This window comes from Brienomyrus brachyistius, chromosome 21 (genome assembly GCF_023856365.1).
Source record: "Brienomyrus brachyistius isolate T26 chromosome 21, BBRACH_0.4, whole genome shotgun sequence".
Lineage (NCBI taxonomy): Eukaryota > Metazoa > Chordata > Actinopteri > Osteoglossiformes > Mormyridae > Brienomyrus > Brienomyrus brachyistius.
This window is the reverse complement of record NC_064553.1, coordinates 4729499-4801587: the sequence shown is the minus strand read 5'-3', so window position 1 is coordinate 4801587 and position 72089 is coordinate 4729499. Positions and strand designations below refer to the sequence as shown.

The window sequence follows — 72089 nt, the reverse complement described above, 5'->3', positions numbered from 1 at the left end:
AAGTGGACACGCCTCAACTGTGAAGGGGTGCTAAAATGTAACCACCCCTCGCTTCAAAGCAAGTGGGGGGGACTCGTTTGTTCATTTCGGTTTTTGTTTTGTTGTGGGATCGTTATGAGATGTCAGCCGCTGGCAAGCAAGGTCAAATTACTGAAGATATATGGGTAAGGAGCTCGCCCCGTTCTTTAAAATTGAGTAAAGATGTCAGAAGTTAAAGGTGCCCCTCCCAAGACAGGTCTTAGTTGAGGTTAGAAGTGTAGACGGCCAGGCGGCGTCGGAACACAAGCCAATAAATGTTGAATCGGCCTCTGCAACGAGGCTAAACAATCTTGACGCTCTGGCCCTGAGCTACGACACTGGCCAAGCGGTCATATTTACTTGATTAAGGGACCACTAACTGGAAGACCTCTCCGGCGTGTCGTAAATCGTAATCAGGGACAGGCAAGTAACGGAAGGCAGTGGTGTTGCTCTGCTGTGAGTAAGCTGAACAGCGGAGTTCTCCTTTGAACTTCAAAACTAGGAATGTGGATACCTCATCCCTGCCGAGTGATATCAAAGGAGCAAAGGTGGTGCCAGGCACAAAACTTGGGGGCATCCCAGGGGAGTCAGTGCCCGGGAGCAAGAACTGTGAAGGCATTCCTCTATGGTCTACACTGAATGCTACTTGGCATGGAAATATTGCACATTCCAGCCTTCAGGGGAGGGCCTTATTTCATATCAGTGAAGCAGCGCCGGTGAGATGGGCCAATCGTATTGCAAGGGGAGGGCCTTATTTCCATCTCCGGTGAGATGGACCAATCGTATTGCAAGAGGAGGGCCTTATTTCCATCTCCGGTGAGATGGACCAATCGTATTGCAAGGGGAGGGCCTTATTTCCATCTCCGGTGAGATGGACCAATTGTATTGCAAGGGGAGGGGCTTTTCTTGCCCTGCCACTGAATGTCATCTTATTACTATTGACTTGTTTTTACATGCAAGAGTGGTATTGGAAAAAAAAGTCTTTTTGTGTTACGTAACTTTAAGTTAATAGGTCACTAGCTGTCTTAAATTGTAAAAAAAAAATCGCCTTCTTGAATGCAGAGAATATATTTGTTTTTCAGCAAGAAAACTTCAAGCTTTATTTTTGTATTGATCTGCCTACATTGAAGATTTGCGCAAGGGAAGGCCACACCTCTGCTTGACGCCGTATCCACATGCTGAACACATCACACGCCCACTTTTATGCCACTTGGAGCAGCGCATACAGCCAATTATTGCAGCAATGGTGCATCATGGGACTGTAAGCGACAACAAATCTAGTACACATCTGGGAGGCATTACTTCTGGGCTTGTCGAAATGCTGTTACCATGGAGAGACGATGGCACAGACCTTTGAACAAAAAAGAAAAAACAAATTTGGGAAAGATGTTGCATATACTTTTGGATGTTCCCCGTGCTATTCTATTCCAAGTCAGGAAGCACAATTGAACAGAAAATCATTACAAATGATTAATAAAACTGTAAATGAACGATGTTTTTGAGCATGATGCAGCTGTATGAATTATTAATTTTTCTGGGTGGATTCTGGGTTTTCTGGGTACCGTGATCATGAATGTTCAAAGTCGGACTACAGTTCTGGCAACATATTTATATTCAAGATTACATGCTGTGACTGGAAGACGAATTTTCGAAAACCCTGCGATAAACATCCACACCCGTGTTTGTTAATTGAGGCTACGTAGCAGAAAAATGACGAGCTGATCGTATAGGGCATTAAGAACACGTGATGCGCGGCACAATGACCCCCACAATCAATGTGGGCTTCATCTCCATTTCTCGATGTATCAAAAAATGTTTTTGTTTTTTTTTTATCATCAATTTTGTCATGTTGGGGCTCCAGACATCAGCCAGTACTGGGATGGTCGCATTCAGAATCGAGATTTCAAGATGGCGTCGTTCAACGGCGTAGTTCATCTCTGGGTTTAAAAACAGTAAACGTGTCACTGATATACCTGTGATTTGCACAATATGGGGGGGGGGGGGAGAGAGTTTATTACTTTCCTCCTGGGGGAGAATGAGTTTTATTGAACTTGGGTCTGTCCTTTGACAAACACCTTATTTTACTTAAAACTGAAAGGTGCTGTCTGGAAGTCATCTACCGAGAAGCCTCGATACAACACAGTTTTAACACTTCGAGGTACAGATGGTGCCTCGTAAAATTCAAGGGATACGTGGGAGCTGGGGACCTTCGAGTCCACGCTGACTCAGATAGCAGGAAGCGGCATCCTGGAGTGGCGGAAGTCTCAGGCTCGGATTAATCCCTCTTCAGGTCAAACCGTGGCCGGCGATTGTTATTGTGGACTCAGTGGAATAGAATAGCAAGTTGTGTCCAATAAAATCCAAGTATTTGGTGGAGAATCTGGAATTACACATCATCGCTAAAATATTTATGCTGAATTTTTGTACTGAATGGCTCCACTATGATTCAGGTGTTATCTCCAGAGGCCTTGACGCATTTAACATTTAGTATTAAACAATAATTTTATTTTAAGTGGGGGATGGCGTCCAAAACACACTAGCATTAGTAGAATTAAGCACGTTGGCTTAGCACATGGGATCACACCTACGGGATTGTGGGATTGATTTAGGCCCCCTGTCTTACTTGTCATAAGGTCACATGGTCAGTGTGAGCTCATCGTAATGTCCTGAACTCTTAGGCAGCAGATAAGACATGGTGTCAGTCTGTTGAATAACCCAAGAGTGTTGTGGAGGAAATACTGATTAGCGAGGGCTGGGATGGTGCTGTGCTAATATCCAGCTTTCTGTCGACAGGCGCAGGGGGCAGACAGACCGTCGTTTGGGGTTCAAGTGCACCGAAGAGGTTCAGAAACACCCTGAGCGGAGCAAACAAAATCTCCATGAATCCAGCAGCAGGTTGTCACATTGAAAGTCAGTGGGAGCTGATTTGAGTTTGTTCATGTCCCCCGGAAACTTATAAATTAAGAGGGAGGTGGTCAGGCAGAGGGGTTTTCCATGACCTCTGACCCCTGACCCCATCCTTCAAAAGCCGACCATTTATTACCCTCCCCCCGTCTGTGTACCGATGTCGCCCTCTCCCCTCCAAAAGCCCTTGGTGGCTTAATTAAATCCTGATGTTCTCCAGCTCAGCTTCCCGGGTCTTGAATAATACCCCAACTTGCTAATCCTCCTCCTCCTCAGGCAGACGTGAGGCCCAAATGGGCCGTCCTCAAACCCAGCTGTTGCTGGTGTCGGACCTCGGAGCCCGAGCAGCTGTCAGCCCGGGGGCAGAACCCAAATGAATCAAGTCAGCGGAACCGAGGTGGCAGGAGCCCAGGATGGCAACAAAACTAAAACCATTACGGCCATTTTAATGTTCTCTAAATACGGGGTCCGTCTGACAAACTCGATTCATCACTTTCTTTCAGAAGTCGCATTTATCTTGAGATGAAAGAGCCCGACTCAGAATTTTAATGAAAAAAATGATTAAGCATTCATTTTATTCGGTGCTGACCAATACAACTCACTATCGCAGCAAGGGAATATGAAAATTACAAAAGTAAAGCCTGGAAAATTACCAGACCACTGGGGGGGGGGGGGTGACTTTCAGAAACATCTCATTATTAACCATTTTTTTGTTTGAACTACAGTCCCGCCTTCCTAATGTGGTTTATACAGCTGGACCTTAGTGGTTTCAAATGTGCTAATACCCTTGTTATGATATGAACCCATAGGCCAGAATCTACATCTCTGTTTAGTACAGCCTACACTGAAGCAGGGAAGCCGTATGTTTCCTGGCAGACGCCGTTAAATAAGTTTTGTTTTTAGTGGCGCAGCGGATGCGAAGAAAAAAAGCTTGCGAGTGAAAATAGGCCACAGGATCTGCCTGGCTGAGATTCAGAGGCACTGTGTCCGAAGGCACATCAAAGGCATGGGCCCTCGTTCAGCCTCCGTGAGGCTCCCCGGCCCCAAGACCCACCAGCCCAGGAAGCGCAACCCAGCGTCCATCCGAGGGGGATCCTGGGAACTGACCGGCGGGGCAGCGGGATTTTTGACATTTCACCGATCAGCCGTAATCAGGCCAGACTGGGCTTGTTCCTCAGGCCGTGATTAAAATTTCCACAAATCGGACAGAGGGAAGCATCTTGAGTTCAATGACGTTTGGATGGAGGAATTAAGCTCCCGGGGTCAGGGGGCTGGCAGGGGTTGTGAACCCTCCCCACCAGTGACCCAGCTGGGGAGCTTGCAGTTCTAGGTTTCTGGCTGACGATCAACCGATACGCAAGATTCAAACATGACATAGAGAGGGGCCTCCTGCTCGCCCCAGATTTCATTACAGACAGGGGTTCGCTTTTCTATTCCAAGTTCACTTAAGTCTGTTTTTAGTAATTTATAAACACATTCATAATGCATTATAATCCAGTCATAAAGCATTATGAGCATTATAATGCATTGTGAAGGTATCTATAGTGCATTATAGATGAGAGCTTCCTAAGGCAGTCATAATGCATAATAAACATGGCTATAATGTGTTATGCCTTTGATAAATATTTATAGCCCTATTTGTAATGCTTTATGACTGCATTTATGAGTATGAAGGGCCTTTAAATTGTGACCTTTCATAGTCTTATTCAATCATGCTGACTTCTAGTCCCATTGGCAGTTCTATGTTACGTTGATGAATTTGTCATTTAATATATAGCGAAGTATGATTTGGGCACATCTGTGTGTGTCAGATACCATGTAAAGAGACGTCATAATCCGCACTGCAGGGCACTGACCCTCGTGGTGTCAGAAGATGGGCTTTTACTCCTGGTCTCGCTCCTAGGCTTTGGTCACCCTCTCCTCCTACTGGGGTTGTTGTGGGATATTTTTAGCTGATTTCATTGATGGCTCAGACGCCCAAACCACCAACATTGGCCTGAAGTGTCGTGGTGTCGTGATGGGGAAGCAGGAATGGGGCGAGGGGGCGAGGGGCCGGGCGGGCAAGGGGGCAAGAGGGCGGGGGGCAGGGTTGGAGCCTAGGGTGGAATAAGGAGTTTTCCACCACTGGGAACTGATCTGTTTAAGATGCCCCCCCCCACTAGGATTGGGAGCAGGTCAGTGCTACTGAAGTCATGAAAGGGGCCAACTTAGCCCAATCACGAGGCACCCGAGGCTCAAAGTAGCCATGCAATTCGCTCACCTTCGCAGGTATCCGTTTTCTCATCCCGCCCCCTCCACCACCACTTCTGCTGCACGTGACACCAGCCAATGAGCAAGAGGCATAATGACAGAGGCAGGTGCACATATACTGTACTAGTTAGAGATAAGAAGACATCAAGTCTAACATCCATGGTCTAATATGGCAGTCTTTCCCATCCCGGTTCTCAGGAACTTGCAGACAGTCCACGTCTTTGCTCTCTCCCAGCTTCCATCACAGTCCACGTCTTTGCTCTCTCCCCTAGTGAACCATCTGTGGGTCCCCAACTGTAGTGAAGGGTCACGAAAAGCCCAGGGACCCCTGGACAGGATGTGATGTCAGATCCAAATACTCAGCCTCTCTCTTCACCTCAAAACTCAGACACTTAAGGTGTTTGCTTGGTCAAAGATGGCGGGATTTGCAGTATGGAGCTGATGAGATTTACTGTGCAGAGATTCCTCTGCTTGCCAGCGAGATGCCTTTTTTGCGTCTCTGCGGAGTGACCAATCCGTCATTGCTTCGACAGTCTTAGCTAGAGACTGGGAGTGCAATTATATTTTGCCCCTGGAATGTGAATTGCACCAATTCTATCTTTATATTTGCAGATGTGTTGGGGAAACACTAGAGTACCCAAGGGGCGGCTCAGGTTTGGCCAGTATGAGTAACGCTAAGCTGCTAATAATCGTGTGTAATAAAATTATCGGTACTTTGGCTGAGCGCTGAATCATCTCAAAGGAAGCGACCGCAGTCACAGTCGAGAACAGCCGACTACATTTGCTCCCTCTGTCCCTTTACTATTCATTTGCTGCTGCACATTCTGGTGGTTCTCTGGTGACGATTTAAAGGGATGTGCACTTACATACGTGTCACTTAAAGGGGAGTGTGCAGTGATTCTTTGCACCATAGATGGCATAGACAAATTTAATACACGTTTGTGTTCGGTTCTGTGGATACAACTATATATAATTTATCTGGCCAAGAGATGTGGAAGGACGGTACTATGGCTTAGTGGGTAACTACCTCCAGGACTAGATGTGTAAATCTCAGTTCTGTGTGTGTGCATGCGAGCGGGTATACCTATCCTTATGGCGACGCAATGTCCCCATAACGTGATAAACATCTGTTTATTTTTCCCTTATGGGGACTGGTTTCCTGGTCCCCATAAGGGAAAACTCTATTTTATAAAAATCAGTGACTGCTATGAAAAAACTAAAAATGCAAAAACTCTTGTATTTTGCTTGGTTACTTATGGTTATGGTTAAGGCAGGGTGGGGGTTAAGGTTGTCATAGTTAGCGTTAGCATTTTTCCCATAGAAGTGAATGAGCGGGCCCCATAAGGATAGGTATACCCTACATGTGCATGTGTGTGTGTGTGTGTGTGTGTGTGCATGTGAGTTTGCGTAGATCACATTGGGGCACTAAAATTCCCCCAAAGTGTGCTAAAATCTGAACCTTCCTTACTTTTGGGGACATTTTTTAGGTACCCATTTCAATAACCTCAATTTTATAGAAATCTGTGAATACAATCAAAAAAGTAAAAATGCCAAAAGTGTTGTACAGTAAAACCTTGGATTACGAGTATAATTCGTTCCGGAAATCTGCTCATAATCCAAAGCACTCGTATATCAAAGCGAATTTTCCCATTAGAAATAATGGAAACTCAGATGATTCATTCCACAACCCAAAAATATCCATATAAAAATGATTAATACAAAATATAAAGTAAAAATACATAAAACAAATTAACCTGCACTTTACCTTTGAAAAGAATCGTGGATGGTGTGAGGGAGACGAGAGAGAGAGAGAAGAGGAGGGCTATTCTGTAGGACGACTTTCACTGTAACTAACGGAATCACTGCTATCTGTCGGCTCACTGGAATCTTTTTCTTTTTGTGCATCTTTAACAAGGAACCTGTCCAATGACAGCCGCTTTGCCTCCTTTTCGATTTCACAGAAATGTGGACATTGCATTGTTGTTAAACAGATTAATCGCTCACACTGCTACGCCCTTATTCGGGTGGTGATTTTCAACTAAATTCTCACTATACGGGTGAGGCTCCCTGACTGAGACCGAGCATGGGAAACGATTACCCACAATCCCGCAGCGAGTGAGAGAGCGAAGAATCATCGGCTCAGTCGTGATCACGTGACACTCGACAGGCAAAGCGTATACATAATATTCATATTGCAAAACGTCGCTCGTTTCCATCCATCCATCCATCATCTTCCGCTTAATCCGGGGTCGGGTCGCGGGGGCAGCAGTCTCAGCAGGGAGGCCCAGACTTCCCTCTCCCCGGCCACTTCATCCAGCTCCTCTGAGGGGATCCCGAGGCATTCCCAGGCCAGCCGGGAGACATAGTCTCTCCAGCGTGTCCTGGGTCTTCCCCTGGGTCTCCTCCCAGTGGGACATGCCCGGAACACCTCACCAGGGAGGCGTCCAGGAGGCATCCTAATCAGATGCCCGAGCCACCTCATCTGGCTCCTCTCGATGCGGAGGAGCAGCGGCTCTACTCTGAGTCCCTCCCGAATGACTGAACTCCTCACCCTATCTCTAAGGGAGAGCCCAGCCACCCTGCGGAGGAGCAGCAGCTCTACTCTGAGTCCCTCCCAAATGACTGAGCTCCTCACCCTATCTCTAAGGGAGAGCCCAGCCACCCTGCGGAGGAGCAGCAGCTCTACTCTGAGTCCCTCCCGAATGACTGAACTCCTCACCCTATCTCTAAGGGAGAGCCCAGCCACCCTGCGGAGGAGCAGCAGCTCTACTCTGAGTCCCTCCCGAATGACAGAGCTCCTCACCCTCTCTTTAAGGGAGAGCCCAGCCACCCTGCGGAGGAAACTCATTTCGGCCGCTTGCACCCGCAATCTCGTTCTTTCGGTCACTACCCATAGCTCATCGTCGCTCGTTTATCAAATTATAATTTATGTTAACATCCTTGCTCATCTTGCAAAAAACTCGCAAACCAAGTTACTCGCAATCTAAGGTTTGACTGTATTTTTGTTTGGTTACTTATGGTTAAGGTTAGGGGTGGGTAGGAGGTAAGGTTGTCATGATTGGTATTAAGGTTTTGCCCATTGAAATTAATGGAAGGTCCCCATTTAGATAGGTACACCAACATATGTGTGTGTGTGTATGTGTATGTGTGTGTGTGGAGTTTGCATGTTCTCCCAAGGTGGCCTGGTTTTCCACCCACAACTCAAAGACATGATTTGTGTCTCCAAATTCCCCACTGTGTATGTGGACTGGCATGCTTTGTAGGCTGCACCCCTGCCTAACGCCCTGTGCTGTTTAAGATCAGTTCTGGGTCCCTCTGTGAACCTGCCCAGAATAAACTCCCCAAGATTGATGGAAGAAAGCGAGATTCAACTAGACATACCCTTCAATACCCTCAGATTTAACATACCAGCAGTATGTTGCTATCATGTTTCTATTATCAGAAAAACTTCTGGTGCAAGCAGTTGTACTCTGCCTCCCACTGTTGTACATGTTGCCGTAAATGTCTTGCTCACTAAAGCACTGCTGTGCAGTAGGCCTCGGAGTGCTGGGCAGGCCTCTCGCTGTCACGGGGAGAAATTAATTCCCCTGCATTAATACTGGGTGCGCAACAAAGTGAACAATGCTGAAAAGCATAGAGGGCAGCGCATGGTGTAACTTCTGCCCTGCCAAAAGCCTCCTGTCCCCCTGCTCACTGCTAGAGACTGATAAAAGAGTGACTGGATAGTCTCACTATTTCTGTAAACATAGCTGTCACTAAGAGATGTTTCTCAGAAACCACAGCTCTGGTCCCCCGTGTGTAATTAGCTGTTCGGCTGCAGTATGTGCAGCAAGTCTGGACGGCCGACGGTCTAAAACGTACTCGTGTCAAAGTCATGTGACATGCCATGTGACCTCTGATGTCGTTGCGAGAGCAGCATTCCCTTCAGAGAATGGACGACCGTCTGGGTGCGGGGCGGGGCCAATCTGCAGACCCCGCCCCCAGCCTGTCACTAAGCACCAGGCACATTTTTCACAGTCAACCGTCAGACAGTCTATTACTTAAGCAGTACTGGCTGAATTAGGCTGATGGTGAACTTAGAGCAGAGATGGCTGGTCCATAGAGGTAGAGGAGGTAGTAAATTACGAAACACTAACTTTAATTCATAATTACAATTTTATTGTCATATGAAAAGATATTCTCTCTCTTCTTTGGAAAAATTCACTATTGTAATAATCTAAAATTCATTATCATCTTGCCTCTTCAGTTGTCTTATAGCCACCAGCAAGCTGGACTGGACTTTTGGCTTATTGGGCATTTTCCAGTGGTCTGATAAAATTAATTGTGGGGGGATTATCCTCCACCCCCCGGCTTGGCAAAATCTACCGTAAGTCTCCGTGCTAAAATACAGTCTAATTCCTTTGCATGATAATGGCAGTGGACGCGCCTCAAATACTGGCAGGACGCCGGGGACTGGCATCTTACACCATGGGCGTAAATTACAGGGGGAATGGGGGGTTGTAGCCCCCCCCATAAATCAAAACCAGCTAATACAACCCCCCCCTCCCCATAATCATGTTTCTCCCGTAATGGGTGGAGACCTCAACCCTCCCAATGTTCCAGCTAAAGTTACGCCCTTGTCTCACACACATTAACCAGTTCTTTCACAGCGCTGATTTGCGTGTCTCTAGATCTGCCTGATATGGTCTGACCCCCTGGCTCGCAATCAACCTATAAGGCTTTCTGTAAATTTCATGCTTTTTGGGGAAAAAAAATTGTTTTACATCAGTTTAATCCCTCATCATGCCCAGTCACGGTGGAAACGCGTAATGCGGGGAACTTTGCCGCGAAGTCCGGGAAGTACCCCGTGTAAGACATAAGCTTCATGTTTTGCTGCTTTTGTTAGTCAGTCAGTATAACATATTTTACGCTGCACGTCACTGTTTTTTTTTTCTTCTCGGTAATTTTGTGTTCAAGTCAGTCCTGCAAAAATATGATTCATAGCATTTGTAAACCTTGCATCCACGTTTTACTGCTGAACTCAAATATACGAGACACAAGGCCTATGTTTTCCTTAAAAATAAGGTAAAAAATATTTACTTTTGATTAAACTAAAAACTTAAAAAACTTAAGGTGTAAACAAGGATTATATCACCAAACATTTTGTTCCCTGACTCTGCCAGGTATAGGTCCCACTAGAAATTACGCTCGTAAACTCCAGTTATTTGGCTATTGCTGTAGCTAACACCCAGGGCTTTTACTACATTAGGAACAAAATTAATTCATTCATAGGTTCCATTTGCAGTTCATTATTCTTCCCGAAACCACCATATCTGGTTACTATAGAAACAAAACAATAAAAGAGCAGCACTTTTTAAAGTGGCTATTTAATCTGACAAAGTCGGAAGGATTGAAGGAGGACAGCAGAATACACCAAGGCAGAAGTGCTTAGTCAGGACGTTTAGACACAATATACTACACACAAATGTTTTATAAACATAATGTTAAATGACGTAATTAAATAAATAGTTTTGCTCAATATTTAACGCATGGATATTTTAGTGCCGTGAGAAATAATTAGACGCCTGTTTAACCGCGAATAATAACATGACCACCCACTGCAATAGTTAACTGAATTAGCAAAATAAAGTGCAAATCCACTTCTGAGCGCTCCTCCGACAAGCGGAGGGTTTATACGCAGTTTAGAATGGGAATACAGTGGTTCCAATTATTCCAACGCGGATTTATGGATTATTTTGGATGGATGAGCACTAGCAGAACTGTACAGCCCCTCATTTGCAAGAGCCTGGTGGCAAATTCAAAGTCTTGTGCAGACTCGCCGGAGGACTCCGATGTGGCCAAACAGTGATTATCTCATTAAGATAACACGCCGCACCGAGCACGTCCAGCCCCGCTGGATCCGATTCGCGGCAGTTCTTCATTCACACAGAGATACCGACGCAAGAAAATTGCACGGTACGGATCCAACAGTGAATCCCCTGTATAATAGCACAAAACGAGAAAAAAATGTTATCCGTTGCCATGGGGTGTGGCACGACAGACAGATTTCTCTGGATCACGGCCAGCTATGATTCACCATGCCAATAGGAACTCTGAGAAATTCACTCCCAAAGGGTACGTTTGCCCTACCGCCGCGTTATTTTTTCCTTCGTTCTCAAACTCCAGCACTTACTCGAAGATGGAAGGATGAAAGTGTACAGATGAAGTATAACAATTAGTCTAACCAGCTAATAACAATAATAATAATAATAATAATAATAATAACGGAGACTTCATGGAATTGGAGTTTCTCCCACGTGTGCAGTTTAAAAGTTTTAAGGGCTATACTGTAGCTAGTGGAATGAGGAGGCGTGTCACCGGGGGTGTTTGTTTCAACCTAGACGTTGCCTGATTATTAAATATGCATACGCGTCATTTTTATTAAATGCACTTTCCATGTACAAAAAAGTCAGGTTTTTGTACCTGCAGGCTATCTTGCAGAGCAGAGCTGCTGTCGCGGCGCGCCCGTGCCGCTGTGATCATGTGCTAAAATATCACTGTAGAAATTCCCGCCCCGATTTGGCTGTCAGAGACTCCTGCAGCAGCTCCAGTACGCTCCTCATATCCACCCCGGGGGGCTGTCAGCGGGACGCAGGCGGTGAGGAGTGACGGCGCCACGCGTGGATCTCCGCCTGGAACCGGGAGCCGGGTACGTGCACCTATACCGGGCACTTCTAAAAACTCTCCCCGCCGCGTTGACATGTGAGCGGCGTCTTATATTCAGGGGAGTGGAGATATTTGTGCGTAGTCTACGCCGTGCAAAGAGAAAACACGTCATTTGTGCTCTTGTTGGTTTTGAAAACCATTAAAGGAGGAGGGAGGACAACTTAAAACGTGGACCGGGACCACGATGAGAAAGAGACGCGCTGACAGCGGCGAAACGACGTTTATAAGCCCACACCGAGATTAAGATCAGGGAGAGTCGCTGGATTCACGGTAAAAGGTGGATCAGGGGGGATCATCCCCGAAAAGTGGACAGTGACACTCCAGGAGCTGTTGTCTCCTTGAGATTTCGCGTTCTTGAGCGTAGGACTTAGCGGCCGGCCGTCTGCATTGGACTGGATCGCCGAGAACTAACTGCTGCAATTTTGTTACTTTCTAACTTCCGCGGACCCGCAGAAACCCATCCAGAAGGTAACGTACGCATTTACTCCGGCTGTCACAGACTTTAAAACGCAGATATGGCCGATGGAAATACTAATTTTAAGCCACTTTATTTTTATGCCTATATATTATGGTTGTTGATGCATTTCGACTTGACTTTTTTTGCCTGTGTTGCGTATACTCAAAATGTGCAATGAGCGTTCAAACGTGCAGCGTTTGATGAATGATCGTTAGTCATAGAAGAGCTGTTCGTATGAAAAGTGAGTTTAAGTTAAGCTACGGTCTGAATGCAATTACTTTGTGGATTGATTGGCGGATTTAGGTGCCCGCAGGTGTATCTACGAGATCGGGGCTCCAGGAAAAATTCCTTGCATCTTGCACCAAAGATTATAAAATGTATGCAGCCAGTCTGGCTTGGTCCGGTATTTAATATGACTGGTTCTCATTCATTAGTGGGCTTCCTCTGCGGGGTGAAGTCAGTGCCCCGTAGGTCAGAAAGGCGCCTCCAGCAGTTTAAACAGAACCAGAATCTTTGACGGGCTCTAAGAAGCGGCTTAATAACAGCCGTTTCCTCTGTAATTAACCAAAAATACAACTGGTTTCACAAAGGGACAGGCTACGTTTAGAGTTAAAATTTATAAAGCTGGGTAAAGTTCACGCGTAAATCCGTATTCGGCTCCTTTATTTACATTAAATTAAGTGAGTTTTTGTTGAAAATATCCGGGGGGTTCGCTAAACTATGTTGTTTTGTGTGTATGTCTGTGTGGGCTTGTGTAGATCATCCACTTTTTATTTGACTTCAGAAAAGAATCGGATCTATTCCTTTCACCAGCTACTGACTCAGCGGTACCTGTGGCCTGTACTACGAAGTGGGGTTACTGGCTTATCGGGTCTCCTGTACAAAGAGTGACCCAGTGTTCACCCTCAGCAGCAGACATGGGGATTCCCGTTTGACGGCAGGACAGGCTGCCCGCGGTGTGTGTGTGTGTGTGTGTGTGTGTGTGTGTGTGTATGGTTGTGCATCTAAAGGAACGGCAGCAATAAGATCCCCACCAACAACCTTCCCATCATGCATCTATTCCCGAGTCGGTTTCTGCTTGGATGGGTGTTAGCTTGGGTGGTGTGTGACTCTCTAGGTTTGTACTCTGTGATTAGTAGGTCGCTAGTTCATATCCTGTGGTCCTTAACCCCAATAGCTCCTGGGATTGGCTGACCTTTGTCAATCGGATATTGCCTTCGATACAGCTTCTGCTATACAAATGTAAATGTAAACGGTATGGTGGACCGACTTCTTGACCCTTAAGTCTGGGTGTGCCAGGCTTGCAGAAATGAACTGGTCGCGTGAAATTCGCTCATCGCTTGCAGACGAGGCATGGAATAGCTGATCTGGAAGTTCGTAACCGAGAAAGAGAGGGTGATGTAGCGTCCCAGAACACAAAGCTTCATCAATTCACACAACAGTTGTCTTTGCTGATAACAGCAAATCTGCTTCAGTGCTACATACTCAGACAATAGCAAATCAAATCAGCAAACAAGGATGGTCATTTATACAGTCAAGTCTTCTGTAGTCTAGTACAGCCCTGGATTTAGTTAAGCAAAACTCTAACCTTGTAATTATTGCAAGTGTTTGTATGAGTCCAGAGTCTATTTCTGGATTTACTACTCATATAATGTTCTTTGTTCATCATGAGAACTCTGCGAAAAGCAGCCTGTTCAGAGAAGCACGGCTGCTGAGGTAGCTCCCTGTCGCCTAGACGGCACACAGATAGCAGCTACACAGCACAGAATCCTCCATGGAATATTTAGCAGCCCCCTGTAGGTCTACCTGTGCTTTGTGTTGGGTCTAGACCAGCACACGGCAATCACTGACTTATGAAGAAATACCGTCAACTTTCTGAAATTATTTCTTGAAGATTCTGTGCAGGACTCCACCGCCGTGGGAGCCATGAATAGGTCTGCTGTGAGGCGCAGGTGGAAGAATCCAGTCAGAGTTCTCAGGCATTGTAGGGAAATGCCAGAGCGGTTTCCACTGAGAAGATGTCCGTGAAATGGACACAAACACCCCGCGGTTTTAACACCCTGAAATCCAGATGGTAGGTGAGGCCTTAGAAAAGGACATTTTGTTCACTTTGTTCCAGAGAATGTACTGGGTCAGTATACTTGGTCAGATACAAGTCAACGATTTCCATTCATCCATCTTCTAATAGAATGTTTCCCAACCCAGTGGTTGGAGACCCACCGTTGATCCATGTTTTTGCTCCCTCCGAGCTCCTTCCCAGAGAGTGGATCCCAGAGGACCAGATTGGGAAACGTTATTGTAACTGGTTATCATGGTCAAGGTCATAGGAGGTATGGAAACACCCTGTACAGGACGCCAGTCCATTTCAGGGCACGTACACGCGATCTGGCTATGGGAAATGACGCTGATAGGCTCAATATATGTCTTTGCACCCCAAGAAACCCCACATAATATGTGAAGAGCGTGCAAACACCATGCACACAGCTGAGGCAAGTTTCAAACCACCAAATTTTTTCCTATTGAAATAAATATCTCCTCAGCAGGAAGTGACACAATATTATATATCTCCTCCTATACTATAGCGATAATTACTGCTTTGGATATCCTCCCTAATAGCATGTAGAAATCTCCGGCATATGCGTTTGCCTTGTAATGACTTCATTGTCACCGGTGCCAAGTGCTAAAGTGAAGGCAGGTATTTTTAGGCGTCTTGATGGTTTAAAGGCTTTTCCATCGCCGTCTGCGGAGTGTTTTACGGTGTGTGTGTGTGAGGGATGCTGGCGGAGAACCACCGGGCTCCAGTCGAGCTTCAGACGGATGCTGCGGAGAGATCCCACGAGTCCATTCCCCACCCAGACCAGCACGCTCCCTCGCCTTCGGAGAAACTGCTGATTCAATGCAGGTCTCCACGGACGATCAGAGTTGTAAGCTGGGGACGTGTGCTCAGGCTGGCCAGTGCGGCTCGGGGGGAGCGGGGGGTGGGATGGGGCGCAGCATAAAGACGATGGACATTTTTTCTGTCGTGACGCGAATGAGCTACTCGGCCTTATTAGACGTCTTTTTGCAGAGTCGATCGTAGTTTTAGGAGAACTCCATTGTAAGCCAGCACAGAGGAAACGTCGTGGGGGAAGCAAACGAGAGCAGGGCGGTCACGGAGACGGACGGACAGCGGCACGCATCGACGCCATCGAGACAGGCTACTGGCAGGAGTTACACAAGTACGACGAAATTTAGTAGCAGCCTTAATGCGTAATAAATACACATATTAAATGCGTGCATGGATACATATTTCCATATGTGACGCAGCAGTCAAACATAAACACTTCTTCTACGTATTATTTTATATATTTCAAAAGTGTATGTATATATGCACACACACGCACACACACACGCGCATATGCATACACATAGTTTTAGTTCAAATATGTCTCCTAATGAATCACCTGAGTTGTTTGACTTTTGTTCAGTCTTACACCTTCATGACCCAATAAATGCCCAGACTGGAGCTCACTCCATAGAGGACGACCCCGACGAGAGGAGAGGTAGCTTGTTCTCGACACCGAGCGATTGATACGTTACAGGCCTACGGCATAAGTATTGTGGTATTTCAGTTGCCGGGCCACATGGACCAAATTGAAACCATTTCTTTACTTGGAATATCATGAAATAAGTTTTTCGCTAAATGGGAGACGAGTTTTGGCCAAAAATGTTCTTCTTTCTTTGCCAGGGAGGTATAATTAGGTAATTACTTTCTCGCCACACAAAGGGCTGCCTTTGTCTTGGTTACGGTGGCACCTGGTTTCTGTTTATATGCCACAGAATGAATGTCAATAATCAGGCGTCCCTGGCCGGCTGGGGGCGTGGGGGGGTCACGTCTGCCCCAGTGAGCGGAGTAGGTTCCCGTGCAGCCAGCACGTCAGGCCTTTGTAGCTGTTTCTTGCAATAAGGGGCTTGTTCTCATGTGCGACAGTAGCAGTTGTCTTCAATTCGGCTTATGACAGCAGGTATGAGTCTGCAGGGGGCCCGCAGACCCAGCTCACCTCTGTCTGCCCTTCTGTACTTGTCGTTGTGGCCTTTTTTGGCAGGGAATGGACCGGTCTCTTTGATTTGGAGCGGTTTTTCACTCTGTCCATGACTAAACACAGATGCCCTCCCATATAAACTCCGCTTGAGTGTTTCACGTTTTATTCTGGACATCCTACCCAAAAAAAGCCCTATAGACTAATAGAGCAGTGATGTTTTAATGAAAAACAACTGTAAGATTTATTCCCGTTAAAGGTTCTGTCTTTGCCTGACTGAAATAGCTATGAAATTGAGTTTTGTGTGCAGTGCATTGATTGGTTTCACGATTGACCGATACATTACCTGCTGGAAAGTAATGATCTTTGATGCATTAATAATGCAGAAGTTGGACCTGCCGAGATGAAGGTCTGAATGCAGGCCTCACTCTGCAGAGTTCTCTGTCTATGGCCTGAGTGAATCTGTGATTCAGGTTGCCTTCAGAGTTTGACCACATTGTGTGTGTGTGTGTGTGTGTGTGTGTGTGTTTCTGGAGGGCTTTCTCACCTGGTTAAGCTACCAACAGTCGTCTCTGAATATAGTGGTAATTTAAGTGCCTGGATATTCTCACGAGTCCACTTGGCAAAGGCCGATGTGAGAAAGGTCCTTGCTTTGAATACGGCTCTTCAATTAAGGAAGAAACTTTGAGGTTAAGTAGCAATGGTAACACTTTGATGGATGGGCGAGGCTTTGAGTCGGGCCCAGACTGCCATCATCTGCTGGACCTCAATGGCAAATCGGTGGCGTTTCCCAAGCAACTTGTTTCCCAGTCACTTTGTGGTCCCTGAAATTAATCACGCTGTTTTATCTGGGCAGCATTTGTACCAATATTACACGGTTTGTTTTGACACAAGGTCACAACTTCTCGGGGGGGGGGGGGGGGGGGGGAAGTGTAAACCCTGTGTGTGATTTTTATTTATTTTTTTTCCCCCCTTTTGGAACAGTGAACATCTCAGAACGTGTTGGGAATCTCTCCTCACGGTGCCTCATGGCATGGTTTTTGGGGGACCTGGCGTTGCCATAGAAACCATTCTTTGCCTCCAACTTTGTGTTGCGCTCAATAATTAGAATTTCTCCCCAAACATGAATGTTAGCGATACAGGCTCATCTTCGGCTGTGCTTCTGTAGGGTGTCAAACGACTTGACATAGCGAGGCCTCCTGGAAGCCTCCTGCGTACTGGGAGCCCTGTCCCGCGTCTTAATTCGGCCGCTCTGCTGGGCACGCGCAAACTGGTGGTGGTCCATAGACGTGATACTGGGAGTTTTTACACATTTGAGGGTTTTCCTGAGTTTTACTGGAGAGGAACCATCACCTGTGCTTTTAGCTGGGAAACCCCTCTGAATCAGCCATTGGTTCATGTTCCTCCTCTGGTTCATATTGATTGGTTGACCGTGCTTCCGTGAGGTGGTTTTTGCAGTTACATTTGTCCAAATATCTCAGCTCCCCATTGGTCAGAAAGACACCCTGGATGTTTTCTTAGTTGCTTTGCTGGTAAGGTGCTGACTCCTGTGACCTGTTGCTGAGCTGCTAGTGCACCTGTTGTATCTACGTTTCCTGTACTAGGGTGCGTGACCATGATTGGCGTCAGATGAGTTCAGTCTAATGAGCTTCTTTTGTTATGGTTGGTGGATGCTATGAAAGAAGTGAACAAGTACCACAGGCCAGCCTTTCTGAAACTATGGGCGATGGACCGGTGCCGGTCCGTGAGAGGGTTCCTGCCGGTCCGTGAGAGGGTTCCTGCTGGTTAGCGGAGCCTCGCTTCTGCACCAATCAAAATTCAGTCAGATCAGGTCAGGTATAATAATAATAATAATAATAATAGAAATACTATCTATGTATAGTAATAATATCCACCCATCCATCCATCCATCTTTCTATCTGGATACGTATCCGAGGGGGGCGGGAGGATGGGGACGGTCGTTTATGCAGGGCCCTGCAGCCCCAAAACCTGACATGACTGGTCCCCAAGACAAATAAATTTGAGAAACGCTGCCATATGCTGCCTGGTTCTTGCTCAGTGGGTTAGGATGTGCCCGTATCCGGAAGGTCATTGGTTCTAATCCCGTGGCTCACAGGCTTGGTAAATCACCAACAGGCCCTTGAGCAAATGCTTTAATCCCAACTGCTAGCCGACCCTGCCCTCTGACCCCGTATTTCACCTGTAGATACCTGCGTGTCTGCATCTGGAAGAGGGGAGCGGGGTGGGGTCTGTGATAACCAAAGAATTCCTATGTGTCTGTACTCGTAGTTGTACAAGTGGAAAATGAATCACTCAGTTCATTTAATGGCAGACATGCACACTCTGACCAGCAGCATCGGCCCACGGATAGGAAACTTGTAAAGCGGACAGCAGCTCCCCGTAGACGGTGGCTCCGTGGCCCTGGAGGCTGTGAAGCGATGGAAGGTTATACTCGACTCTTGTAAACAATCAGCAATGAACAAAGCTGGTTCTGTTCCTTTCCTGGTGCCTGTAAGGTTCATGCGAGCAGTTCCAGTGAGGCACAGTGTTTCCGTACCGCTCAGATGTTGGACCATGCCCATGTTTCTTCAATTTTTGATGGATGTTTTAATTCCCTCTGAATCGACACCTGATTTTTATGGGATCTGTGTGGATGAGGTGGATGGGAAAACCATGAAAGTTACTTCCAGTGTGAACGGTGTTTTGATTTGCTCTGCATGGGGACCGTGTCACGTGTCGCCTGTCACCAAGAATGGCTCCACTTCTAGATCTTTGTTGCTGCGGCTGTCGCCTTGACAACGGGCACAATGGGCACACGCCCTCTTATCGTATTTGGGTCGGTCCGGGCGCCGTGCTGAATCACGTTCGTCCTGGCAAGGAGCCGGGGAGGACAGCTGCGGGTGGACTGTGGGTGGGTGGTCTCCTGCACAACCCCCCCACCACCCCATAGCTAGAAAAATCCGGAACAATAGATTCCCTCTTAGCAGGAGTTGGAGACGGGGAAGTAGCAGGAGAAGTTTTTCCTCTTTGCGTGTAGTGGATTCGATAGCTCACCCTGGGGGTATTTGGGGGAGGGGGGGGGGCAGTCTCACGGAATGGGCACCCTTTGTCGCCGTTTCGGGGAGCTCTGATTGGCCATTCCTGGAGAATGTCACTGGTTCACGTCCACAGTGACGGAATGCAGTGGAGCGGGTGAATGGACCTCCAGAGCGGCAGGTTGCGACCTACCCCCCACCCCCACCCGGCTGTGAATACTGGACCCTTTTGTCCAGTGCAGGGAGGCACAGGGACTGAGCACATTCTCGCAGTGCCAGGCCCCGTGCCAAGCTATCCGGGTAACAATAACAGGAGGGAGGGCCAAGGCAGAACAAACACTCTATACCGTTTGGGGTAAAATGTTTCTTTTCTCTCTTGCCGCCATTCAGTTCATGGATTTGGGAAACACCTCACTGGGCTGCTCTGGGAGAGGGAGGCTTGTTTTTTCCCTCCAGTCTCTTCCTTTCAAACAGTTATTCAATGAGGGTAAAACGTTTTTTTTTTTTTTCTGGAGTCTATGGGCTCAAATTCTGAAAATGAAACCTGGGAGTTGAAGAGCGTTTGAGCTCCGGGAAGCTGGCGTAAGAGCAAGAGATGCAAGTTTGCAACTGAAGGAAACGAGTTTTGTTTTTGTTTTTTTTGTTTGTTTTTGTCTTGTTTGTTTTTATTTACTTATTTTTTTTTTATATGAGGGGCCATGTGGCCACTGAGCACGTGGAGTGATGCCTCCTCCTGAAATATCTTCTTTGTTGTTTTTTTTTATTTCCTTCTTTGCTTAGACAAAAAACAAAGGAGACTCGTTTGCTGGTGAACTCTTTAACATGCTTTGGAATATGGGCAGGGCTAACCCCCTGCCCTGCTCTCCCCCCCCCCCCCCCATTTCCGACAGTCTCCAAGCTCAGTGTGAGACTGATATGTGAAAGTCCTGTTGTTTGGACATACTCATTGCTCTGGGTGGGGGGAGGAGGGGTGTGGGAGAGTTGGATCTTACCAATGGGAAAATATGCATCTTTCTCTTCCATGTCAACCTTAACAGCCTCTCCCTTTGGCAGAGAGGACATTGCAAAGCTTGCCGGTGTTTCCTGCAGCAAAAGGCAGGCCCTCTATGCATAATTCCCAGTCCAGGCACAAAATTGCTTCAGCCGGCCCCCCATGATGCACAACCCCTCCCACATAGGCCTCCCTTGGTCCTGGGACTGGGACAGCATCCCCGGTTGTCCCCCCAGGACAGTGAGCCTGGAAAAGGGCTTTCATTAAGGTCCAGATTATGGTTCGGCCTTAAGCTTGGGTGTGAGTTTAAAGGTACCTGTCCACTGGTACTTGGGTCAGCAGGAGAACCCGTTTGCCAGCCTGGTGAAGAGACCGTGGCTCCAGCAACAGACCACACAAGAGCTCCCTGATTACCTCCTGCGCCATCGACATCCTTTGGGTTGAAGAAGGGATGGATTTAACGGTGTGGGGTCCTTGCATCTGTGTGAATCGTCATCCACGGGAGGTGATGGGTAAAGCAGCGGTACTCCGTGTGTCAGCATGGTCGGGTTCTTTGGTGAACCATGGTAATCTAACGCCTCCACTGAAGCTTCAGAAGCTGCCTTTGCGGACACCACAAGTGGACAGTCTCTCCGGGTTATGATCATTTTTCATATTCCAGCCTTCTTTGCCGTCGGGATGATTTACGTCCGGGGTTCTGGATTTACGTCGAAATTATTTTGGCCGTCTGGAATGGAGAGTGAAGAATTGTGGCCAATGTAGAATTTAAAGTCACTCGGGGCAAAACCTCTGCTTCTTAATGAAGCGAGTCTCCATTTCCCGTTGTTTCTTGCTGGTGATGGTGATTTAGGACGTGGTGAGGAACCTCCGCCGTGAATCGTTCCACTGGTTTTCCTGCCTTCAGTCTTATGATATGAAAATGTTTTATAGTTTTATACTTGCTATCTGATAGCAGAGCAACAGCCTGGTTATCCCCCCACCCCCCCAAAAAAAAAAAAAAAAATGTACCCGGACCTGTCATTGTTGTTATTGATTGTATAATCGTTGAGCGTTTGGAGAGAGATGCAAATTAATCCCCCCCCCCCCAGCCCACCCTGCATGTGAAAAGTACGTGTGAGCCCCGGCAGTGGGCAGCCCCACTATTGAGTTCTGTGGCTGTAATCCCGTCTGAGGAAAGGGACATTGCTACAATACACGCATGACTCATTGTAAAACATATATGCGAGCATGCAAGTCAACCCTTTCGACTAACCCTTCCTGCTGGATTCGTTTGCGGTGTCATCGCCTCATAGCAGTGGCTGTGCGCGAACCAAGCGCTTCATTAATGCCCACTGTTAGTGGGCTTGTAATCTAATAACCAGCAATAACGCATAATGGATAGCTACACTAAAATAATCAATGGCTTCACTCTCCAGCATTTGGCGTATAGCCTGCAAGTTAGAGGTCTTTCTGCCCACGCTCAGAGCGCCTTAATTTCACCCCCCCCCCCCAACCTCTGCAAAGCTATGGTGAATTTTCAAATTGACAGATATTAAGGTTGACATCATTGAGTTGTCATTTGGGGTGACATGGCGGCTCGTGGCATCGTTCCCTCAACCCTTTTTCTTCTTTGCTTCTGGGGTTTGCGTGCTCTCCACCAGGTCCTCCTCCTCCTCTCACCCCACAGCCAAAAGCTCATTAGCGACTTGAAATCGCATGCGTGTTGCGAAGTACTGACAACTCAACCGGCATCTAACCCAGCGCTCCGCTGCTTAGGATGGGGCCCAGCGTCCCCAGTCGTGACCGGGATGATCAGCTGATGGATGGGTGATTGTTGTATAAGGCTGGTTTGGTTTGTTTATATCCTTTGGAGGGACTGGGCCTACGGAAGCGTCAGCACGGCCATGCAGGAGGCCGGATGATTAGACGATGCATAAATGCACCAACGTCGGACGCGCTACTGCGACACGGGTTGAGAAAGAAGACATCGGCGTCACCGTCTGGAAAACACCCCGTTTTAATAAGCGTTGTATCCTGGGCGGGGAGTTTGGCTCCGCAGATACGGGGAAGTTGAAACATGTCTGCTTAATCCCATCTGGGCCTACATGTGAGCCGCCATTTTACAGACGTCCCATTTTGCGTAACCTAGACTGAGGATGTGGACCTTTAGAGGGATGTGTACCGATACTCCCCCCTTCATGGTCCGTTTGTGTGTAACCCCCCCCCCCACCACCCCACCGTCTCTGATACCCCTTATTCTTTTTTATCATTATTGTTTTCCAACCCGGCCGCCCTACGAAAAACAGGATGCCGTGTTTCCTCCAGGAGCGAAGCGGCGCTTTGGCTGTTTCCATGACGACGAACACGCTCACAGCTGGATCGCGGTACAGGCTGGAGGCAAAGAGTTGCGTCGAGCATCTTTAGCTACGCGGCCGAGCGGAATTCTCAACTTAGGGGTTAGCTCTTCTGCTCTTCTCCAGCCCCTCCTCTCTCTCTCTCTCTCTCTCTCTCTCTCTCTCTCTCTCTCCCTCTCTCACGGTTTCTCTCACTTTCTTGTGCGACGTATCCAGAGAAACATGCTGGCCCTCAGTGTCACAGACTCATTGGCGTGTTATACAGCTTGTCGAGGGGAAAGAATAATCACCAGGGCAGGTAAGGATTCCAAACTTTCGGACTTTGCGCGGAGCCGTTTCTTCTTGGTGCCGTAGCTTAATGGTGGGCTGGCAGTAGAGGGAGATGAACCAAAGGAGCAAGTTTGTCTCCAAGTCTTCTCCAGCTTTGCAGACCTCTGTAGTGTCCTTGAAACGGTTGTATTTGGGTTCGCTACATACGAGGGAAGAGGTTGGCTTGTATCGTCTGCTCTACCCTTAACTTCTAATGACTTCTTAAATCTATGGCCAAAACGTGTAATTTGCGGATCTTTTGTCGCGTAAATAATTGTCATGTAGACTTGAAGAATGAAAATCGGTAAACGACAAGTGACAGGGCTGTTTGCATGTGGGCCCCCGGTCCCTGGAGCCACCCCCAGCAGGGCTGAATAGGGACTCTGTCCTCAGAGTCCTTCGAAAGCTCTGGCCTCTCGACCTTTGCAAGGACAGAGAGCTCTTCTACAGATGTCCATGAATGAAGCCTCCTGTAGGACCAGCTGCAGTCGTCCTGTTAATGCTGTTCTCACACTGTGTCTCAGGGAATTCTCAAACAGAATGCCGAAGTGCGTCGACAACATGAAGGGGAATGGGAAATCAGCCACTCTGGAACATGTGAAAGATCTATACCGTCTGCCGACGTTGAGGCATAAACTTTTCAAACAGTTTTTTCTTCCCCAATGTAAATAATGAAAATAGCAGTCAGTCATGACTTGTTCTACCAGCGAGGCCATTTGAGGTGCTTTATGTTGATAGACGTAGCCTCCGATATTAAACTCTGAGGGGGGTGAGAGCCTAAATTCCACAGTGACGCCCTCGTCTCCTGCATCCTGCCGCGGCAACACCTGGCTGAAAATGGCGGCACCTGTCAGCGGGAATGCTGGGAAGTTTGCCGACGCAGGATACTGTGCCAGGGCCCTGCTTGGGGGTGTGGTCGAGTGGAAAAATTAGGTCTGTGCCTTTACTATTCAGCCTGGAGAGGCTTGGAAAAATACACTGATTGTTCACGTAAACACTGTTTCGTACTTCGTACAGTTCCCCATTGTTCGCCTTTGCTGAGGTCTCCTGGTAGCTTCTGGCTAATAGTTGGTAGCACCTATTCTGTGTGCTGATGAAGTTACGCTGATTGATCTGTGAGATTAATTGCGCCATATTTGGAATTTCATAATTTGTAGGTAATCCCATTATTTATGTCTATGTATTTCAAGGTTTACCTTCTCGGGCTTTATTATTTAACTTAAAAAAAATAATAATTGTAAGCTTTTAACCTAGGCATCACTGTAAATACGCCGTAGCTGATTACATGGCGTGAAAATTCCTTCAAGTAATTCAGAGGTTGAATTGAATTGAATTGCCATCTGTAGGTTTTTGGATTTCTGATAGAAGTGGGATGTTCTCTGTGCAGAAATGGGTTAGTGCATTTAAGAGTGGTTGGCAGTTTCTACACTATGGTCTGCCGCCGTGTGCTAATTGTTATATTAATTTCATCGTAGCTGCTGTTGCAGTGGTTATACAACTGTTTCGCTCAGCCAGCGCAGTCTCAGTCGGCCCCTGTGAGATGTGTGTTTTCATGCGTGGTTTTTAATTGTGGCCTCCCAGCAAGGGCACCGTGAACGTGCACATGATGCATGGTTGGTAGTTTGCGCATGTCCCGGGCGCCTGGGCAGCACGCAGCGTTCCCCTCCAGTGCTGGATGACGCCTGCATCTTCTGATGCGAGGAAGATGTCGACTTCTCAGAGGCGAGCTCAGCCGGGCGATTGCGTCAGTGTGCGCCTGGCCCTTTAAGGGAATCACCTTTGGCTTAATCAGCAGGGACTCGTAAAAATGTGCTAATGAGGCTGAAGAGTTTTTATTTTTATTTTTTTATTATTGGGTGGGGTGGGATTCGGGGGTCCACCCTAGATGAGATCACTCATAGTTGCTTTGTGGGGGATTTTTTTTTTTTTCTTCTCCAGTATGTTTTCTCTCTTCCTCTGTTGATAAACAAAGCCTAGGAGGGGTGTCCCAGCAAAAAACCTTTCATATATCAGATCTGGCACGAGATCAAGGTGAAATTGCGACGCCGACGGTTATTTTAATCACTTTTCCATGTTTTCGTACGAGGCGCGTACCCCGTGTGGGAACTGTGGGAGATTTTTTTTCCAGTGACACTATCCTAGCAGAATTTTCTCCTCGGTGCCTCTAGACACCATCCCTGCTGAATTTTGGGAATTTGGAATATGCCGCATCCGGAGCTATATTTATCAACCCTGAGTGCGTCGTAATGTCATTCCGAGCTGCATGACACACTTCTCGGTAAAATGACTGTGACTGACTGTGACTGTGACTGTGACATGCCACCGGTACAGAGTGACAAAAGGGTGACGAAACAGCTGTTTGCGGCCTGTCAGTACCTCCTTACATCTGCCCGTTGGAAAACGGCAGGAACTGTAGCTTTAGGCTGAATGTTCACAGCAGTCTATGCAGGCCCGTGCAGGCCGGGGTGGGGCTCCCTCTACAGAGCCATCGCCTTTTATATTCTTTATTTATATCTCATTTGTATTTGAGTAACATACCTTAATGGTTCCTGCAGGCCCCACTTTGAGGAACGTGGGTTAGTAGGTCTCTCTGAGGCATTTTGAGCTGTATTGAGGAAAAAAAAAATCGGAGAGTTCAGCCTTTTTTTTTTTTTGGCATGACTGAAATCTACAGGCTGCCCCTGTCCCGACCCCGCGAAGGCAAAGGAGCATGATTCCCCTCCAATGAAAATGGCATTAAATAAATAAGTCGCAGGTACTTTTTGACAGCGAGGGTCATGCCTGTGTCATGCCGAGGGGTTTAATGTATTTAAAATGTCAGACGACGTGAGGGATTCTACTCGCAGTGCTGTTGCTTATTGCATTATTAGAGCTCGGGGAGTCTTAGCAGTAGAATATCAAGTTCTGTTCCGTCCCAACGGCCCAGAGCGTGTGTCCAGCCTCATCCTGCGGTCCAAGCCTTTCCCTTGTCCTGGTACCGAAACGGCGGCCTTTATAGTTAAGGATTTGTAAATAGAATTGTGCCCCCCCCCCCCTCCCCAACGACCTGGACGGCAGCATCATCCTTTTTGCCCAAGTGCCCAGACACGTTTTCCTGAATTGTTCCCGAATCATAATTTAAAATGTATATAATTTATCTATATCCAAATTCGTTTTTAACCAGATGTGTCTAAAAGCTGCCTCCCTCACTATGTCCACATTTAAAGTTGTACCACAGATTTCTGGCTGTAGAAGACAAACGGCGAGCAGTCGGCCTGCGTGAGTGTCGTTCACGTCTACGACTGTCTGTACGGCACCATAATCCGGAATAATCCTCAAGACACCCTTCAGATTTGATACTGAGGTGGTACATCAATGACTGTTCTGCAGTATGGTAGCACACACACGCACATAGAGGTTTGTAATTATATCTTTGTGGGGACCCTCCTTTCATTTCTATGTGGAAAATTCTAATCCCAACATTAAGACCTTAATCCCTACCCAGCCCTAACCTTAACCATAAGTAACCAAGCGAAATACAATACTTTTGGTATTTTTGCTTTTTTGATTGCATTCACGGCCTAATGTCCTAATGTCCCCCACAACGTAATAAAACCCCGTTTTTTGATCTTGTGGGGACCATTTTTCAGGTCCCCACAAAGATAAAAAAACGTGGTTTTATTACGTTGTGGGGGACATTAGGTCCCCACAATGTAATATAAACCTAATCAGCTCACACACATACACACACACACGACTGGCTCCATGCCCCATTCACCTGTGAAGACCTCCCCCCCTCAGCCCTAAAACCCAACCCAAGAGTTGCCTGTTTACAGAACGTTAAAGCCCTTGACAAATAGCGTCACTGCGGCGAAAGCTAAACTGTGTGCTTGCAATTACAGTCTAGACGCCGGTGTGTGGGTGTCATGATGCACTGCGGTTTGCCCGGGGGGGGTGGGGGGGGGGGGTCGTCACTAAATGCGGTGTCCTGCCACGCCACACAGCTACGTTTTACTGGTCTCATTTGCCCATCGTCATGTGACTGGGGTGCCTCCAGGTGCTCTGTATGGGGGTGGGCATCCTGAGATTTTCTGCTGTCCTGTCCAGCTTCAGGCCCACCCCATGTGATCCCGAGATATGCTCTGGATCGTAGCGACCCTGTTTGAATAAGCAGTGTTTGGAGATGAAAGAGTTGCAGCTCTGAGCTGACCCACAGTGGCTGGAGCCCGTCTTCATGTGGGGAACCGTTTCCCAGAAGGCCGTCTGCTTCAGGGGAAGTTATTTTTCAGCTTTCGCACGTCGGCAGACCGAGTGCGTCTTCACCAGGTCACTGCACAGTGCTGTAGCTTGTTGGCCTTTTCTCAGGAGGAAAATTAGCGAAGATGTCGTTTGTCCAAGGGCGGTGATCCATCAGGAAGGCCCCCCTAACGCGCGCACCCTTCATCCTGCTCCCCGTAATGGCCGCTCCTGTTATCGTTGGCACCTTCCCTCTTTCGGGCACTTTGGTGACGTACCCGGTTTGACGCGTAGCAGTGAGCCAACAAGGAGCGTGTGAAGGCCTCCAAAGTTCTCTCTTCTTTCGTCCGCTCGTCGTCCTCCTCTCTCTTTCTTTTCTTTCTGAAATTGGCTTGAGGAGCAAAAGTACGAAGTCGTGCTGGAAACTTCACCTCATTGCGCAGGTTTCCGCCAAAACGCACAGCTGCTTCTTTCCTTTTTTTTCCTTCCCCAAGTCGTGCCCCTTTCTGTTGACGGTTCTGTGCTGCATTGCAGTTCTTTCTACTGCTTTTTGTAAATTCCGAGTCGATGCCTGGGGCCCACTTCAAAGCTGCCCTTTCGCCCCTGAATAGATGCTCCTTTTCTCATTTACAGATTTCTCACCAGCACATCTCTTAAAACAGCTGCACTGAGGCATCTGTTACCGCATAATGAGGTCGTTTGTGGTTGTTTTGTAATTGTTTTATTTGCCTTGCAGATACTTCCTTGGTAATGAACCTGCATAATTTTCTTTAGGAAGCGTCCAATCAGTAGTAGGTGACCATGTGACCCGGTCAACTGAAACCATGTGACCCAATTGATTGAAACCATGTGAGCTGGTTGGTGGACCGTTCCCTCAACCCCGGTCTACCTGGATTTAAGGGGCCGGCACGTAGAGAGCAGCCCATTCTGGAAATTCGCTTGCTGTTTTTGGACAGGGACGTGGACCGTCTGAGCTGGCGGGGGACAGTCTCCCAGGCGTGTCCCGCCCCCGGACCGCCGGACAGCTGAGTGGCGCATGCAGGGGGTTGCTGTGCCTCCTGGTTTGCCCCATCGCAAGTGTAAACACAAACTAAGAATAGATTATAAACACGGTGTCTTTCGTAAACCTGGAGGTTGCTGCTGTTGGGCTGCTAAAATAAGCCCTGGTGTCAGGCAGCCCCTGGTGTCAGGCAGCCCCTGCTGCCAAGTCCGTGCAGTTAGCTGGCAGGCGCCTTGCATCGGGCTCCAAAGATGCCCCGTTAGTGACCCGCCTGTCGCCCAAGCCCAGATTTTCTCATGCATGGCTCGGAGCTTAGACACACAAGGAAACGCATCTTCTATTTTCCGGGTCAGCACCTCCTCCCCCCTCCCCCCCCCCACACACACCCTCTTAAATCAATCAAACAACGGATCGATGTCACTTAAACCCAAGACGTTGACATCGTGTTCTGTACCCACTCACGTTGGCAATAAAAAATACCTTCTTTATAGCTAACAGCCTTTTAAAATAGAACACCTCCTTTGAATGGCATCCCCTCAAACCTCCTATGCAGTCCCCCCACCACTCTTAAGCATCACTCTGTAGTTCTATTAACCCCCCTTTTTAGGTGCAACTATATAGTGGCAACTTGGAGCCCTTTTCTCCCCAGAACCAAATTTGAGGGTTGACAGGTTGTGTATTCGGAGATGCCTCTCTGCACACTGCTGTTGTGCTAAGCTGTTATTTTTTGATGCTTGTGGCCATCTTGTTATTTTTAATGAGTCTAGCCATTCTCCTCTGACCACTCTCATTAACACGGAGTTTCTGGACACAGAACCGCCTCCCATCTAGATCTTTTCTGCCGGCTGTGCCGTCCTATGTAAACCCCAGACATCTCGCCGCGTCGAGACCGTAGGAAGGCGGCTGTTTCTGATAAACTGGGGCTGTCATGTCTGGCCTCGACATTCACACCGCATTTAAGATCGCTTAGATCATGAGGCTTAGCCCTTCTGATGCTTAGCTGCACAGTAAGTGAGCCTCTTCACCCGGTCTGAGTGCTGTATGTATTCCACTGCCGCCCACGTGATTGGCTGTCGGCGGGAGCAGACCGTCTGCGTTAACGAGCAGGTGTGCCTAATAAAATGGCCGCCGAGTGCATGTTCTTGGCACAGTCCCGCAGTGTCAGATCTCATTATAAAAATCGCCGATACGTAACACCGTCTCCACCCCCAAGCTGCTCTGTCCCAGCGCCCAGATGCGTACCTCTGTTGTTTAACTTCGGCTTAGAGTTACACTTCTCATAGCCGGGCACTCGACGGGCGGTGGGACTGCATGGAGTTGGGGGGGGGCTTCCTGTGCTGCATTTTTTGATGACTGTGAAGTGGATTCAAGGACATCTGTCCTTATTATCTGCCTTAAGGTGTCGGCCAAGATAAGACCACAGCTTCTCCCCCCGACCCCCCCCCAGGACACGTCTGGCATCACAAGGATGGAGTTTTCTTGTGATAATCCTGTGGTCCAGGCAATTTAAGAGTGGGGGGCCTGGAGGGTCTTTTGCGGTTCTAGCGCGGACAACCCCCTAAACACACACCATACTCCCGCAACATTAGTATGGACATGTTCCTACCATCCACACCCAAATCTACGGCCCTTGACTGGCTCCTACCTCCATGATGAAAACATGGATCTTCAGTGCGGCTGCCCAGTTCCTGCTCTGGGTTTCTCCGTTCCAGCTGGCCAGGCCCACCACTCCTACAGACGCAGCGTGGCTGAGCCGCGCGGGAAGTTTCCTGCGGATGAAGCCTGAATCCTGAAACTCTCAATGAAATTCCTGTCCGCTTGGGTGCCTTTTTCCTCCACTTCTCAGTCCCGTGGTTCAAGGCAAGGGGAACACCGTGGATGGAATGCCAGGAAAAATGTTCACCATTCCACACTACGGCCAGTTTGGACAGTTTACCTTAACTGCATGTCTTTACAACATGTAAACTCTACATGCCGTCCCTGCAGGTGTGAGGCACACTAAGCTTCTATTTTTGGGGCTCTTCATTGGCTGGGAGTTACAGCAGACTGGGTTGAGAAACACTGGTATGCCACTTTGGTCATCTGTAAAGACCTTTTCACAGTACAGTAAACACCCATTGTATTAATTAAAATCACATGAAAAAGTACTCTGCCATTCCTGTGTGTTCACCCCATGCCAATGGAATCCTTATAAGGTGACCGCTAACTTACAGATAGAAACTGAGCACATCGCCCTACATGCTAACACGAACCCTCCGGCCGTACAGTGGTCGTAAAGGCGTGGGGCCAGTTGCCGATCAGACTTGGGAGGGGGCCCCCACAGCTGCTGGGCGTTGGGCACCCAATGGGGCCTCCACTGTCCCTTCTGTCATCCGGGGGTGTCACTTACCACAGACGCACAGCAGGGGGTATGTCTGATGGCACCATATCATATGATCACGGGCGGCAAGCGGCCGACGGCCCAGTAAAAGGGTTATTTATGCGTCGTTTTTATCGCGTAATGCGGCGGCGATCGCGCCGTTTGAGACCCGCGAGCCAGGTGCTGCTCAGCCCTGATCAGCATCTGTCGTCACGCAGATCTTGCGCCAAATGGGCCTGGATCCGTGGCCAGAAATGAGTTGGTTTGAATCCCAAAAAGGCGGCAGCGTGGGAGCTCCTAGTCGCATTGACAAATATCGCTTTTGCTTTGCCTTTACCTCTTCCCGTTGACCTACCCTCTGGGATTTCTGAAAACGAGGACCAAATGGACCAATCTGCGGTTCACCACCGGAAAAAGATTCAGTTTGCTTGAGGTCTCTTGATGGATCCGACTCAGGCGGGCTGTTCCCACGTGAAATAAACTATTGTTCTACAAACAGTTTACTGTAAGCAGATCGATGACCTCGTCTGCTTCCAACCACGGAAAAAGACCCTCTTCTTCTGCGTGTGATCTGATTATTGATGTGCAGGCCCCTTCTGGTCTAGAGAGTCAAAGATGTGTTTTTGTCGTAGTGACTCGAAGGCCCAGCTGGTGCATGTGCCTTGGACCATGTTTGGACTGTCCCTCGTGAATTTCAGTAGGGAACTTAACCCGAGCGCTGGGGTCAAAACTGTGACAGCACGACCGCGGCTTATATTAAGTTAATATTATCCCTCACATAATTATGCCTAGAGAGTCTGCCATTGTCTTGTCATTTGTGCCTCGCGCTTCCTTGAATGAGGCTGTCTTCTGCATGAATCGGATTATGGTGTCCGGTTACGAAAGCGCTCTTTTATTTCCCGCATTTTCTCATCGAGTTGTTAGTATAATTGAGGATTGCCCACTTAGCTGTACACCTCTCCCATTAGGTACCTCTTTTGTTGCGTATTTTTACAGTCTCTCTGCATTGACTTGGTCAGAATTCCTTATCTAAAGATGACGGGTATAAAGAATTGCATAAATAGCAAAGATGTATCGTCACATCGGGAAAATATCATTCCTGTCTTTTCTTAGGCAAAGGTGAAACTGCCATGGTCTCCTTGGCTAAAAGTGGATACAAGGCAGAAAATATTTTATCCTGTTTATTTTGGAAAGCCTACATTTTGCAGAGATCTGGTTGGCACAATAAATTAGGGATTGAAATTGTTTCCTGGAGTTTTCGTGGAGATTAAGTTACTATATGTGGCACATATACTGAATACAAAACTTATCGCTAAGAGATGGTCAAGATTGTCCCTGGAAGGAAAAATACACGTTTAGGGTATGTATACCCCCCCCCCTTCCATGTGCTCAGCCTCAAAGAGATTCCAACCCCTCCTTACCAAAATCAGGATTAATGGTTGGTTGGTTAGTTGGATGGATGGATGGATGGTGGAAAAAAACGTACACTCTGGCTCCATCATGGAATGGTTTGCAATTCTGGAATGTGGTAGCGATTGATCTTTAATCGCTTAATGCTATGCTGGTGAAATATGACCCAAAAAAAAGCAACTTTCTGAGAGTATTTTGAGATCTTGGCTTTTCTCCATCATTGCAAGTCGACCAGATTTACAGGCCTGCTGATGGAGAAGGGTTTGGCGTGTCTCGCGGTGTTTAACTCAGATCTCTATTAATGGTACTGTGTCATTTTTAGGACTATGGACATTTGGATCACAGCATCTTTCGCAACCTTGATCTCCAAGCTTGTACCTCCTTACTTACAAGCTTAAGCCTTAATCGCTTTGACGTCCTCTGACCCATGAATTTTGCTCAGAGGGGTAAAGAATAAAAGGTGCGCAGGGTGGAACAGCCCAGGAGAAACGTTCATTACAGAGACATGAAATGCAGTCGTGCCGAGAGGCCAGAGAGTTGTGTAGTTATTTTTCTAGGTCTGCCTTAAACCTTCTGCATTTAATGAAGATGCTACAGAGGACTGTGGTCGATATGGGGGGGGGGGTCCATTTGATCCCGTAGGAGAGATCTGTTTCCATTCAGTGAGCCTCCTGGAAATCAGAGAGAGATGCCCAGGTTATGACTAAGAGATGAATGCCACTGGGAAGGTCTGCCGCGCAGAATGTACGCGCAGCCGACGCAGCAGTCTAGGTTGTCATGTGATCTCAGGGTCTTGACGTCAGAAGCCCACTGAAGGATGGGGACAGCTGGGCTGGGATGAGGGGGACTTACGTAGCCTTACTTGATGCTCTGAAAAACCTGGCATCTTGGGAAGCCCCTTAGCCGCGGCAGCAGCAAATCCGGCTTTCTGTTGTTTTATCGATCTGACGCACGGTGACAGTCATCAATCCAGAAATAAATGCTTGACCTTTTTTTGGGTGGTGTGGGATTGGGGGGGGGGTCTTGTTTTCTGAGTTGTCAGAGTGAACAGATAGCGGACAACATTTTCATTGGGGGGGGGGGGGGGACTCAGGACATCCTGATTTTTCCAAGCTTTAAATCTATTACATACTGAATATTGAACTGAACCTTGACATATAAAAAAAAAACATATTGCGAATCAAATCGTAATCACAGTATTTTTCAGAAAAATCGCGATTAGATATTTTCCCAAAATCGTTCAGCCCTGTCATACAACGAAGACTGTGATTGGTTACAGAAGTGAAACACAAGCTCCTCCCTTTTTGACCCAGGGACACATCAAACTCGGAAAAAATTCGATGGGGTTGTGGTGATCAAAAAAGGGGTCATCTTCAATCTCTGGCTCCCACCGCAGTACACATACCTGTTCCTTTGAGCAGTGGAGGGAATCACGCATCTCGAAATACTGCCCGACAGAGGAAGCGATCGGCAGACTGCTGCTGCTGCCTTTGCTGAAGTTATGAAGGAACCAGGCTTCTGATTGGAAAGCCTCATCAGTGTTCCTCAGAGGAAGTCCCTTAACCTGAATTGCAGGAGTATATATTTGTCCAGCTGCATGAATCACTCGCTCGAATAAAATAAAAGTGTCCAGTTAGCAACCGAATGGAGTTCTGACGAATAGGAGCTGTTCGTCAGCTGGAGCCTGAGGGAACTGGGAATATATCCGCAGCTGAGAAAAGCCAGTCTGGTCTACGCTCCTCAGCACAGTTAAGTTGAGGTTGCACACAGGTCACAGGACGCAAGCAAGCCCAGGTTCCTGGAAGTGGATTTTCAGGCTGGGAGTTTTGGCTCTGGGGGAGACATGAGACATGTTTACTGCAATCTGGTGTTTACATTTCTGCCGTATTATAATTTTGTTGTTGTTAAAGCAGAAAAACAATCGAAGCATGTTTGGGTCAATTCCTCTGGGCTTAATGGGTCGTGCTGTGGTGGTGTGATCGATTACGGCAGGAGTATTCGAAACAAATATCCCGTTAGTCATTTTTATAGGTGTATAAGCATGTGGTGAATGATATCGTCTATTAAAGTGCTATCTAAAGAATGTCTGGAGACAATGTTGTCGGTGATTTAACGGACGAAGGAGGCAGTCATGAAGACGGGCCCGGTCCGCTGCCGGTTCTGGAGACGAGGCGGTTAAGGGGCGCTCCATCCCGTGGCGTGGCAGGCTGCAAGCGCAGAGCGATCCAGACAAATTCAGGTCAGCTGTCAGACAAAATTACCAAGGAGGGCTGCAGAAGGCAGCTCTCGGGTCGGGCTGGGATGTGAAGACGTGGACGGGGTGGGGGAAGGGGGGGGACTTTTTGGCCGGTTCCTCCAGCCCTCTTCCCACAAATGCTTACTGATTGTTTACTTGTTTACTCCATTACCTTCCCCCCTTTTCCTGACCCGTGTACGGTTCCCCTGTTGTACTCCAGCTGACCGTAAAGTGCAGCCACTCCACAGATACAGACTTTACAGCCTGGGGTGCAGTTCCGCCGCCGCCCAGCAGGGGTCCCCGGGGCCAGGCCATCCAGTGGCATATACTCGGCAGCCTACAAACAGTGAGAGCCAATTACTAATTTCATTTGATCTTAGCGGCAGGGTTGGGTTGGGGGAGGGGGGGGGACTGATCTGATGCGAAGGGAATGAACTAAATATGGAAGCCTTTCTTTTAGCCTGCTGATTTCCGTCTTCCATTTCCTCACGTTCTCTCTCTCTCTTTCTTCCTTTTTCCAATTATTTTTCGGCTCATTATTTCCACATTATTTCCGCCCTTCGGTGCCCCATAACCTTTCACTGGCTTTACGGCCATTTGCTCGGTGTTTGTGTGAGCCTGAGCGAGTCTTTCCAGACAGGTGATTTTGGCCTCCTTGCAATTAGCTTCTGTCGCTAATTACTGTCAGTTACTCCGGAGAGTTTGCCTCAGCCCGGTCAGCGGCCCATGGCTCGCGGTTTGATTGCGATGCGTCCTCGTCGGACTGGGAGGTGGCCCTTCGCTTCTCCAGAGTTCCTCCTGCCCCCAGAATGGCTGCGTCCTGCCAGATTGAAACTGTGGATTGGTGACATGGGATGATCATCATAACATTAATGTGGATGTGCAACAATAATGTAAAATGTGAGTCAGAAGGTTGTTGGTTCAAATCCAATTCTTGGGCGAATAGTTGCATTCAGCCTTGTGTCCTTGTGACCCTGGTCTTGATGTAAAAAGCATTCCAATACACTTGTGCAAATAAAGCATCAATTTCAGTTCAGCTCTGCAAAATTTTATGGAAATAGTGCAAATTACATAACCACAGCTGTTAAATTAGACATGAGTAAAACCTAAATATAGGCAGCATGATGTAAATGAGATAAACACGCCTGCTATCCTGGCAGAAACCACAGTAACTGTTATTCTTGTCCGTAGGTTTGAATTAGAAGTCAACCTGTAATCTCACAGCAAATTCAGTGCAATTTAAGCACGCGGCTCACATGGAAGCTGACAAATCAGTGAGGTGTGATCCTGTACTGGATTAGCAGGTGCTGGATGGATGGATAATCAGCAGACATTTTTACCGCCCAAGGATAGGGATGACATGGGTACAACGTGTTTTTACAATGTCTCTCTCTTAACGTAGGACCTTATAAGGTCCAGTCGCTGTAAGTGGGGGTCAGGGAACTCTGCCTATGAAAATGTGTGACTCACACTTTCTCTGGTCGGACCGATGCTACCGAAGAAAATTAGACTGTTTTTCCATGTAGCTCATGAAGGGTTAACAGAGCACTTGTGGTTTTGCCTTTTTCAACTGCATCTTATGTGAGGTTTAGGGGTCCTTATCACAGACATGCATGCGGCCGGACTGACCCACGAATCCTTCAGTGAACACTAGACCAGATCAGCTTAAATCTCTCATTGTGGAGGCATCATGAAGCCCCACTAGGTCATTCTAAGTGCAGCCCTACATATTTAAGTCTGGTCTTTTTTTTTTCTCCAGAAGTTTGGTATGAAGTCTGCCAACAGGGGAACGGCAGATGTAGACCACAAGAGAAACGCTAGATTTAAAATGATGGTGGGGAGATTGATGGAAACAACAGCCTGTCCTTGCAGATCTCCTCTGTGACGTGTCTGCAAGAACATCCATACCCTGTTAGCTGTGCGTCAGTGGTGGCCCTGGGCTGAAGACTTCTGTGGAGTTCGTGGGCTGACTTTTCGAAATAGACCTCGGAGCCATTTTTAGTCGGCTGTTTGGCTTCTATGAGATCCATTTAAAAATCAATAAATTCTGAGGCTGGTGCTTTAGTGATTTTTTAGCTGGTCCCTACACATCCCATGTGGAGATGGAGCCTTTTAGAAGTCTATTTCTGAGCCTGTTGTGGGATGGGACCGTGAACAGAGAGGTTATTTTTACAGGCTAAGTGATACAGCAAGTGATCTTTGAGTGACATGCACATCACCCAATCACAGCGCAGACCGTGGACAATGCACGACCCAATCACAGCGCAGACCGTGGACAATGCACGACCCAGTCACAGTGCAGACTGTTGACGATGCACGACCCAATTGCAGCGCAGATTGCCAATGACAGTCCTACGCAAAATGAACCAATGTGAGGTGATAAAAGCACAGTTCCGTTTGCCCAAAATTGGCCAATGAGCCGGCTTGTTGGTTCGGTTGCATCACTGAGATGACGACCAATCATAGCCATGATAAGAGAAGCTATGAGCAGAAGGAGAATGAGGAGAAGAGACCGACGAAAGGCTGTAACTGAGACCAGGGCCTGTCAAGGAAGGAGATAGACTGGTTAACAAGAGAGAGAACATCAAAGCTGAGAGAAAGCCATGTGTGACTACTGTGGGGCTTCACACGCTACCGCTACATCAAGATTTTGACAAGCTCCTCTGCTGGGGGGGGGGGGAGTCCTAGGTGCTGACATGCCTGTGATCTAAAAGACTGCAGATACAAGCGTTTAGCTCAGGTGTGTAACTGGAGCCATCCAACCACATTCTTCCTCTCATTTCATGTCATTGTGACATCTTGAGACGGCGCAGTTGGCTCAGTTGGCTCGATCGGCCGCGCCGTCAAGCTCAGGATTCACAAGTTTGTAGAGACTTTCCGGTCATTTAAGTCTGTGATGTATGTTCCATGCATCGTGTTCTAAGCAGCGGGTGTTATGGGAAACATCTGTGCACAGGTTGGATGCAAATAACACCTCCTTGAAGAACTTTACATGAAGAACGTAATGTTACATGAAGAACGCCTGTCGTTTTATTGGCTCCAATAGGATGTCTGTAGGCTTTGTTGCCGCGATTTCGCATAATCCTTTCGATTTAATGTGACTTCATATCAATGCTAAATTATGCTATATATATATAATATTTTTAAAAGCTTGCATTACAGGAGAAATTAGGCTGGGGACTTGGGTCTTTGCGCAACCCCCCCTCCGAAATGGTCATATTTTCCCCGTATTGGCCAAACACCCATGAAATTCTAGAACTCTCTCATTCTTCCAGGGAAACGCCTGAGGAAAAATTGTGCACTTGTTAAAGTACAGGGTGTAATCACGATAACCGTCCCAAAGGTCTCGTGGAAAACCCTCGTTACGAAATGTGATGTGTTCGTTTTTTTTTTTTTTTTTTTTTTTATACCATAGTGTTTTTTGATTTAGAGACTGCGGCCTTTTAAGCTGGAATTCTGTCATTTTACTAGTGAGTGTAAAGTATGATTTGCATGCACTGAGTAAGGAGCATGGTCCTTTTCCCCTCACACTTGGTGCTGTTCAGCTACATTTCATATGTGCCGCACATAATCAAGATATACGTTTAGTGCTATTTTAAAAGGCTATGGAATTTCATGAGGGTCGGAAAGACGCCAAGAACATTTGCTGTTCTTTCTGGTTAAAATATCAGCATCGACACCCTTTTAGAAATGATATCGCTGTAATGTTCCTGGGTGAGCTGTAGGGCATGCAAGTCTGGCTTTAAATGGAGTTTGTGTAGAAGAAAGGCTTCCCCGGGCTTGTAAGAAATCAACCAGTTATGACGATGATATTTTTTACAAAATTGGTGTTCGTTCCCAACATGCCCCATGACCTGATTGCGATTAGCGATTGGTTGGATTGTCGAAGGGTCTGAATTTCCAGGAGGTACTGAGGTGGATATTTGGGTGTAAGTGTTCAAAAAGTCAAAAACATCGACTTTGTTCCTATTTACAATAATGAAAAAAGTCTGTGATAGATTGGCATGCGTCTATCCTTACCCATCCAGGCTTGTGATTGGGTGAGGCGTGTTGGCCCTGCCCCTTGTGGGGCCTTGCTACAACTAGGGCTGTTTCTGAATTGTGTGACGTGGGTGCAGTTTATGGTTGTGAACCACAAGGAAAGGACAGAGGTCAGCCCCTGGGAAGGAACAGGAGTTCTTTGGTCTGGCGTTTCCGGCCAGCTCGCCATCGACGAGGCTCTGCCTTTCTCTCATCGCTGTGGTCACCCATCTGTGGGTCATTTAAGCTCTGTAGTCTGCAGTTTTTTGCAGAACAGCCTGGAAGCTTATGTTTCATTGCTAGGGTCCCAGATGAAGACGAGCGCTTAAATTTTATGTTAGAACGAAACTCCATTAAAAATACGGCGCCGATTTATTTTTGAGGCGGTGGTGAATGGTCTTGCATGCTAAGGCCCTTTGTGTATCAAGAGGGCCTAGCGGAACGGGGCAGAACAGGTGGGCAGAGGAGCAGGGCTCTCGGATGGCGCCCGATGCATGAATCAGACTTGTCGGGGGGGGGGGGGTGATCGGAAAGGGGTGTTGTGACGATGGGGGGGGAGATAATTAGCGAGCGGGTGACTCAGCATTTACTGGACAAATTCTTAGGTGTGCTGGTGGTCACTGGAGCACAAGGCTACTGTCCATCATCCGATGGTGGTGTTGGGTGGGGGGGGGGGGACTCAAAGCTAGCAAGGGCCTCCCCCCCCCCCCCCGAAGGAGGGGAGAGCTGGAGTCAGGTTGCTGCCAGCTGGGTGCCAGATTCATCCGGATATGTGGAGTGAGGTCTGTCCGTCCAAGTTCCCAGACGCGCCGATCGCACATCGCCAGTGTGCCCTCGCTACTGGCAGCCTTCCTCGGTCTTATCGTGCGATTTCTGGGAACGTAGATGGACGTGTTCGCATGTCTTTGCAGATTGCAATTAAGGCTAAGATTAGCGCCACGTGTTGTAGCGGCACAATAAACAGGATTTTATAAGTCAGGGTTTCCCTGGAGTGTCTACAGTCAGCTTGTCCAGTTGTAAATTAACTTATACTTAGACCTGCCACTCCACAGTTACGGCACGGCCTGCCGGGTGCCCTGTTACAAGAATGAGGGACGGCCGCATATCACCATTCCCCCTGCAATGCCATGATGCCGGAGGTGAAGTGTCAGTAGCATGTCTGCGGCAGGGAGGCCAAAAATGGCACCTGTGGCTCCGTATAGTGGGCGTTAGCTTGAGCATTTGATGTTCGGATATGCTCTGCAAGCTATTGATCTTAATCTGCCAGCTCCAAGCACCATTATACCCAATAAAATTCTGTGAGGTAGAGCCCAGGCAACATAAAGTTTTGGTTAGCATTCATAAGCTACTGCTCTAGGTCTAGGCTTTGGTTAGCATTCATATGCTACTGCTCTTGGGTTAGATTTTGGTAAGAATTCATATGCTACTGCTCTTGGGTTAGACTTTGTTTAGCATTCATATGCTATTGCTCTATAGTCTAGTCTTTGTTTTTTTTATGTATAAGCTACTGCTCTAAATCCCAGTTCAGCTTAACATTCATAAGGTACAATGCAAGGAATAGGCTGTGGTTAGCATTCACGAGCGACTTTGCAAATCTTTCTTTGCTTGGCATCCATTGCCTTATCCGTCAAACTCCACTTTGGTCAAGAGCATCAGACCCTTCATCCGGCGCAGCAGGGAGCTCGGAGCGATCTTGGACTGTCCTGCTTTGGTAGAGGCCCACGGGCCCTGCCTTTGAAGGTTGTAGTGTTGGACCGGCACCAGGGACAGAGTCTGCGACCTCTGATGCTGGCTCGGCAAAAACGGGTAGCAGGTCTTTCATTTGGGCCGTGCTTTTCATGTTTAGACCGGCCCGCCAGTGGATGGAGGATGCAAAGTGGCTGCCGATAAGTGTGCACAGTAAAAACATTCATAGGTACTGCCTTCTCATAAGGACAGGGGTGGGGTGGTGGTGAGGGGGGGGTGATTCAGTGATCTGTTTTGTTGTGTCTGGAGCTGTTCCTGTGTTTCACTCGGGGCCTGTGGGCGATGTCTTCGCCCTACAATGTGAAGCCCCAATGTCAAGACCAAAACTACAAGAAGGAACGGACCTTACTTTTGTTGTAAGATAGGGAGCTGAAAAGTAAGGTATTAACTGTTTACTGGTGCGGTATTGTGTTCGGCAGCAGATTGTTTTATCCAGAGTCTCAGGGCCTCAGTGAGGTTGTGAAAAAAGGAAATAATTGAAAATAAGATTACAGAATTAGGCCGTGGAAATATTGCGTTAGGCTCCGAGCTAATCATCGAGAGGAGAGAGCGCATCGCTTTTCATGAATGTTTAATGTTCTGCGCTGTGATTAAGCAGTTTGCAGTTCGTTCGGAGAGGAGAGTCAGGCGGGATGAGTTCGTCTTTGGGGCCTCAAAGACCTTTCATCTCTAAGCGCTTATTTTGGATTGAGGAGCACAGCTTGCCAGCGAAACGTAGCGTACAGAGGAGACATTAACTCGTGCCAGACATGGACGGCAAGTAGATGGGAAGGCGGGCCTGCCTGGGGGGGGGGGGCACTCGTGCTTCCTGACACAAGCCGTGCCACTGGGCTCCTCCGGGTGTTATCCAGTGGCACCTCCCTGACGTCCGGCATTCCTACTTCGCCTCCTCGCCTCCCCAGTTGGCTTGGGCTTCACTTACGTGACCCAGATCCACTTTGCTCTACATTTCTCAAAATCATATCTGGCGATTTTATATCATCTGACATCTTTGGGATTTTCCAGGTCTGGGCACTGCAGACTCAAGGATCTGTGCGTGACCTGCAGGTTAAGTATTCCTCTGATGCATAGTTTTATATTTTACTACAGGGTGTGTACATCCAGTCAAAAGTACTTTTCCCCCGTTTTCAGTCGGCAGTGAGGAAAAGTAACTTTAAAGGTGCATCCTACAGACTGAGAACAAGTCCCAGGGTATCCAGCAACCCTGCAATCCCTCTTTTATAAACTCATTGCTGCTATTCAAGCAAACCTCAACCTTGTGGGATGAGTTTAAGAGGCGTTATGTGAGCCGAGGGCCCCACAAAGCCAAGGGCCCGGTCGCCGTGGCAGACCGCAAACACTCATAAGTCAGGGGGCTGCCCAGGCGCGCCCCGCCCCCCCCCTCATTGTTAACACTGTTTGCCGAGGCTTTACTACACTCCCGCCAGCTTCCGATCTCAGAAATGCACGTTTGTCCGTCTCGACGTCGACTGTCTCTTCCCATCCACTTGCTCTTTCAAAGGAGCTGAACCGAAATAGCAAGGAAGGAAGGAGCCACTTCCTGGAGACAGACAATGAGTCCGGCAGCGTGTCTATCCATCCATTCATACGGCTTCAATTGCGCTTCTGTGTGTGTGCAAATACACCGTGACCCTGCACTGTGTGAGTGGTAGATAGAGGATTGTTTTGTATGTATAATCAACTGTATGGACTGAGGGACTGGGGGGGCACGGTGGTGCAGTGGTTAGCGCTGTCGGCTCATGTCCAAATACATGTTACGGTGAATTGGCATTGCCAGATTGCCCATAGGTGTGCTTGTGGCGTAAATGGGTAGCGATGGCGGCTGGGTTGTTCCCTGCCTCCTGCCCACAGTCTCTGGACAGAGAGAATATGGGTGATTTTAAGTGACACCTCTGCACCGGGACGTGTCCTGAGCACCCGTGTGTGGGGGCCCCAGAGGGTCAGAAGCAGCAGGAAAATCGCTATCAGGAGCGGCGATGTGGCCTGGTGACCCCCCCCCCCCCCCCCCCCTCCCGGGCTTCCTCTGTTTATTTTGTTTGGAGGCTCCTGGCCAGAAGTGGCTCCCCCAACGCCCATCCCCCACCAGCAGCTGGGAATCACTTTATCTGGCGGAAGAAGGATGAGTGATGTGATTGGCAGGTGTGTCATCGTAGCCCCTCCCCCTCCCAGCAAGTGCTTTTAGATCAGCTGGTGTGAAAGACCTCCCACCCCATTGCCTGTGCCCAGGACCTCAAGCTGGTAACAAGCCCCAGTAAGGGTTAGGGGAGCCTCATCCTCTGGGGCAGAATTCGGCGCCGTGGATGGAAACACTGACATGTCGGTCCATGGATTTACATAAATATTTATTCCTCATTTGGTGGAGACACTAATACGGAATAATACATCAGAGGGTCGTTAAGGGTTCTGACGGTCTCCTTAACTTATTCTTCCCCATGGTATTAAAGCCTGCATTTTTCAAGATTGAAATGACATGACTTTGGTGGGGGGGGGGGGTGGTCGAGTTAGCGGGGGAGATTTGTGGAAGGCGATCAGGCTTCTGTCACGACAAGATGTGTTTCTGCAACGTTTATGCTTCTGGGTGTATCAGTGTCTGTTAGCATTAGTAGATCGAGGGAACATACTAGATGTAGGAGTGAACACCACCACATTAATCTAATTTTCCATACTTCATTATTATTATTATGTCAATAATAATAATAATAATAATACCAAACCATTTTAATTTAAGTGTTACCAGTTTCTGGAATCATCCACAATTCTGTTTTTTTTTTTTTTTTTTTTTTTTGCTTTTTTTGTGAAATACTGCACTGTATGGAAATAAAATCCTGCCCCTATTTCCAACTTTGGCTCTTGACGAATTTCTGCAAAAAACGAGACGTTCAGGAAATGTAATTTCCCGTTTAAAAAAAAAAATCTCTGTAGTGAGAGAAAATCAGGAGCGACACTGTCTACCCTATAGAATGTGTCCTCTTCTATTGAAGAGGCAGAGTTAAGCATTGGGGGCGGTGGGGGGGGGGGGTGGACTTTTCTGAGCTGGGGGGTCAGACAGGGAGGGCTCTGGACGTAGGGACACTCATACAAGCCCAGAGAGCATTCAGGGTGCACTTGTGTCCATTTCTGCAAAGTCCAGCTTCATCAGCAGTTTCTTCCTGAGAAAACGGATGTGAAAACGTTTTTGGAGACTCTTCCGAGTGGCCGCTGCCCGTTTAGCTCAGCTGTGGCGGCTCTGAGCTTGTCACGGACTTGTGGATCCTTGAACTCTTATGACATTTTTTTCCTTGTGATTTTAAAACATCGTGGCAACTTCGTCACGTGTGTCCGTCCATGTAGGACTCAAACCGCCGACTCCCATGCTGAGGGTGGCAGCTTAACTGCCTCCCTAAAAGACTAAATCCCCTATATAAGCATTCAAAGACCACTTTACCCAAAAGATCCCTTCCGTCTGCAAATTTTCTTGCGTTGTGGTTCTTTATTGGTTGTTTTATCTGACACATTTAGATAGTATGTTAGCTCTATATTAGCTGATCTGTTGATCTTAGATCTTAGAGCTAGATTAGTTTTTCTTTTGCTTTTACCTCCCTGCCGAAGAGTCAATGCTGTTAACCACAGGTTGGGCTACTTCACAGCATCATAGAACTGCATGATGAGTTAAAAACAATCTGGTTTCGTTCTCCCTCAGATGTCATGCTAGTGGGGAAAAATGTTAGTAAATGAGCCCCTTTCAGCTCCTGGCCACCGGCATGAGCTCAGCCTGTGGTGACTGACCTGTGAGTCTAGCAGTACACAGGGAACGCCGTTACGCGAGAGAGGGAATGAGCAACGCTGTGTGAAATCACAAGTGCGGTCAGTGGGTCTAGCCAGGTGAAAAAGACAGGAATAGACAGAGGGGGACGGCGCTGGGGCAGAAGAAAAAGAGACAGAGTGGGACATAGAATTTGGCAAGGAGATGGAGGGAATGAGAGAGAGAGAGAGTCACAGAGAGGGTTTGGCCAGGAGAAAAAGAGGGAGATAGAGAGGATTTTTCCAGGAGAGAAAGAGGGAGAGAGTGACAGAGTGGGATTGGCCAGGAGAGAAAGAGGGAGAGAGTGACAGAGAGGATTTGGCCAGGAGAGAAAGAGGGAGAGAGTGACAGAGAGGATTTGGCCAGGAGAGAAAGAGGGAGAGAGTGACAGAGAGGATTTGGCCAGGAGAGAAAGAGGGAGAGAGTGACAGAGTGGGATTGGCCCACTCTGTGATACTCAGTAGCTATTCTGTCTGTTGAAATGTGACGATAAATCTTTGGTCGTCCCGAAACCTGGACAGGGTACAGAGAAGCTGTGCAGAAGTTGCCCCCTCACATGTAGACACGGGGCCTGCTCTGCTCCTTAATGGGGGGTCGGTCCGGCTGTCGGCTCCTGCGAAGTTTCCTCCTCGGCTCTCCATCATCTAAGCGGCGATGAAGGACGCTAGCAGCCAGTCCTTGGGTGATAGAGGCATTTTTCTGCCTGTCGTGTTTACAGAGGTGGCGTTTCACACACCGACAGCCCAGCAGCATTAAATCCCTGTGGCCGTCGGATTGACCCCTCAGTTTTCCCTCCCAGCAGATATAAGATTTGCCAAATATCTGGGACAGGGAGGATTACTGAAATGATTAATAAATGCATGATTATTTTTAGTTGAATGACTTAAATATTTGACTTAAATATCATGTCCTTCTACTAGTAGCCCTAATGCATTTGTTAAATTATTATTATTAATGACAGCTAAAATAAAATTATTGAATTGTAAAAATTATAAAATTTATTTTGCAGTTTTTATGCAAAAAGAAATATTAGCACAAAAACTAAATTGTTTTACTGGTAAATAGAAACTGGTCGGCAAAAACCTAAAACCCCATAATAATTTATCGCCAAAATAACCAGTATTTGAAGCCAAAATAAATTAGAAATTTATGAAACGGAAACATTAAAATAAGCTTAATGTCAACATTATTAGATGCATTTTTCGAGAATGCATCTTTATCTCTGATGGTAAATGTCAATATTGCCCCCCTCTCAGGTACGGACGTCATTTGTAACTTGTACGTTGTCCTTGTGTTCTCCTCTATTGAAGAGGCAGAGTTAAGCATTCAGAAAAGCCTGCTGAATGAGGTAGTGTATGTCTTTTCAAACCAATCACTGACTAATTGTAAGGTTATAAAAAATGTCTTATCTTAAGAAGTACGTCTTTTGTGTGGTTAGGGATCATTTGAGGGCACGGACAAGAAGTTAAGTGTGGGTTTGAGTGATTTAACCTTGAAAGATTTTTAACTCCAGGGCCTGAGATGTATCGGAGCGGTGTAAGAACAGTGCAATGTCATTCACATTTATTGTAGCTGTCCACTTAAAATTATCTGCACTCCATATTGTTTGGGGGGGGGGGGTGGAGGTAGTTCAGTGGATTAGGCTTTTGTGCCCCCAGAATACCTCAGGGGTGCTGGATAAATGGCTACCCCTGCACCCGGACCCCGAGCTTTGCTCTCAGTTGTGCACACGTGTGTGTTTATGTATGACTTAAACAGGAGAAACAATAGGATTTGCTAAATAAAAAAAAGTGTTGCAATGTAACTGTAGTTGTACAACAAAAAAAGCATCGTTTCATTTTTTTTTCCTCTGCTGCCTCGCAGGTGGCGCCTTGGAACAGGGTCCTCAGGAAATCTCACCCCGCCAGGCCTGAGACGGAGAGAGAGAGAGAGAGAGAGAGGGAAGACGGAGTGAGCGAGGAGGGGAGGCCAGAACATCTGTGAAACGCATCAAGGCAGCTGTCAAGCAGCCGGCCAGGGAGGGACGGACCTACACCCCCCTTTCTGCAGGCCTCAACTGTGGATGGTGGCGGGGGGTGAGGATGCAGCGGAGCCCGACTGATAGGCCTGTGATTAGGCCGCTGGGCCGGTTTTCAGCGAGCGGGTAGCCTCTCCACCATGGCGGAACAGGGCAATTACTCTTTGACTGTGGGGTGCCGGTTAATGATTAGCGTGGATGCTGCCTAGTGAGGAAGCAGCTGCGACTGACGCAACCGTCCATTACTGCGGGGCCCGCAAGGACGTCAAACTATTTGTGTGACTATTTTAGTGTTTCCTTTTACGTAAAAAAAAATGTTTTATCTGACTACTGACTGAAACTGTACAATTGTTTTCGTTTTAAATTAGAAACATGGTTTTTTGAAAAGGATTGGTAATTTCTCCCGAGTGTGGGTTCAGAAGCGACCCGACAAAGAGTTAAACAATGGCTGCAGCATATCGCATTGTGGTCAGTAGCATCAACTGCTACAACAGCGTGGTGGTGGACCGGCGTGGCCAGCAGGCAGTGCACTACTGCACCGGGCCTTGTCAACTGCTCAGGCATGGGCTGGACTGCACTGCCACCCACCAAAGCACCTGTGCCGAGCTCCAGGAGGCCCCAGTGGCACCAGCTCCCTGCACCCGAGTTTCCGCCGAGGACTATCACCAGGCTTACCCAGCCAGCAGCAGGTTCAAAAAAGCATCTTCCATCCAAAGCACTGCCAGCCTGAAGGACATCACCGGGGAGGCCATCAACTTGGCTAGTGGCAAGATCAAAGAGTTCTCTTTTGAGAAAATCAAGTATTCCACGAGCCACGTCACCTTCAGGAAAGGCAGGAAGGTCCGTCCTGACTCGTTTAGCAGAAGGTCGACGGACTTGGATATTATATATGGGCATTTTGGCAACGACGAGAACTGCCCACCGTTTGGCTTGATGCAGAAGTCCGTCCTGGAGGAGCATAAGTTGAGCCGTAGCACCTCACTGGAGCACAACCTGAACAACGTCGCAACGATGTACCTCAACAGCCTGACAGAGGAATCCCTTATTGCCAAGATTTTAGAGAAGACCAGGGCGGACAGCAATGCATCTGGCGAGGACATCAAGGCCTGCCTTGACATCCTGCTCAAGTGCTCCGAGGACCTGAAGAAGTGCACGGACATCATTAAGCAGTGCATTCAGAAGAAGGCGAAGGGTGGGTGATGGCGATGACTCCGGCACCCCCGACGTCGTCTACCGCAGCTTGATGACTCGGCTCTCCAGCTACTTGCGGAGGCTCCCGTTGGAGCTGGAACAGGCACAGGCAGGGCGCCTGGAGCACAGCGACTTTGCCGAACTTGTCAGTGGCCTGCAGAACCCACACCAGGGCCCCTTCTCCCCACTCTTTGGAAATGATCAGCCGCCCCGGTACGAGGATGTTGTCCAGTCCCCACCAACTACCCAGCCTCTATCTCCCTCCCTCTCTCAGCTCCAAGAGTCTCAGGAGCCTATGAAGGGCTCAGTGGGTAATTCAAAACCTGCCCAGAGCCTACAAGGTACGGGGGCTGGCACGTCTGCCTTAGCCCCTGTCCGCACTGTCACCACAACCCGCAATGATGGCTTCCCCTGCACAAAATCCTTGCTGTCGAGCAGTTCTGACAGCGTCAGCAAGGGCTCCATGGAGACTTTGTACATAGAAGAAGATGCTGATGTCGGAAAGGTGCTGGATAGGGAGGGAAAGAATTTTGGCCAGGGAACTTCCAGGAAGCAAGGGATGCTTCCGGAACCAGGAATGGGCTCAGAGATTGGCAGGAATAGGACAATTTTTAAACCCAACTTGGAGCCCCTTCCTTCGCATGACACCAACAAGAGTTGTGTGCCCCTCAAAAGCATGAGTCCTGAGAATAGATCTTTCAGAGCACAGACCAGTGGAAGGGACGATGATATTGACAAGCTGTTGATGGATCTGGAGTGCCTCTCCCAAACTATCGATTCACAGCCTTGCGGCAAGCTAACAGCATCGGACCACAGGAACGGTGGCCAGCCAGTAGGCTTCCCCCAGTCCTCGGCCTTTGGCCCAGAAAGTAAAAAACCCACGTCCATAGACACCGCGTTCTCGTCCTCGTCTCCGTCCCTGTCTGAGAATGATTCTGCTGGGCCTGACGATGAGGATGATGGGGTACTCCTGCTCAGGATCCTGGAGAGCATCGAAAGCTTTGCCCAGGAGCTGGTGGAGAGCGGGACAGGCACAGGGACGCAGTCGAAGGAGTGCGAGGTGATGCGGCTCCTTCAGGACACGCTGGGTTCCGCTGGCAAGACAGTCACAGTGCCACCTGCTGGTCATGCTTCCGTCTCCTCAAGAGACACGGGCTCTGCCCTGCTGATTCAGCAGACACCTGAGGTCATCAGGGTGAGTAAGGGGGCCCTTTGATTTTCACATGTTAAATGCACCAGCTTTTCATTATCACTTCATCATTTTTAAATGGCTTAATTAAACTGGTCGTTCCACATTTGCCCGAACAAATATTGGGCCTGCTAGCCACTTCTGTGTTTGCCGGAAAGAGAAACAATTATGTCTGATGTCCAATTAAAGGCAATGGTTAGATGACAATGTGTTGTCAATAAATGAAAAATCAGAAGAACTTGTTTCTACAAGAGCTTAGGAAGTGACTAATTTTGTGGTATGGGTTTGGTACCTAGGAAATCCATGACAGGTCATTGTTTCACTCCAGTTCATTGTTTGGGATGGTTTTTCTGTATCAGATATATAGGCGCTTTCACACCGAAGTTCTGTATCATGGTTCCAGAACTTCTAGCTGTCCAGCTGGATCCAGTTCCTGCTTACAAGTACCTCAGCTGTCTCGGAAAGGGACCTTCTGTAGCTGGTCTCATTCAGTGTGTTGCTTGCTTGACACACAACAGGAACTGGGACCCTGATGCTAAATTAGTGTGGGAGACGCAAAAAGTTTGTAAGTCAAGCTTGCATTTAATTTCATATAAAACTACAATGTCACCGCAAAACCACGAAGGATGCACAAATCATTTTGTTAGTTACTGGGTCGATCGATCAAAATGGGACGCCGAATTTAATTTAATTCTGCAACCCGTGATATATTTAGAATTGTTATTAAATCTGGGCAGTAGATCAATCTTTTCACTTTACATAAAATAAAAGAAAAATAATCACTAATAAGCACTGTTTTTTTTTGCTATGCAAGCGAAAATATGTATTCCATGTAACTTCCAAGATACAACTGGTGCCTGTAGTCAACCAGTCAGCAAGTTACCGTTATACGCCCCACCCTAGTTGGGGTGTAGTGGTACGGAAAAGTCACAGTTCGGTACGTTTTCGGGTACAGCGGGACGTAAAAGAAACAAGATGTAAGTTGCTTCTTCCAATCTTTATTAAACAGTGGTTTATTGAACAAAGTAAAAAGACGTCTCTGTCGCTACTGCTGCTATCTACTAATAAACTAAACTTAACTCTATATATTCTCTCAAGTAAATAAAAACTCAGTAAATGTCCATTAAAGTGCACGTTTAGAAAATGAGCAGAAATATTGTCTCAAAAATGCAAAACTTAACGAAATAAATATCCATTATGGTGAGCATTTAAAAAATACCTGTGCCGTACTTGTGTTCACAGTAACAACCTCCAGCTTCACATTAGGACGGTTCGCGTGCATGCAGAGCGGCGCGGCTTCATCCGGCCCTTTCCGGATCTTGCACGGGGGAAACGCACAAACACAGGTTCCGCCTTTGCTGCATTTGTTCGGTACGTATGCGTACCGAACCGAAAGACAGCTATCGAAAATTTCAGTACGAATATGTGTACCGTCACACTCCTACTTTCTAGTAGTTTGTCTTTCAACACCTTTTTGGTTCCTTAAAAAAGTTCCTGCAGTGTAAAAGCGCCTTGTGATGCGTTTGGCCGTTGCAGAGCGAGTCTGTCTCTGTGCCGGCAGGCCTTAATATTTGACACAGAGCAAGTTAGCGGATTACAAAATGCCCCCTGGCAGCCACAGCAGGATTATATTTCAGGCGGTGCTGGGCTGTCGACATCCACCCATTTTTCTGAACATCGATCACAGGAGTCAGGACCAGGTGAAAACTTAACTGATATGACAGGTTGCTTCTGCAGTTAGAACAGAAAAGGGATCTTTCACATTCATGTGGGGGGCCCAGGTTTAGAAAAAGAGTATGGTTTGGGGGGGGGGGGGGTAGCAATCTTTACAGTTGATGAGTTTTAGCAGTGAATGTGTTTGATTTGTACACGAGCAAATTTCTCTGTTTTGGAATGAGCTCAAAACGAGGGCCAAATCTTATATAATCTGAAGAACTTCTAGCTGCAAAAGCCAAGTGAGATTCTGAAAGCTAAACCGTTGGTAGAAATGGCCCCCATCTGCTGGGTCCCAGAGAGGCGTTTGACGCTTTGATATGGCTGTGGAGGTAAGCGGCCTCTGGGACCTTCGCATGTAGGACGTGCCCCCCCCCCCCCCCCCCCCCCCCCCCCCCCCCCAAGGCTTGCCTGGTGTTGCACATTCTATGCGGCGTTGGGGTCCATGTCAGTACCCTTTCAGTCTTGGACCAGAGTGAGCTTATTGACTTATCTCTACCATCTTTTCACTAATGAAAAAGTTACTGAAATTAGAAAGTTAGAAAGAACAGTTTTCCCCCTCCGTGTTCATTGTTGTTGAGTTGTACCACTTTAGATCACACCAACCTCTTGCCCCCTGAGGATAAAGACACCCAGGCACATTTCACCTGATCCCACCTGCCTGTCGGCTTTGCCGTTTCTCTCTGTTTGTTGGGAAAACATCATGCACCACTTACCCCCCAGCCACCATCTGGCAGCACCCTTTCAACCATGTGTGGCCCAGGGAATCCTCTGAGCCGTGGGGTCTTGGTTGTGTGTGGTCGATCAGAATGAACACTGTGTGTGTGTGTGTGTGGTGTAGTCACTTTTAGGTCATGGCAGTATCTGTGAGTCTTTCTCGTTAGGCCGCAAATTCACAGCCGGTGTGTGTGTGTGTGTGTGTGTGTGTGTGTGTGTGTGTGTGTGTGTGTGTGTGTCGGGGGGGGGGGTGATGTTGGCATTGCACCATGAAGAAGGTCAGAGTTGCAAGCGTTAGCAGAATCGTTTCGCTCCGCCCAAGACAAAGGTGCTGGTAAACGACCCTAAATGTATTTACTCCTGCTACTACGGCATCCCTCTGGAGACGGACTGTCGCCTATGGGAAAGCGGAGCTGACCGTGTCTCGGGGGGCCACCACCGCGAACGGAAATAGATCCCCATCACCCGATCTGCCCTGGCACCCTCTAGCTATGCAAATAGCACTCCTCAGCCAGGGGCGTTGCCCTAATTAAACCTGTCAGTCTTGGTTGTAAACAAGGGCTTGCCGGCTTCTGCCCAGCTGGACAGTTTAATCAGTACCGCTGCACCTTACTGTCCAGGTGAAAGGAAATGACCTTGGACTATATGCACAAGCTCTCAAGGATGACGAACATCTGTCAAGTAGCTAAGGGAATGTTGGTTTTGGACCAAGGAATATCTGTCTTTGGTGGACCGGAAAACAGTCTTTATTTTTAGACAAAACAGCAGGTGGTAACAAAAAAAAAAACAAGTAAAAGGCCATTTGTTTTGATCTCTTTGACTCTGTAACGTGAGACAACAGAAGGGTCCTCTCTCTAGAGGCCTAGGGCCCAGTTCCTTCCGGAAGACACTGTCGGAGAGCTTGGCCAATACAACAAACATCCTGGCCTTGCTGTATAAGAGAGTGTTGAAATCCACCGGGGTATGAATTATGGGTCTGTACACAAGACCCATAGCCTTGTGCAGAGCTTGGGCCCTGGGCCACTCAGCCAAGGCCACCAAGGCCTTTGAAGCCCCGCACGGAGTACCTGCGGAACAGCTGTTGATCACTCGCCGTTTGACGTGTCCTTTCTCGACTGAGTGTCTGGCCGTATAAGAACCAGGTGGACCACACAACCGGCAGGAAACTTGGGAATATAGCAATTTAGGTACAAAGGGAGAAAAAAGCTGATGTGTGGAAGAATAACCTAGCAGTCTGTAATAGTACTTGAGACTAATTCAACATATGTTCTCTCGAACATAAAATGAGGCTGCTGAACACTCAGCGAGGTCATTGAAATCATAAAATTGGGATTCGTCATTTTGTTGTTTAATGAGAACCCCATAAATAAGTACTACGACATAAGAACATAAGAAATTTCCAAAGGAGAGGAGGCCATTCGGCCCAACTAATAGCTCAGAGTTGTTTCAGCTTGCGCTACACCAGCAGGAAGACTATTCCACACTCTAACTACACGCTGTGTAAAGAAGCGCTTCCTCAAATTCAGTTTAAAATGTTCTCCTGCTGATTTCTACCTATGGCCACGAGTTCTAGTATGTAAAGGAGAGGAATACCGTCCCACAGAGGACTTCCCTTTGTTTTCAGTGTTGCTGCATTGCTTCCATTCCTATACAGTGAGACAGTGCTGGTGTCATTAATCATTTGCTTGCGCTCCTAACATGTTGTTTGACTTTGGTTGGCTGCTACTCAGCTCTTGAGCCAGTACGAGGCTTTGGGGGGAGGGGGGGGATCTTCTCAGGTCCTGAGGGATTTTTAGGGATGATGATGTCATGGGAAGGTGGAAAACGGAACTTAAATAAAAAATAAATGATGTGGGGGGAGGACAATTGCTTCTCCTTGGCTACTAAGCAAACAAACAAACTGCTCGCTTTGGGAGAGAGTGTGGTCAGTTGGAGGATGTTGCTGAGGTGTCACAAAACCGATGAGGTGTTCTTCTTGGGAAAGGAGAGCAGATATCATCACGTGGAGCTGGGCAAGTGTAGAGGGGGAGGTGAGGAGGTGTGGGGGAGGGGGGCTGTATCTCTGCGAACCTGCGGGGTGGTTTATTTGGGGTCGAGTCGCGATGACGACATTGCCACCAACATCCTCCGCTCTGGGAGGAAATGAAGTAACATGGAAAACTCGAGCCAAAAAATGAAAGGGAGCCCCCCCCCCCCCACCCTCCCTAACGCCATCCCCATTACGACAGGGAGCCTTGCTGCTATTTGTGAAAGGTCTCCAGTACTGAAATAATGGCCAATTGTCGGCGTAAAGCAACTCGCAGCCACCGGCAACGCACAACAGCTGGCAGAAACACCACCATGTACGATCACCCGGACCAACCTGGCAGAACTTCCTTATTCCCCCCTTGCTGAAATCTGGGAGGATTTGGCAAGCATTTTTCCAGTTATTTATAACAAAAAGACATCAGATGGTATGAAAAAGAGGAGAGTCCGTTCAGCCAGCAGCGATCATTCGGGTATTTAATGCTTAAGTAACATATGGCGTATTTCAGGAGTTGACTTGAATCTTGACTCGTCAAAATGGAAGACTGGCCCACTGTTGAGCAGAGAGAATCAGACGTATCGGTCTCTGAAGATGACGTGCGAGGAGGTCGTCCCCGTCGCCTAATGGGTTGACCAGAATTGGGTGCACTGAAATAAGTTTAGAAGAGTTTCGGCAAGTATGCTGAAGGATCAGAGGTAGATCTGAACGCATTCTAGGGTCCATACCATTCTCGCAGAAGAGGGTTCTGCCCCACGTGAATGAGGTGGTCTGCAAGCCATTAAAGGCGTGTGAGTTTTGAGCTCTCTCTCCTTCAGGAGGCCTGAGTGAGTGAGTTTTTTTTTTTTTTTTTTAACATAATTTGCAGGACGTGTAGCTGAGGCCTATCAGAAGCAGAGGTCATAATCTGGAATGCTAAGGGGAGACTGATGAAGGACCTCCCTTCCAGGCATTAATAAGATGGGGGGGGGGGGGGGGGGGGGGAGGTCAGCATATTCACGCCTTTGCCCCGCCCTTAGCTTTTGTGGAGAAGGCTTGCAGTCTTTTGTAGGCATTTTATCTATCGCATTGCGGCTATCCATTTTTGCTTCCGGCCAATATAGAAAGTCCGGTAACGGGCGAAAGGTTGCTCGCTGTGAAGTGGGGTTGTGAGAAAATCATTACATGGAAAATACAAACAGTGCCACCAAGTGTCTGTTTTGTGTAAGCGCGTTGTGAAGCGGACTGCTGGCTCCTTCACATTCACGCAGGGTTTGTCTAAGAACGGAGCATTGTCCCCATCCACTGTCCCGGTTCGACGCAGATTTGGTTTGCTGCAAAATGGCCGTCCTTATCTGCAGATGACCCGCTGCGCAGGCCCGTGGGTAGTTGTTGCAGTAGCTTGTTTGGCCCCTTTTTTTCTGCTCTCTTGTGGATGCCCCACCCTGAATCTGAGTGTGTCTGAGCTGGTCGGACTGCCTTGTCCATTGTGGGCACTGATGCAGACGGGCGTGTCTGTCAGGGTCGAGTCCTGCTTTGCACTGTGCGAGTCGTTGAGAACGGTGACTGTCATGCAGCAAAAAAATATGGGGTTTTAAACGGCTGCCAGGTGTTTATTTTCAGTGGAGGCCTTTGATCTCCTTCGGATTTGTATGAATGGGACGAATGCAAGTTCTGACAGCTCATGCGGGAAGCATGGGACAGAGACGGAGCCTCAGAATGATTCATGAAAGCAGCACAAAGCCTCGTGCAAAGAATTTACGGCGCTAGCTATAGATTAGTGAAACAGTCAAGAAGAAGGCGTCAGTTGAAAAACGCTGGAACCGTAATTCTAAACGAAGAAGTTAAAACTCACGGAACAATTCCTCCACCTAGTGGCAGAGGGTGGAATTGCCTGTAGTATTTTTTTTTGTCCTTTTAATTACTGGATAAGAACGCACCGACTGGGATGTCCATATTCTCGGTGTTGACATTCTTTTTATTAGCTGAATACTTTCTTTTAACAGACATTTCTCTAATGAGACTCCAGAACCCCAAAGTAAGCCACCATCCAAACCACATGCTCGCACTGCAGTGTGTGGAAGCCCTCTGTTGGTGGCAGTGATTTAGTCACCCCCCCCCCGTGGCAGTTATTCTGCGAGCCTTTTTTTTTGGGACTGATTTAAAATAGGGTGTCACCACTGGCGTCCCCCACAGTCCCTGTGGACATGAACGGGGATTCATAGTCCCTACTTCCAAAGTGCCTCTCCCCGACCAGGTGAAGGGTTGTCGCCGTGGCGACAGCATTCTGTGTAACTATTTTTGGAAAAGCAGACTGAAAGGGTGGCGTGCGTGTGTGTCTGAAGTCTGCCTGGTGCCTGCAGCAGAAATAAACTGCAAAATGGAAGCTTTATTTGCATGTATCATTTTGCAACACAGATGTAAGCACACTTGGGCTGGTCACAGAGGGGGGGGGGCCAGGGCAGGAGGGCCGCCCTTCCGGCATGTTCCCTTAAGTTGCCGGGGTTTTTCTCTGTAAGCGTCACGCTTCCAGTTGGTGTCCATGATACCAGCCAACCCAATGGGTGCAGGTAGTTTTAAAAACGCAGCCAAAGTTCTGTTTGGTCAATGAAACCGTGTGACCCTCATTTATGCGGAGATGTTGCTTACGTTTTGGTTCGTGCCACAAGGGTCTGCTAAGTCTCTCCAGCTGTGGATAAATCAGCGCACAAGTCTAGCGGAGTCAACTAATCGGGCAGTTTTTGCCTGTCAATCTTAAAACGGAAATTTCGACTGTAAATCATTTTAGGTCATTTGAAGAGCAAGTTTCCAAAATTCGCTCCTTCCAAGGGATGCATTTTCTAGAGACATTTATGTGGACTTACTTCTGGAAATATAATGAAAGTGAGTTTTGGTTCCCGGCACTTTAACATATGAGGAGGAAGTCTTACTTTAGGTCATTGGTGGTCTCATGAAACAGCAAAAAAATGGGCCGAGTGAATTTTGGAAACTTAATTAAGCTTTTCATTAATCCCGCTCTTACAGAATGGGCACCCCCTCCAGCTCTGCCGGTGTCCCTCTGAATGGGGTCCCCACGTGCAGCCAATGCTGTCACCCTCGCCCAGGGAACCAAAGTCGCCACCCTGTCAGCTGCATGGTGGACGCCCGCGTCGCCCGCCCCATCTGGCTGCCAGCGCATACTGAATTCCACCCAGGTGCAGGTCCACCTGCTTTGGAACGGCACGGCGGATCCGCCCACTCGCTGTCAGCTCCCCTAGCCAAACGTCTCGCTCCCAAATACCTTTGTGCAACAATCGTTCCGCTTCAGAATTCCCCAATGCAGCCGCAGAAGAGCCGCACGTCGATCGCAGCATCCGTCGGCGTACTTCAAGACTTTTTCCGGGGGGTTCGGCCCCACCCTCCAGCTCACTGCTCAGAAGCTTTCATCCTCTCACTCATTTTTGCCTGTTAGTGGTGGGGGGGTTAGGGTCAGAAAAAGGATGTTCTTTCATGTCTCGTGGTGTTAATTACTGTCCCGGGTGTTAGTTACTCGCCATAATGTTAACAAATAATTAGTGTCAGCACTCCCTCTGGGCATCGGATGGGGCGTAGGCTCGAGTCCCAACACGCACGTAAGTGCCATCGCACGCCGGCGTCCGTATGACATGAAGCTGCGTGATTTTCATTTGTGGTTTAGCGAGTGTGCGAGTCGGGGGCCATTTGATGCCACACAAAGGATGAAATATGGGCGGGAGAAGGTTCCGGGTTAATGGGGAAAGGCTGCTACCTCCTGTACTGCTGATACCCTAACTTGCCTGCAGTCTGGTTAGGAAATCACAGACCCATGGCATGAAGCCTGTTCCTTTCACCCCCCAGTTCACACCTTTGCTACGAGGTGTAAAGTGGCCAGGGGGTGGGTGTGACCCCCCCTTTCCCCCCCCCCATGCTTCTATTTATACACCCCCAGCTGTTGCGAGGGTGACCTCAGCCGGGATGTCGGCAATAATGAAGCCAGATCCAGCATCGATTACAGTCTCCACTGAAACAGGAACCATATTGGGGGGGGGGCACCACACCGCGAGATATCCCACAGGAATGACCTTTGCATTTCTAGGGGGGAGCTGTTCAGTATTCAGCTGTGAAAATTGTGTTATGTGGCTTTGGGTCGCTACTGGTGGGCATTGTCTATTTTTTAAGGCTGATCGATCTGAAACGCACGGTCTGGGATACCCGTTGTGACGGTGACTGGGGTTCTGTACCCTTAGCCTTACATTTAATGTGTTTTTCTGCTAACCGGATGATTATTTCTGGGGCTGAAGTCCACTTTTGGGGTTTTGTGTGTTTGCCTGTGCGTTAAGCGGCTTGAGGGTTGCAGAAACTGACGAGCCTGCAGATTGGGGCGTGCGGCTCAGCCAGCAGGACTGGTTGCCAGGGTAAACGAATAACTGTACTGGGTCAGTCTTCTGCTTCTGTGGCACAGTTCGCCGCGTTTTCCTGGAAGTTGGTGACTGTGCCAGTCCTGAGGGGGGGGGGGGGTAAGGATGATGACACTGCTCTCTGGGAACGGGACCCCCGTTACCCTGGGCAGGGGGCATCCAGGCAGAATGGGCCGCTTTATTTGGTAATGTCCTCGAGGACGTTCGGACCCGTCCTCATCATACCCGCAGTTAGCTGGAGTTCTATTGGCCTGTGTAGGTGCGGACTAATTTCATTGGCTGATTGAATGGCGTGAGGGTGAACATGCGTCCTTCAGGGGAACATGCGTGCATTCCGTCGTACGGACACTGATGATATTCCAGAGTGGTCGTCTTTGTCCGGTGAGAATGTCGCCGTTAAAAACACCACCCCAACCTGCTACGTGGTAGCCAGACTTGATAAAAGAACGTGGACGAATACTCGGAGGTCGGTAACTGCCCGGATTATTACTGCGGTGGGTAGCAGGTTTAAGTTACTCAAGGGGATTTGTGATCATTACCTTGGGGCAGCAGCTTAACTTGATTAAGCAGATATGTAATAGTGTAAGACTGCAAGCATATCTGCTGCGGGGATAGGGTTGCCATCCTTTGGCACGGTAGTGTCTTTAGCATGCGAAATGCTAAGACCCAGCCGAGGCAGAGCAGTGAGATAGCAGAATGGGGTGAGGGCTGTGTACACAGGCAGGTATCCCTGGTTACGGGTGACCTGCGTGCTTTCAGTGACACCCATTGGCCAGATAATTATGCAATATTCCCAGCATCTTCCACCGCTAGATCAGCCTCGTTCATAAACACGACTTGACAGAAATTCATTCATTCCAAGACATTTACTTCTGTGCTTGTGTACTTTTATTTACACTGTAATCCTGGTAGTTAATGGAATCGGTGTAGGGCAGTGTCTCCCAAACCAGTCCTCGGGGGACACTGATCCACGTTTTTGTTTTATCACAGTTCCCAGAACAGCTGACCGATGCAATCAGGACCTTTAAATGCCTTACAGATACTGGGAAGTGGGATAAAAACAAAAATGGTGGATCCATCCAGTGTGCCCTGGCAACTGGTTTGGCAAACGCTGGTGTAAGAAGTGTCGGTAGACCGGTGGGCCGGGATTTTCAATCGCCCGCTGTGGATTCCTGATCCACTTGATATTCTCCAGACAGCTGCAGGTGGCAGGGCAAGGAACTCTGGGATTGCTATGTGCATCTAAAATGTCATGATCCTTCCTCCGCAGGGTGCGTTATTTATACTAGGGGGGGTGAATATTGTGTGTGTGGGAGGGCGGGCGGGGGACGGGTGGTGGTGGTGGGGGGGGGGGGTGCGCAGTCAGGCTTGGCAGAAAAATATACGACTCCCCCAATTCATCATAAAATGGTTTATGTAATGTTTTGCTGCTAACACTGGTGCTTAGGGTTCACCACGATCATTTTAATTAAGTTGTTGCTGTCTTGCGTGTTTTATTTTTAATCATAAAAACGACTGGATTTTGTGAATACTCGCTAGTCACCACTAGGTGGTGCTGGTCATGCCGCGTCGCAAGGCTGCAAACCCGTGTACATTGTTAGCGATACAATTGTTGTTATTATTTTCACTTTTGTGATACGGCACTGAGTCTTTTTTTCAGGCAAGCAAACATAAAAATAAAACCTAAAAGTTTTACAAATTCTCAAAGCCTTGACTAGGCTAAGCAGCTGGAAGACTGATGGATGGACAGATATTTTTCAGAATAAAAATACAAATTTCACATGGAAGTAAATGTCGACGTACTGGTGATAATAGTGAAAGCATTTTGAATCCGCACTTTGTCTCTTCTTTTCTTGGTGCTTGTTGCTTGGCTGATGCACTTTGTCATGGTGACCTACATATACTGCTGGGGCGAATACCTGGCTAAAAGTGGAACCTCCACAGGCCGTATGACAACCCTTCAGATGCCCCTTGCTAGAACAGGAAGCAGTCGAAACGCGAATCTAGCTCAGGTTAGCGTGCATTCGACGATCCGTGTCGAGTAGATCGTTTATTTTTTTTTTTTGTGTGTGTGTGTCATGGCTAGAATCTGCAACATCGCCTACCTTAGAGGAATGCATCGCGGTGGACAGCTGCACCAAACGTGGAGTTTTCTGCTTTGGGTTTTGGGGGGAGCTGACGGTAAACTAAGTCATGCTAAGTTTAGCGGCTGGACATTTGTGTAGTTCGGGTTGGGAATTGGGGAGGGGGAGGGGGAGGTATTTCTTTTCCCACAATGCACCACACACACACACACACACACACACACCTGCTGTCCAGATTGCCCGACAGCCAGGTCCTTGCACGGGTTCATGTTTCGGAATGAAGCGAGCTGCTGGCTGAGGTGATAGTTTGCCCGTCTCTGGGACCCCCGGCAACGACTCGACAGAACAGGAGTGGGTTGGGAGCCCTCGTCTCTCCCGAAATTTGAGATACAATGCGCTCGACCATCCGCCGCGGAACGAAGGACGAGAAGAAATCTGCGTCGCGCTGCACCGTGCGGAACCGTCACGTCCTGTGGTGAGCGGCGTGCACCGGGCCGGTGTCTCACAGAGGGGGCGGCGGAGTCCCCCCCCCCCCCCCCGCCAAACCTGCAGCCGGCAGCGCCGTCCCGCCTCCCTTCCAGAATGATGATCAAAGAGACCTCGTTGCGGAGAGACCCTGACCTGCGGGGCGAACTGGCCTTTCTCGCTCGCGGCTGCGACTTTGTCCTTCCATCCCGTTTCAAAAAGAGGCTAAAGTCGTTCCAGCAGCAGCAGGTTAGTCACGGTCCCGATGGCGGGTGCCCACATACCTTCAGAGACACACTATTTGCGGGTAGATACCAATGGGTCTAATAATAACCTTGAGGGCAAGGAATACAGTGTCAGAATGAGTCTGGGTGGCAGGGCCTGGGGTGGGGGGTGGGCAGGGGAGACTGCTACAGCTGTCGCGGTGGGGACGTTCTCTATAGGAGGGCTCGCTGGTTCATTTTCCCAGAATGCTCATCCAGTATGACGGGCCCATTCGTCCTTTATTCACCCTCTGCCTTTATAAGTGAATTAAGGGCCGCTGAGGTTCGGACTGGGTCAGGGCAGGGGTGGTGCCCTCTGCGAGAGAGAACCACAGGTGCCGGGACGAGGGGGAGCCCTTAGATGTGGGCCCTTCGTGAAGACCTGGACTAGGCCCCTGTTTAGTCAGCCAGCAGCTGCATTTGGAAAGGTGTTATGACTCCTCCCCCGAGCCGCATGGATATTCCGCCTTATCTGCTCGGCTCATTAGTGCTGAAAAGCCGGAGCCGTCTTGCCCGGCACAGATCTGCCCGATCCATGTGGTCTGGGCGTGTGAAGAGCATCGATCTCGCCCATCGTCTTCATGTTTATTCGAATCCCAGAATCCAGCTTTTAATGTCAAGTTGTGGTTTTAGAAGATTATTGACATGTGTCTGATAATGAGATTCTTGTGTGCTTCTCTCACACTAAATAAGGACAACAACAAAGAAAGTGTAATAATAAATGTCAGGTCTTAGTTCATGTAGTGGGAATTGCAACAGGTTCAAAAATGCTTTAATTCATTTGTTTTTTTTTTTTTTGCTTTTTATTTTTGATTGCTTGTTATGATGTCATAGATAAACCTTTGACGTCTTTGTTTCGACACTCGCCAAACTTCTCAGCATTTACTGTGCACTTGCAGACGTATTCCTGTAAAATGTGTGTCGCCTCTCGGCTTCTGTCATCCGTAGGAGTCTGAATCGGTCGGCTTCCTAGTAACACATGTCACTCCTGCCTCAGTGCCTGAACTTTACAGCCGGACCTTAATCCCTGACATTTTGAGATGTGATCCGTGCCTCTGCTGTTTGCTCTGGGTGAGCGCAGCAAGTTGGAGTTGAGAGTCCTCAGCCGCCCCCCCCCAGCAGGGAACTCATTAGCCAGCGCCTACTGATGATGTCACGGGCTGTGCGATGGCGGAGCGCCGTTCGTTTTGCATGACACTCTTTCTGATGCACACACAGCATACTCGCACATCACTCTGTCATGGCTGTGCTACAGACGGACAAAAGTGTGTAAGCAATGGACTGAGCAGTGGAATGAGTTTGTACATTTTATGGCCTAACCTACAAAAAAAAACAGTTTTCTCATATTCACTGTAGAGCAATAATGCTGCATTGAAGAATATTACTCCCCGTCCATTTATCATCTCACAGCTACTCCTGGTCAGGGTTCTGGAGGGGGGGGGGGGACCTTGGAGCCAGGTAGCTCACAAGGAACAAGGGTGGGAGAAAGTTCCCCATCATTCATGTAATGTCAATATCTAGTCCTACAGGATAATATTTTAAGGCAAATGGCGTGTGGTTCGTGCTTCTGGGAGTGTCAGCCTCTATTCCTGACCTGTGTAACTTTGACTTGGTTCAAGTGTCACAGTGTCTTAAAGAAGTGTTTGAGGTACTTGTGTAGTTGATGCGGCGGCCAAGGAACTTGACCTGTCTTTCGAAAAACCGGAAGGTATCTAGATTGCCAAAGGCTGGTTTCCTGACGGCTTGTGAGATGTCAAGTATTCAGACCATACAGGAAGATGACTGATTTATTTATTTTTTCTTATATATCCCCTTTCACTAGATCCAGAACAAGCCAGAGAAGAAACCCGGAACGCCCCCTCCTTGCCCGTCTCCAGGGCCGTCCGCGCCCACCCCCCGTCCACCAACTCCTCCTGTTAGCAATGTGCCAGCGGCACCCCCGCCCATTTCCGTAAACATTCCACGCTTCTACTTTCCCAAGGGAATTCCAAACTGCGGCTCCAACTTCGACGAGGCCATCGCCAAAATCGAGGCTGTGTTCGTCGAGTTTGAGGAGGAGAAAGCTGACATTTATGAAATGGCAAAGGTCACAAAGGTAACCCCCTCTGCTGTCAGGGGAGAGTACGCAAGCGGACTGGGAAAGATCTAAGTTTGCCACAGGGGCCTGTGGTCCAATCAGAGTGTGAGACCGACAGGACGTGACCTCACTTCCTCTCTGCAGGCTTGTGGCTGCCCACTCTACTGGAAGGCCCCCATGTTCAACTGCGCTGGGGGAGAGAGAACAGGCTTTGTTTCGGTCCACTCTTTTGTCGCAATGTGGCGGAAGTAAGGAAGCCGTCCATAAGACCTTTGGGCCTGTGATTCCCTGTGGGTGGGGGTAGGGATTAGCATGTGGAGACCACAACGCCATTAATTGCTCTATGTAACAGGGCTGACTGCTAGTCTGGTCTGAGGTTACCACAACACAAACAGAACATATCGATGCACACAAACATTTGTGAAAACTTAAACCATACAGATCTCTGCTAACGATTACGGTCACCTGACCCCGTTCTCTCTGCTCAAGGTTGTTGCACAGCTGCTATGATGACGCATCGAAGTTTGTTTACTTGCTGGCCAAGCCAGGATGTAATTACCTGGAGCAGGAGGACTTCATCCCACTCTTACAGGTACAGCCGGTGGGGTTGGGGTCACTGCGACAACTGTGACAGGACCGCAGTATTGCTGCGTCCACATACTCTGGGTTTTTCTGAAGCATGTCATCGCCGTCCAGTAAACACATTTTTCTGGCTGACTACAATCCTCGTAAGTTGAAGAAAAACATCAAGCTGTTCACTGGCGGCCGTGTGAAGTTTGCATTTATGGTACTAAGGGCGTCTCAGCGTTCTTCTTGATTCATTTTGTACAGTAACTTCGGAGAAGATGCATTTTTCACTCTCCTGAAATAATGCATTTTTGGACATTTGTATTTTTCATTGGTTTGTGTAAGAGCTACTCCTACTGAGTAATTTCAGAGTAATTTCACATGTGTGTCGGGCACCATCTTCCTCACAAGCACCCCGCCCTCTCACCCACCTGTGTGTCACACTTTCTGTCGGCCGTATCCCTGTTCGTTATACGTACTGCCGTCCCTGTGACCCCCCCCAGGACATTGTGGACACTCATCCGGGGCTGACGTTCCTGAAGGACGCCCCCGAATTTCATTCCCGGTACATTACCACGGTAAGCGGCCTGCTTCGCCCTCCCAGTTCCACGGCAGGTTTCCTGGCTTCGCCCCACGTATCTTAACTCCGGAAGTCGGCTCGAGGATGAGTTTCACTTGGTGCATGTGGAGCTGTATGACAACTAGTGGTTGGGGTGGGGTGTTGTGGGGTCTTTATGAAATCAAATCCACATGTGGACCTTGGCGGGGGGGGGGGGGAGGGAGTGAATGGGAAAAGCAGAGGGTGAAGAGCAGGGAACACGTGCCGGGGACATCAGCAGGCCCTATGTCACGGAAAGAATGACCCCCCCCCTCCACACCTTCCAGAACAGCCGGCACATACACGGCCATATTTAGTCACTTCCTCCAGTGAAGGCAGCCTCAGCTTCCCCCTGGGGTGGGGGTTGTTGGCAGAAGCTCCAGCCGTATGAGCTGCACACCACTTGCTTGCTGTCGTCATTCTGTTTATTTTTCGGCCTTCTGATGGTACTCTGACATTTATATAACGTAGAGTGGAGTACAGTACGGCCTCCTAAATATTTGGCACCCCCAGACTGGTTTATATTGTACAGTTTCACGGGCTGGGAAAGCAAAGCCAACGGGTTGATGGCCATGATTTTATAAATGGAACTCTTTCCATTTTTTTTCCAAATGCAAACCGAATGCACAAACGCAGGCGTTCATACAATATCGAGTATAACAGAGTAACTTTCTCAGTGTACAGGTCATACCGGTCCGATTCAGAAGGTAAATCTATCTGGCAGGCTGGTGAATTGTTTGCTAAAACAGGCTAGAAATAATGTTAGCATAGAACTTAGCTGGCACTGTGCCCCTAAGCGAGCTGAATCTGGTCCAGAACTCACTGGTGTACTCCGCTGCCTGGGTGCCCATTTGGTAATGCTGGCCCCAGAGCTCAGCCTGGTAGCCGAGCGTGAAAGCGGGCTGCACCCTGCCATTCTGCGTCTCAAGGTTCACCTGAGCCATCTCCTGTTGGGCTACAGGTGATCCAGAGGATCTTCTACACAGTGAACCGCTCCTGGACAGGAAGGATCGCCATGATGGAGCTACGTAAGAGTAACTTCTTGCAGGTATGGCCTGTCCCATTTTCAGAGTCGTGCATGTGTGCGCCGACTACTGTGGCAAATTTGAGTGGCATGTGGTCGGTAAAAATTTACCCTTCAAATGGCACGTGTCTTTGGTCGTAGACCATGAAAACTGTTGCGGAGGAACAAGTGCATAAGCCAGGATATGAGTTAGATTGTGGAAAAATGAAAGACTTTGCACCAATCGGGTAGTATAGTCATTGAGTGACACATGGGAATTCTTTGGTTAGACGCTAGCCCTACTGGAAGAGGAGGATGACATCAACCAGATCACAGACTACTTCTCCTACGAGCACTTCTACGTCATTTACTGTAAATTCTGGGAGCTGGACACAGATCACGACCTTTTCGTTGACCCCAAGGACCTGGCGAGGTACAATGACCACGGTGAGTGGAGATCCTACTGCAGGAATGGACGTGTCAGACAGGAGAGCAGTGAGCCCCAGCTGACGCCTGTTGTCTTCTCCCAATAGCCTCTTCGAGCAGAATCATAGAGCGAGTATTTTCCGGGGCCGTCACTAGGTGAGTTTGCTGGAGCATAGATGCTGGATTGTCTTGATTTACCCTCCTGGTCATTTTTTTGTCCAGGTTTGTACTGAAAAATACCCAGGGTGCTGCTTATATGTGTTCCCATTCACCAAGTCCGTTATCAAATATTTACCCGACCAATGACAAGTATTTCCTGAATAGAGACCAGCCTTTGTTGACCCATTTACACGATCATTTACGCCCCGTCTTTGGTCTCCGTCCTCAGGGGAAACTTGGTGCAGAGAGAGGGCAGGATGAGCTACGCCGAATTCGTCTGGTTCCTCATTTCCGAGGAAGACAAGAAAAACCCTACCAGGTATCTCATGACATCTGCGACATGCGTTAACCCCTGTCGCAGAGGGCCGGAAGCCTGCGGCGTCTCTGGCATGGAGTATATATCAGAGGTGACACGCAGAATTCCCAGCATGCATTCCTAGCATGCATGTCTGTAAATTGCAGTTGAATACTCGGCATCGATTGGACACAGTGTCCAGAGCATGTAGAACCCATAGCATACGTTTGACATTTGTCGGCTGAAAACCCAACCACATCGCATCTGTCTGTCTGTCCCGACCTCTGCAGCATAGAGTACTGGTTCCGCTGCATGGACCTGGACGGTGACGGGGTATTGTCCATGTACGAGCTCGAGTTCTTCTACCGGGAGCAGTGTGAGCGCATGGAGACCATGGGCATCGAGCCGCTGCCCTTCCATGACCTGCTTTGCCAGATGTTGGACCTGGTGAAACCTAAGTGCCAAGGTGAGCTGGAACCCCTGCACCTTCCCCAGCATCCAGACGCATAACGAGGCACCGTGTCTAAGCCAGAACCCCAATCTAAAGCCTTCATCCTGCTGAAGAGGGTGGTCCAGGCTGATCTACCCACCCTGCAGAACATTTACCTCAAGAAGCAGGAACTCGCCACTTACAACCATCCATTTTCTGTAATGCTATAACTCTACACCGTTTATAATTCAGGCAGCGGTGGAATTTATCAAATACACATTTAATATATGAATTTCTTGCAGTTAAGGTAACAAGCTTATACTAAGTACCAGATTCCAAACATCTGCATTACTTCTGTTCTGAGAGCACATGTTTAGCTCTGCAGCACAGTCAGTTCAAATCTTTATCAGAATATAATCAGGGACACAGAGAAAGAGTTACATAATAAAAGGAGTTTTTTTAAATTAAAGTCTGATTTAGCCAAAATGCAAATATGACGGGTGTGGCCAATGGGGTGGCCAGGTTTCGGTCTAGGGTGGCCACAGACACCCCCTTGCCACCCCCCATATCTGCATATAGTTGTAGTCGAAATGTGTACTTTGCATGTGACAAATAAAGCCTATGAATCCTTGAATGACAGTTTGCCATTCATCGTTGTTATTCAGCATTAAGGCATTGTATCGAGTGTCCATTTAGTGGCCGGTATCAGAGGTCCTGATGAACCTGCCCAGGGTTGGTGCTGTGGGACCTTGTGTATGTGTGAAATTCTCCGGGAGCTACTCCAATCACAGCAGCGCAGACTGTTTTCAACGGAAACTCTATAATTGAATCTGGTATTCAGATCATCAAATATTTATACATACTTATTTATACTTCTTGGCCCGGCAGGTTAAAATTGTCCCACATCTTAAAATAGTGTGTTGGACCTGGTTAGGGTTCAAGTTGCACTTGTTCAGATTTGGCTCCTGCATTGTCGGGTTGGATATGACACTCAGGGCCTGTATTAGCATGTAGTTCACACCCCGTTTCCAAAACCACACCCTAAAATTGCTGAACCTCTGACTGAATCTGCTGTAACTATGACGACCCGGCGGCCGCTATCTCCGCAGGGAAGATCACTCTCCATGACCTGAGGAGATGCCGGATGGCGCACATCTTCTATGACACCTTCTTTAACCTGGAGAAGTACCTGGACCATGAGCAGAGAGATCCCTTTGCAGTACAAAAGGTAGGACCAGAGTGGTCGTACTTAATGGGGGTGGTACGATTCACGATTGGAAATGATGCACCTGCATAAAAGCTCATGATGTGACTGGCCCGATTTATAAAAGGGTGCCCCCAATACAATTTGGGATGAACTCTGAATACGTCGTTTCTAACAGCTTTGCTTCGGTTAAATATGATTTATTAATATATAATTATTCGTAGAGTAATCTGCCAGTTGTCATGGAGATGCAAGGAATGTTCTCAGGAGCATTTTGTTTTTCTGGGATTTCCAGGATGTGGAGAGTGAAGGTCCGGAAGCTTCCGATTGGGACAAGTACGCCTTGGAGGAGTACGAGATCCTGGTAGCAGAGGAAACAGCCAACGAGCAGTTACAGGAGGGGTGAGACTTGCATCACTGACTCCGGAGTGCTCTGCACCAGGACACAGTACTGAGATACAGCACCTAAACACAGTACTGAGATGCAGCACCTAAACACAGTACTGAGATGCAGCACCTAAACAAAGTACTGACATACAGCACCTAAACACAGTACTGTGATAGAGCACCTAAACACAGTACTGAGATAGAGCACCTAAACACGGTACTGAGATAGAGCACCTAAACACGGTACTGAGATAGAGCACCTAAACACGGTACTGAGATAGAGCACCTAAACACGGTACTGTGATGCAGCACCTAAACACGGTACTGTGATGCAGCACCTAAACACGGTACTGTGATGCAGCACCTAAACACGGTGCTGAGATAAAGCACCTAAACACGGTGCTGAGATGCAGCACCTAAACACGGTGCTGAGATGCAGCACCTAAACACGGTGCTGAGATGCAGCACCTAAACACGGTGCTGAGATGCAGCACCTAAACACGGTACTGACATTCAGTATTAAGGCTGAGTGGAGACAGCCAGTGAAAGAGTTCAGTAATTTGTTACTGAGATTTTGTAGTGATATTGAAGTCTACAACTTGAACCTAGTGATGGGGTTTGATGATGAGACTGAGCGCCAGAAAGCAGTACAGGGACGCTGTCTTTTGCAGTAACCAGGGGAAACATACAGTGAATTCCTTAATGCAGTAATGGCTACCTTGACAATAAATTGAAAATATTCTCATTAAACGTGAATATGTGGTTTATTTGCAGTGAGGAGAGAGATTCCTGCCAACTCTAATACTGTTTGGCATTTTTTCTGCCTGCTAGGTCTTTTGAGGAGGATTATGAATCTGACGAGCTCACCGTCCCAACGGAAATAGGAAGTAAAAAGGACAAACTGGTCATTTCCGACCTGTCAGCATGAGCCTCGTGCGCAAAAAACCCTCCCCCCAACTCCTTAATTTGCGATTTTCTCTTATTCTCTGGAAAGGGAATTGCGCGTTTTTTCTACACTTTCGAAAAGACATTGCGTGTGTGTGTGTGTGCGTGTGTGCGTGCGCGCGTGTGCAATAGCACTGCTTTTAAACCAAAATGCTCTCTGTTTTGTGCAATATGTCTTAACCTGTAGATTTGGTTTGCCTTTTTGCTTTTTTTTTCCTGTTTTACTTTTTTTTTTTTTTTTTTTTTTTTGTAATGCACCGATTACCGAAAGACTTTAAAAGCTGTAAATCACGTAGGGCATCCAAGCGGTATATACATTACATTTCAGGGAGACTGGAATTATCCTGCCAGTTTTTACCAGATCCGAAAGGGTCATGCATATTCACAACAGTTAAAATATTTTTACCTAAAAAGTACACGTACGTGTACACAGTTTCACTCCAGGTTATGTTGGTCGTGAATGCATTTGACGTATATCAATATTAAGTTAAAGTCAACATAGAATGAATTCTGGTTTGTTTATTTTATTTGATTTCTTTTTTTGTGCATGGAACACAATTTTTGAATTGTAAGAACATCTTTCACTGCACCGGACTGGTTCGAATGTCACTCTGAAGACTTACCCTGCGCTGTTTAATACGCCCTAGTGGTCGTTTGTGGTATCACATGGTGTGATGCGTTCCACTGAGACTCTCATTCGTGAGGGGTGTAGATGCCTTATAACAAATTACAGGGATAAGAAAAAAAAACGGCTGAGCCTGTAAATAGTCTTAACAGTGTTTATTAACAGTCGTACAAAAGTAAAATCTCAGTCTTTGTTATTTTCACACACTGCGTCAGTATGTTTTTATACGACAGATCATGTAAACATAATTTAAAGAGTCTAAATTAATCTGCTCGGCTGGCGCCACATCTGTGATGATTATTCGGTAGTTACATTTTCGAATGAAAAGAAGGCTGTATTTGAATTAATTTGGAAATAATAGGATCAGTATTATGTCATTATAAGAGTTTAAAATAAGTCACCGTAATTTATTTCACCCATCTGAGAAAGCCATAAGAAAGAATTCAGCAACTGTTGGAAGTTGTGATAACAATAGGAAAAAAACCGTATCCGTTCACTTGTTCATAATAAAGGTTTCCGAACACGCCACTTTGAATATTTTGTACATTTCTCGGCCATAAAAATGTGACAAAAACCATATGCAACTGTTTTCTTCTGTACATTTCAGAGGAAAACTCAAATAGGAGTCGCTGCCAGTGTTGTGTACAGGGTGTGTTAATTATACCAGTTTGTGATTGATCTGCACTGCCTCTGGTATCGTGAATTCATCGATCTCTACATGTTCAGTTCTATTAGATTTTAATAGCGAAGGTCCTCGTTTTGGTAGCTAGAAGCCCACACGGCGGCTCAGTAGCGCCCCCCTGTGGTGACGCGGCGCCATGAAAGCTGCCTCCATCCATTTCCAAATACATTTGCTACGGCGCGCTGTGTCGTGCAACGCGAGTTAATACCCATAGTCTGCTTTGCTTTACTCTGCCATCCTGTGCATCTTTCTTTGTAATTACTGTAAAATATCTGAAGCAAAAAAGCATATATGCATTCAATTGTGTCGTACAGTATGTTTTTTTCTGTAGTTTTTAATCTTGAAAATTCGATGGAGAGTTTTATATAGCCATTGTAAATCTCTTTGTATTTTATTACCCCAAGCGATCAGCTGCGCCACTGAGTGGCGCTGGGTTTTTAAATTATGATATTTTGTGCATTAAAGCTTAAATAGGTTAACTTTATATCTGAGTTCACTGTACGAAGACAATCAACTGGACGTTTGAGAGTGTTTTCGGCTTTTGACAAGCACTTCTTAGTCGATATTACCTTGGAAGCAATATTACTGCTGTGAAGATGATTTATGGGATCGGGCGGAGCGGTTGTTCGACAAAACCAAATACATAAATTAAAACTTGAGGTTAACTGTCGTAAGGCGTTTAACGCGCCCCGCTGTTATCCTCGTACTATGCAACAGGCAGCTATCGTAGCTACGAGCTGTAACTGCAGCTTCCTGCCAGTTTAACTCCATTCGGACTTTCATACGGTTTGTTGGCGGTTTCTCTTTTTTTTTCGTTTGCGGACTATGAAGAGTTGCGTAGGCTCCCTTTCTGAAATGCTGTAATCGGGTAGGATTGGTGTTTGCATGCTTTTCTTCCTTTTGAAATTGTGAGACAAAGAAATAAACAAATTAAAGCTGTCTTTTCTCCTTGGGAATACTGTGCCAGTGACTGTTACATACACTGTCAGAGCACACTGGCGATCGCATTTCTGCATCGCCAGGTGTACCTGGGTGTCCCACTCCTTATTCCTGCTTCCCCTGTGTCATCCGTTAATGGGACACTAGTCGGGAAACCAGCGGTAGGTCACATGATAACCTGGAAATAGGTTAATGCATTGTTTCACATTCTGGTCCTCAGGGACCCCATTACAGTCCACGTTTTTGTACCCAAGGAGCGGGTTGGGAAACACTGGGCTATTGTTTTAGCCTGCTTAGGCTGCATGGAAGTAGACCACAACCGCAGGTCGACCAGAATCTGACCGCAGGCTTCGTTCATGAAGGGTTCTTTGGTCCTCCAGCCTTTCGCAGTCTCCCGCCAGCAAACATAGGAGGCCTAGTTTGTATACCTTATCATGGGGCCTCCCTGCGCACACACAGCGACTGACAGCGTGTGTGTACAGACCACGGTTGCCGTGGATCTGAAGGGCCCTCGCAGGTCACACCCCCCCCCCCTTCATCGCTACCACCCCGGTCGCCTGGAGAGGAGGAATCGGGCCACAATGCCAGAGCTGTTCCGCTGCGCTGCATCTCGACGCCGTCAGCCTGCTGTTTGGAAACCTCGGCTTCTTCTTCAGTCTCGTCTCGGGGCCCAGATACGCAGGACCTCACGACAAAGCGGCAGCCTCCACGGGTGGTTCGACGGCCATTTCCCGCTGCCAAAAACCTGCCTTCAACACAGACGGCAAGAAACAAATGGCAAAGAATGTCCTTGACTCCAAAAGCCACGTTTGCCTCGAATAAAGAAAATATTCTCAAGCACCACAGTGGTTTATGAGACGGAACAGAAAGTGTCCCCGTTATGCAGCTTGCTGCCTATTTTTTTTGTTTGTTTTTTTTAGCCAGCGCTGCTGGAACCTGCGTGCTGCTGGCGAAGGGAACAAGCCAGGAGATCGGTGGTGAATATTAGTCAGTAATGCAGAGCGATTGCTTTTGTTAGCGCTAAGAACAATGGCTGCCTTATGCTGTGAAAATATAGGTCATCGAAGTGGGGGGGGGGGAGGGGTGCCCTTAAAAATATGAAACACAACTATGTTGGGCCAGAGTCACTCCGGGAACATCACCAAGGTTTTAAACAATAGGGAGAACAAAGAGACGTGTTTGACTCAGCCTAGCAGAGTGGCTTTGTGTTTGCTGAACTTTCACTTCCAGATCATTGTAGGTGACACACACTATCCATAACTGAGAGACAATGAATTGGCCTGAGCAGATTGTTTCTGGGTTGCGGAGAGAACTTGAGTACATGGGGGGGAAAAAGATACACACAAACAAAGGTAGGTTACCCTAATGCCACGTGTGCAGACAAGCCAAGGGATCAAACACGGAATCCTGGAGGTGTGAGGCTTTAGTGTGAACCCGAGTCACCATGTTACCCTCTATCTCCTTAAATCAGTGTTTCCCAAAACGCTCCTTACAGACCCCCAGACAGTCCACATTTTTGCTCCCAACACACCTGTAGCAGGAATTCACTGCTCTTCATTGTTTGGTTCAGGTGAACTGGGCAAGAGAAAAAAAAATGTCTCTGAGGACTGGGTTGAGAAGTACTGCCTTAAATTACCCAGTCTCTCATTCTCTTAGGCGGTATTCAAGCCGTGAGGGATTAGCGGGATTGTTTGTCTTTACTGCCAGTAGAAAATGACAGAGCAGCTGTGGATATCGCTAGGGAGCTCTGTGAGATGTAGAGTCTGATGCTGCTGTAAGGGTGCATCCCACTCTCCTGAGAATGGGCCCACACCAGGGCTGGGCTGGCCATCTGGCATACCAGGCATTTTCCCCGCAGGATTAGCAAAACTGATCGTGAAACATCCGCAAAACATATCACTGAGGCAA

General features: G+C 47.9%; 1 protein-coding gene across 1 annotated transcript; it reads left to right on the top strand.

The window, feature by feature from the left end:
• The first annotated feature begins 11719 nt into the window (after positions 1-11719).
• Positions 11720-70190, top strand: ppp2r3a (protein phosphatase 2, regulatory subunit B'', alpha). Its single transcript, XM_048989276.1, is given in 15 exon segments — positions 11720-11860; positions 45652-47001; positions 47003-48191; positions 61667-61939; positions 62066-62169; positions 62411-62513; positions 62992-63066; positions 64048-64134; positions 64380-64536; positions 64623-64671; positions 64904-64993; positions 65260-65435; positions 66509-66627; positions 66899-67005; positions 67822-70190. Coding segments are annotated over 14 exon segments (3378 nt in total). The 5' UTR covers positions 11720-11860; positions 45652-46249; the 3' UTR covers positions 67919-70190.
• Positions 70191-72089: the final 1899 nt, after the last annotated feature.